At 38.3% G+C, this 60,948-nt stretch overlaps 1 protein-coding gene across 5 annotated transcripts; it reads right to left on the reverse strand.

Annotated features, from left to right (window-relative positions):
• Positions 1 to 12,837: 12,837 nt before the first annotated feature.
• On the reverse strand, positions 12,838 to 60,621 carry LOC134631543 (multiple C2 and transmembrane domain-containing protein 2-like). 5 transcript variants are annotated; one of them, XR_010094413.1, is made up of 23 exons: positions 60,499 to 60,621; positions 50,789 to 51,350; positions 46,017 to 46,064; positions 44,947 to 45,064; positions 41,950 to 42,092; positions 41,520 to 41,596; positions 39,290 to 39,404; positions 39,092 to 39,124; positions 37,382 to 37,552; positions 34,486 to 34,616; positions 34,126 to 34,306; positions 31,861 to 31,954; positions 31,671 to 31,773; positions 31,386 to 31,488; positions 31,102 to 31,203; positions 30,922 to 30,996; positions 29,774 to 29,893; positions 25,684 to 25,797; positions 23,889 to 23,930; positions 22,019 to 22,128; positions 21,653 to 21,762; positions 19,869 to 21,147; positions 12,838 to 18,983 (listed from the first exon to the last, which is right to left on the reverse strand). XR_010094413.1 is itself a non-coding variant. In XM_063479997.1 (23 exons), exons 2-23 carry the CDS (start codon positions 51,299 to 51,301, stop codon positions 20,002 to 20,004), a joined length of 2,649 nt encoding a protein of 882 aa, XP_063336067.1. In that variant the 5' UTR covers positions 51,302 to 51,350; positions 60,499 to 60,621; the 3' UTR covers positions 19,006 to 20,001. The 5 variants fall into 5 exon arrangements, 4 of the variants coding, with proteins under 4 accessions (XP_063336067.1, XP_063336052.1, XP_063336044.1 ...); XM_063479997.1 differs by lacking the exon at positions 12,838 to 18,983 and having other exon boundaries at positions 19,006 to 20,049; positions 21,050 to 21,147; XM_063479982.1 differs by lacking the exon at positions 12,838 to 18,983 and adding an exon at positions 54,105 to 54,192 and having other exon boundaries at positions 19,006 to 21,147.
• Between the last annotated feature and the right edge of the window lie 327 nt (positions 60,622 to 60,948).

Raw genomic sequence — 60,948 nt, forward strand, 5'->3', positions numbered from 1 at the left:
ACAAAGATAAGAGGACTTTGATTTCTCTCTTAGCACTTCTTAATCATCATTCATGGGTCACTGGAATATTGTCCGTGTGCTGTGACCTTTGACCTCTTGATCTCCCGACTGCTGTTTGTTTGTAATCTGCTGATCTAGGAAATTGGATGACAGCGGATTATGAAATCATTGGAATTCCTAAAATTTTGCTTGTTTTAATACAAATGTTTTTGCACCCTGCCATGTTCTGTATCCATTGCTCATAAGATTATATGAAGTCTTTATCCAGTTTCAGTTCAATGAAATGTAGACAAAATGTTTTACCACTGGTTTATCATTCACAATTTTGGAAGACAAAACTGTCTGATTTTTGCTGGATTTGTTCCCTATGTTACAGTTATATAACTCAAAAAAGTTATCCATTATTTCAAAGGGTATGAGTCTATAGTGTGTATTTGATATGTCCATATGGGGGATGGGTAGAGAAAAAAACTTGTAAATGTTAATGTTACAGTACGATTTTCTCATGAAAGTGGCCTCTTGACATAATTATTGGTTTGAATAAACATTGTTTAAACATGGCTTTTTGAGAAACATGTGAAAGTAGCTGGTTTCATGAGTAAACACATTAGAATTGTACACGCACTCACAGTGTAAGAGCACCCAGAGAGGATAATGGTCACTTGAGTGAGACAGATTAGCTCAAGACTCACATGTTGCATCTTTGCAGTGCCAGTTGATGCATTAGTCCTCTGAGCTGAGCTATGTAATTCCATTACATAGTTAACGCACATTACATTAGCTTTGTATAGGCCTTATTTAATGCGCTGTCAGGGTTACTTTAACAACAGTATGCATTATAGTTTTAAGAGTTTAAGTTTAAAAATGTGAAAATTTAAAAAGTTCAAAAAGTCAGAAAACTGCAGATTTATTTTGTGTTTGCAAAGCCTTCATTGATCGTTTGTGTTTAAAGTACATTTAGAGTCCCATAGGTAACTTTTCATTTATAGTGATTTTCTAGGTATTGCCAACAAAGTCTCAATGTCAAACACACACGATTTAAATTAATGAATTAAATCGTAAACAATAAAGTATCATCAGTTTTGCATGTGACTGCATGCAAAGAGGGTTCTTGCATTTTAGATGTGTTATGCAATGGTGATTGTTATCTGTTATGTAACAATAGAGAAAGTGAAATGTAACACTCTTAAATTGGAAGGTTCCAGCATTTGATTTTTACCTCTGACAGAATTCTTGTTCTTTCCAACATCTGTAAGATTTCAAATATTTAAAACATGAATTATTTCTTACATATCGTTAACCTTTGCGCTTGGAATGGGGTTTATACCTAAAGCAAAGGATGCAGTGGGAATCACTGGGCTTGGTTGTGCTGGATTTTGATCCATCTCTTTGTAGCCATGTTGAAGGAAGGTGTTGTAGAGAAAACAAACCTAAATGTTGGGTTCTTGCAGTCAAGGAATTTAGTCTTGGGTTGATTATATTTAAGAAAAAACTGCGCTAAATTTTTCCTTCATCATAATGTATAAGCATTTATTACAGACACTTAAAAAGCTAGAGTCTAACCTACTTTGAGATCTCAATAATTTGATGGAAACATATTTGAAATTAGATTTTTCCTCTTATTTTATAAACCATATACTCAAAAAGATTCCTTTAAAACTGCTGATTATATTCCAAAAGCAACATCATGAAAGTTCTTGTTCTGTTTAACCAAAACTCTGTAAAAAGCAAAGATATTCAGTTGATTGTAGAAGCTGGACGAAGGCAGCTGCAGGCCCCAAATATGTTAGAATTTTCAAATTAAAAAGGCCTCAAGCTATAGTTCAGTTTTTAGAAATAAAAAAATGAGCTGGACATAACTATAGCAAACTTTCATGATGTAATACAAACAATATGAAGCTGTTCTAAATGTAAATATAAGCGTGAACAGTTTTACAAAACAGCTCGACACAATGAAGCGAGCTGACAAGATGATGATCATTATATTCAAGCAAAAAAAAAAAGGAGAAGAGTGGCGAAAAATTCAGAAGGTCCCATACAGCAGATGGTCTGTCAACTCCATTCAAGCAGCAGAACACAAAACAGCATTTCTATCTTACCTGTATGTTGCCCCTATTATGACATTTTGACTTTATTGTCAAGGGAAACGTTTTAAATAAATATTTCTTTTCACCCTGATTGACTGAGGAGAAGTCATTTCATCTTCATCAGACTGACTCACACTTTGTCATGAATGGTTTGAACTGTTTGGTACACTCTTGATTTCTCTCAGTGGAGGATATTTTTGGCACTCTGCTGTGGCAAACAGAGTGATGCACAGAGAGAGAAAAGAGAGAGAGGCTCACAGGACTCTCTCGGTAGGCAGTGTGTGAGATCTGGGGCCCTGGGGCCCTTTGGATGGCTCACGCTGAATGGGTGCCCTGGAGAGGTGACCAAGCTCATTGAGAACAGGTTACGAGGGGAAGGGAATGCTTTTGCTCTGCGTTTGGCCTCCTGACCCACTGTCCAACGTCTGCCTTGGCAGCTTTGAAACCCAACATATTTATTTGCAACGCTCTGAAGAGAGAGGGTGGAGCGGCTGTCAGAATAAAGTCATCGTCCTGCTGACAGCTTCATCTGCTGTTGAAGGGCAGCTATGACAGGCGCACAATGTCGCTGCGTCGGCCAGCCGTGGGTAAAGGCCTGTCATATGTGGACATGCTGGGAACCTCCCCTCCTTCCCCTCTCTCAAGCTCCCTTGATATGCCAGAATTATTTCTTTGGCCCAGTTAGACATTTTTCATCTCAGAGTATAGTACAAAGATGTCAGCTGCGTAACATGTGGGAACACTCCACGTTTATGCTTTACTGAGCCTCGGTTATCATTATGAGACATAAAGCATCAAAGAGCAATAAATCTATAATGCCTGTCCAGATATACAATGTCATGATATTGCAGAATCATCAGTTTCACTTTTAAGTCCTCTAAAGATTGATAAACAATGATAAACAATGTAAATGAAATCATTATACTGACCAATTTTTTATTTGTAACTTATTTATTTGGTGACATATAACATATTACACCTTGCTTTTGTCTTAGATTATATGCAGTTGATGTCTATTTTAAAAATTTGGTGGGGGGTGGGGGAGATCTAACCGTACCACCATAACACTGCATGACACAATTCTATAGAAACAGATAATAACATCAAAGCTACCTTCATATGCAGACCATCCACAGGTAATTACATTAGCAATGCTCTGGGTGATGAAAGCAGCAGCAGCAGCACCGCGACCAGCTGGCGTCATGCTAATATGCAATGGGCACCCAGCATCCTTTCCTATCAATAAGTCATTATCTAAGCCATTCCACTGATGGGCGTCCAGCAGCCCTCGCTGCAGTTCCGACAAAGAGGGTGGAGAGGGCACAAGCAGGTTTGAGTGCTGGAATGCTGCCCGTGTATGAGGAGTCATTCATGCCAAAGAAAAGCAGCAAAACCACTGCAGCCATAAGAGAGCTTGTCAGACTAAAATTAGCACTCCATTTAAAAATGGAATGTGTTGGTGTGTTCTTGCACGCTCTGGTCTGAAGAGGAAGCATGATCCAAGACAAAGGTATAATTTCTAACAGGGATGGGGGACAGGTCCCTCTCATTTTCAAAAGCCTACTTTTGTGCCTTTGCCCACTTTTAAAGCTTCAGTTTTGTTTGCTCAGCCAGATCTCTCTAAACACTGCGACTATAATCAAGAGAAGCTCTGAGTTTATGAAAATGTTGACACACTCGTCTGAGTCACTTTCGGTTATTACTGACAATAAACCTTTATGAGCAGCAGCAAGTGGCTTCTTTCTTTTTCAAAATGAGCTCTCATGCACATGAATGCTCTCTCGGCTTGTTGGTGGAGACTGTTGGCTATATGCACAAGGTAGATATGCAATGTTAAATTTATATCTGGACATGAGATGCAGTCTGCTGGTTTTTGTATATTTTTCTAAAGCGTCTTTAATACAAGGTGTCATGTGAATTTAAGTTACTGGCAGATTTGCACTTTTGGACTTTGTGAGTGCATAATTTTGGACCAGCTCCAACAGGAACCTGTACAAATTCAATAAAAGGAGAAAATAAAGTACAAGCAATCTAGGGAGGACCTGAACACATCTAAAGAGAAGACACAAAGACTGGAAGCATTGTGATGCACATCAGTTAAGATTTTAGTTAATTGTTCTTCCCACCATGGCATCCTGAACAGCACTGAAGTAACCGGACCTAAAATAATTAGTTTAAAATTAGTATGTTAAATTTATAAAATTTGCATTAAAAAAATAAAAATTGTAATAATTTTTTAAAATAACCTTCTGAACTAACACAAGATAATATGAAAGAAGTATGCTCTGGTCTATCCTGATCAACTCGAGTATTGGACATACTGACAAAATGACCCCAGACCTGCTGCAATTAACGGAGATGCTACTCCACATGGGGCAATTAGTTTTCCCAAGGGGCCACATGAAAAACTAGGACTGTTGTATAGGGCCACATTAATAAATTTAGAGATAAAATTAAGTGAGTTTAGCTAATTGGTAATGCCCCTCACAACAATCCCAGGTTCACATGTGCCTAACTGAGCTGGATGAAATGGACTTTACATGATCTGCTAGAGAAAAGTTGGTCTTGGGATTACTGGTCCATTCCAAATGTACACTAAGAGACTGGAGGTTCTTGCCTAATAAATCAGCAGGCAAACCCAACAGCTGACCAGCTTTGTTTCATCAAGTTACTGAGTTATTGTTTATTAGGCATTTCTCAATTTTCACAATTCACTTTATTCAAATCTGAAAACAAAGCCTGGTATAGATGGATGAGCACAGCATGCGACCCACAGAGGTCCTGGTTTAAATTGACTGTGCTGTGTACTGTGGGTCTTCCCCTGGTCTCTCTGAGCTTTCCTGTATTCTCAACTGTCCTGTTATGACAAAGGCTAAAAAGGCCCCAAAATATTTTGAAAAACCTGACAATATTATCTTCTAACTGAATGTTTTTAATAATGTCCCAGCTGACCGTCCAATTAGATGAACCACAAATATGAATTTTATTGAATATAGTTATGCTACAAAGTATCTCTCTTGTTAGAAATTTACCAAGCAAGAACTAAGTGCATGATTCCAGAGGCCAAAGCAGTGTGTGGACCTTAGATAACTGTGGTTATCTACATGGTGCACTGCCTCCAAACACAGCCAAGACAGGAAGAAAAAACACTGAGGAATGTTTCTGAGCTCCACATGCTGCCACAAACTAGCTGAACAAAAGATGGACTTTGTTGCGGCACTAATTGCCCCCCATACACCCACAACATCAGCACTAAATCACTCAGTACTGTCTCCACCATCAGCTCAAATTACCATGCACCTCTAATTGATATGAACAATAACAGAAGAAAGCTTGTTAATGGTGAACATAATTGTCCTAGACAAAAGGCCAAACACCACAAATCACACTTTACAGCAGGAGCGAGCAGAAGGCGACGTCTGGGCTGCAGCCAGTGAGCTGGGAGAGATATTTCACTATAGATATCCATCTACCACCTGAATCACATTTCATTACTGGGTCACCCACTGAGCAGAACCCTGGACGCCAGAAGCTCCACTTAAACCTAATACACAACATGGCATTGTAAGTAGATTTAACGTTTATGAGTGGATATGACATAGGTAACAACTTGACTGTTCATGTGCATATTGAAAGGGCAACAGTGTGTGTATAACTAAACGTATAAGTATGCTCTGTAAAATGTATTTACAGAATATATTTAATTCATAGATAAGTAAATTAAAAGCCAGAAAGGCTGTGAACAAGAAATCCATGTTCATTATTTTTAAGGATCGCCTAAGGACTTTCCATTAGTGCGCATACTTTTGCTTTTATTACATTTGGCACAACAGTAAATAAGTGCAGTCTGTCGGAGATGTTAAATGAGGTAGACAAGGCTTAAATCCTTCACTGTGCTGATAACTGGCACACTACCCTTTCTCTTTCTAACACACTGCTGAGAGGAGGCGGGTTAACCATCAGCTATGATGTGTAACTGAAGATCCAACCCCCCGGCTTTACTCCTCACACCCTCCCAACCCCCCCGTCACTGCCGCCACATCTACACCCACCTCCCCCATATCCCAGCCCTCCTCTCCCCTCCCCTCCTAGCTTCCCCTGCTGCTGTTGTTGGGGTGGTCTCTGCTTCTACTGTCACCAAGCTGCTGGTCTTTCAGCTGTCCCGATCCCTTCCCTCCCGGCTTTTTTTTTTTTTTTTTTGCCGCTCTCTTGCACGTCACAAGATTACTGAAGCAGTGCTGACATCTCTATCAACCTGACCTAATACTCTGCCCTTTTCCCTCTCCTCCTCCTCCTCCTCCAGCACTCCAGAATCCATCACACACTGGCTTGAGCCAAACATAAAAAAAGGAACAATGAGCAGAAAATTAAAAAAGAAAATATATTGCAGAAAACCAGACATTGTATAAACATTTCACTTCCTCCAGCCTTTAAAAGTAATTTAGATAAAACTGCTCTATCACATCTCTGAAAGGCATTTCCAGGAGGTAGGTAGTGGTTTGACTGGCTAAGGTATTATCTACTGTGTAGCCATGATTTTTAAAATTAAATACGTTCATTCTCACTAATCCATCCTTTTTTTTTCTTTTCTTTTTTTTTTTTGTTTCGGCTGTATAGCAAAGCAGAATGCCAGTTTTTAAAAGGAAGAATTCACTAGAAATTCATATTACAAAATCTGATTTTTCAACAACTTTTTGAAGTTTTGTACAGTTGCATGCAACAAAAACAAATATTTCTTGCTCATAATAGTTTGAATTTATCAGCCCAACATGGCTTTGTCTTCAAGTAGTATCTGTATTTTGTGAATTTCTACTTTTTACTCTAATTCACGGAGAAATGCTGTAGTTTTTGTTCCACTACATTGATTTGAGAACTATGCGATGACACAAATGTATCAGAATTAATCAATAGTATGTACTGGGTGCTTCTGATTTGGAGATTTTAAGATTGCCAAGTGATACTTGATCTTTCACTGGAGTAAAATATTGTATTACTTCTCACTTCTGCAGAGAGGCATTTTCCCCTTGTTTAACACAGGAATCATTAATCCAACAACATGCAGTGCAGGTCGAACTACAGATGTGCTACAGTTCTATGGCTTGAAATTATACTCTACTTTCATAACCTGTGTAAAAAACGTGAACAAAATGAAGGAGTGATATAGTATAAAGAAAGAGAATGTTCCTGTTTTTTTAATGCCAAGGATAAAAACACTGATATATCCTGGGCATTGCTTGTAACCACAGACATTACCGAGGGTAATGAGTAAAGCGCTCTGCTTATACATACTGACATCGACTGGAAAAGTTTGAATGTGCCTGGGGTTGTTTTGGCTACAAATTTGCCCTTCAGATTTAATATAAGTCCTTTTCACCTCACCGCCGCTGAGTGTTAATGATAAGTAGTCTGAAAATCGAACCAAGGACAACGGTGTCCACACCTTTGTTAGGATTAGGCAGGACCACTGTGAAAGTTTACTGCCTGTAAAACAAAATCAATATGAAATGTGGACAAGTGTATGAATTGTATTATGTGCAAGTACGTTTAGTTGAAATAAAGGTACTCATGTCTCTATTACGCCACTACATCAGCTAACAGAGCGAGGACAGTCGTTATAGTGTATCTACAACGAATTCAACTAGTGCCAAAAACAACATCACAAGATCAGCGTAGATACAGGGTGTTATGCATAGTCTTTCATGGCTGAAGTCTAGTATTGTCCTGCATCTTCTCTCTTAGCATGTCTGACACAATTATCACCTGTCTGTATCTCTCTGCTATGGATAAAAAAGGAGTGCCTGTAATTTCAATGTTCTGCTGAATGAAGAGATTCCAATTCTGTTCTCTTTTCATAAGTTATATTGAATTTACTCCACTGAATGCCGTCTTTGCTTTCATCCAATCACCCCCCCAGTGTTAGCTTTTGAGATTTGTGAGGGGAATGATTTTCATCTGCAAACAAACTGCAGTTCTCGATAGAATTCCTCTGTCGGTCAAAACTGAGTGTTGTTATTAAGCAACTTAAAATGACACAGTCTGCAGAGGGGCCTGCCAGTGGAAAGATGCTGTCCATTAGCTGTCAACAATGACCACTGGGTCTACCCTCCCATGGGACTGGCAAGCAAGGCATCGTCTCATCCTGAGTCTGGCTGAGAGATCACACAGGCACCATTGTCTCAAGCAGCCTGGGGTCTTATTGTAGCAGCGCCTCTGGGAAAGGACGAGCCTTCACGTACGTGGTCTGTTAAAGAATGGGCTTTCTCCAGGCTAAAGCCACGAAAACTGTAAGGGATGATTTAGGGGAACACAGAGAGGCTACGGAGTAGATTTGGAATAGGGGCACCCCTCCTTAGTGGACTTTGGAGTCCCCTTCCAGACCTCCCTCTCCCTCTCCCGGTGCTGACCTCTCTTCTCCACCTCTGTTTAATAATGCCTGGGCCTTGGTCATTATTTTGGGCAGATGGAGACGGGGGCAGGCAGTGAAAGGAGTTGGTGTCACTCCTGAGGAGAGGATGGTAGGGATGACAGAGAAGAAAAAGCGAATCAGAGAAAAGATCAAAAGCAGAAGCTCGCCTTTCACTCGCCTGAAAGCGCTAAAGAGGATAAGGAACGATCAGGCCTGGGGTCTCCTGTCCTCTCTGGCAATTAGACTCAGCTGATGGAGAGAAAGGCGTGAATGGCAGGGTTCAAGGCCCTCTCTAGGACTCACACAACGGGAAGGAGTTTTTTCCCCGACGCCTCCTTTATCTTCCTCTCCTTTCAGAGTGTCAGAAATGCAGCTGAAATATCTCTCCAAAAAGACAGCACAATCCCCAATGCCAAACCTTAATCACGGTGGCTGATGAGATTGAGAGGGGGGAGCATTTGAGAGAAAACACACATTCTTTTCACAATTCATCTTTACACTTTATATGAGACCGGGATTCAAGGGCAGTATAGTAGGTTTTTATGCGATAATTAAATAGAACAAATTAGGGTACACATTTTTATGACAAGAAGAGGACATATTAAATACCAATAAATCACTAGATCTGATTATGTTTAAAAAGTTTCTTAAGGGCTCGAGATGTGGACAAAAAACTGGACCAAAATCCATTTATTCCACATTCATTTTCAAACAAAAAATGGATTATTTAAAAAATAGAAAACCTAAATGTTTAAAACATGATGCAACCATAAAAGAAAGTGAACTCAGTGAGAAAGCTTAACAAATTAGTATTCATGCATCAGTAAATAAATGTTACTTGAGGGGCAGGAATGAAGGGTTTGTACAATGACTTGGTCTGTTTCATGCAATTTAGTATTCATTTTTTGACTAGAGAGCTGTCTTGGGCATGGGCACGGCAACATTTCCCACAGGAACCTATTACCATCTTCTACATATGCAAGAGTTTCAATAAGCCGTCTATCATCCTCACAGAGGGACACGCAGCTTTTCCTACAACTTTAACAGCTTGTCATAAAAGGTGCACAGGGGATTTCAATTACTCAGGTCATCAGAGAGTGAAGAAACAGTATTTGGGTCACATGTATTGTATCTGAGCATATACTTTTTGGTAACGGTTCTGAAAAATCCATTTGTAAAACAAGGAAAAATGAAATGGCTAAGGTTAGTGTAGTTAAACAGCATGGAACAAAAAGAAAACATTTGGGGGATTAGAAGCTTTTAAAAAGTAGCTTTTTCTTGGGCTCATTCTTTCAGAAGGGTATTTTGGCCTTGCAGTCCAGACCCCAAATCTCTGTAGATACACCTGCAGCGGAGAATAGAAAGGCTCTGGACAGAACTGAGTCAGACATCAATTTTCAGTATGGTCTGCAGACAGAAGATGACTCCCCCTGCCAGTCTGCTGCTCCTACTTGGCCTCTCATAGGCAAATCCTCCCTGGGAGGAAAGCTGAGAAGAGTCCCACACACCATTAGCATCTCCAGTAGCATTTCTGTACACCAACAACAGCTCCTGTGAGAATCTGCTTGAAAGAGACCAGCTGCAATGACTTGGAGGTCATAGAACTGCCTGTGCAGGAAAGCATTCCACAGCTGAACCTGGATTTGCTAGGTCTCTGTCAGAACAACTATGATTGTATTAGCACTGAGAACAGAACAGAGTCAGATGTTTCTTATGCTCTGGGCAGTGAGGGAGGCAGACGGGTGCTCCCTCTCAAAGCAGTCAGGGCTGTAGTTCCACTTGCAATCATCCAACACTTTCAGCAAAGGCAGACTGGGAGTGACCCTGACTACTGCCAGGATCAACTGGACGCACACTGACCCACAGATGGCCTACAACTTCAAACAGGCTAATAACAACCTGAGCACTCCTACGATTAATCCTCCATCATGCATTATGGAAAAGTAGCCTCATTCTTCCAGTACAGAAAGGACTCTATCAATCCCACGCCTGACCCCAGTGGCCAGAACAGCCAGATCCAAGACCTAACATCATAATTCTCAACATGCTTTGCACCTGCTTCAAACAATACTTATCATGAGCACTATCAATAATTAACTTCCTGATTCACCAGCCAAAGGAACATATTCATCTGCCAAGTATGATTTTACTAGATAAAATAATGCACTTTGTGTCCCAAACACTTCTTTCAATAGCCTGCTCTGATGTGGCTGTTGTTTGGTAATGGCATGCAGCAGTTGCTATGGATCCTGTTTGCTTCTTTGCCTAGTTTTCCTTTGCATTTATGCCAGAGGGACATCAAAACAACTTGTGTCTCTTTCTACTATCACCAGATACAAATTATCCAACAACCTACCTGGGTGATGACCTGCTGGAAGCTGCATAATCTGTGCCTGTTGAGGCACAGATTAGGCTTCTAGTCCTTGGTTACACCTGATGCCCATGGCCCCGGGCCTGTGGGAAGGTGATGATCTAAGCAGTGTGCCAGGAACCGTAAGTTCTGCAAAAGAGTATTGTTAGGCTAAAACACACACCCTGGCCATCTTTCCCTTTAATATAGAGAGTTTGAGCCATTGTTGCATTTTTTTAATTAACTGACTGTCTGTCATTTGACTGTGTCAGAAAATACACTCTCCTAGCAGTGCCACATTTTCCTCCTCTCATTTTAGACTGAGCAAAGACTAGGAATAACAGTGACTCATTATTCCATCCTGAGGGTCAAAGCGCCATTACATGGGATATAAGCAAGTGTTAGTATGCTAATGTTAGCGCCTATATATTGTAGGTGGTAATTTAGGGTTAGGGTTCATGTTTTTGTCAATTTTTATTTATTAATTCCTTTAAAACAATTTTATATTTTGTTTTGATGAAAATAAAATCTCTAATCTCACAAGATTTAAATCTATAAGATAAATCTGATGATTACAGTTTACAGAATTCTTATAATCAATAAATTGTGTGAATGCCTTAGACTGGCTTCAGTGAGCACTGACCTACAGCTCACACTCAGTTAGCTTGAAGCTCAGTTTGAGGCAGTGGAGGGTATGATTATCAGCCTCAAAATTTGGGTTTTGGGGAGGAGATATTGCTCCAAGAGATGGAGGTAGGTTGTGGTTTTATTCACAGGTTGGGTGAGGGTGGAGTGGGAGACTGACAACATTTACTGGTGGTGACAAAACAATAAGACTGAGATTACAAGAGGTAGACATTAGCTTTCTCTCAAGGCTGCCTCCGTCCATCCTTAGATGGGGTGCGGAGCTCAGTCATTCAGGACATATTCAGAATAGAGCCACTTCTCCTTCATATTTAAAGGAGCAAGTTGAGGTGTTTTGTGCATCATCTGGAATGCTTCCCGGACATCTCAAAGGAGATATGTAACAGACATGTCCGACCAAAAACAAAACCCTGGGACAAAACTGCGACACATCGATGGACAGAAACGATATCTCTTGACTGTTTTGTTAATGACCTCTTAAGCTGAAGAAGTGGTGGGGGAGAGATAGGGAAGATCTTGGCATCTCTGCTTAGTCCACAACCCCCCACAACCTGGACAAGCAAGAGAAAATGGATTGATTGATGTTAAATCGCAACCTTTAACATATAAGAGCTGATTACTTTGAAATTAGGGTTTCATTGTTTAAACCCTTTGAACAGTGTACCAGTGCAGTCGGGTGAGTTCCTCCGGGAAATTCAGCTGACCTTAAGGAGCAGTGGGCAGGCAGCATGCAATACCTGGAGACCAAATCTCCAGTGCTAAAAATCCTTAATCTTAAAAGAGACTTAGGCTGCAGTTAAACTTTTTTTTTTTTTTTTTTAAACTACAGGATAACTGTTCTAGTATTACAGGGAATTTATGACATACTGAGCAACAATTTAGACATCTGAAGGAAATCTGGAAATAATTTGCACTTCAATTATCATTAACCACTGGGAACATCTTCTGTTATTAAAAGGTACAGCATGGTCATACAACTAGCCAAAAATAGCTTCCAGGAAGATGGTTGATGACTTCTGTTTCACATAAAAGTTGAAATGTGATTTTAATTGCCCATTTGTTGTTCATTTTCAAACTTGGTTGTTTCTTTTAAATTTTAGGCTTCTTAAATAATTATGTTGGTCAACATTGTTGGCCTCAGCTGTTGTTCACCTCACCAACTATGCTGCATGTGGGGGAAATAATTATTTGATCCACTGCTGAATTTATAAGTTTGCTCACTTACAAAGAAATGAACATTCTCTAATTTTTATGGCTAGTTTCATTTTAATGGTGAGAGACAATTCAATTCAACTGTATTTATACAACACCAAATCACAACATCAATCGACTCAAGGCGACAGAAGAGACAGAATATCAAACAGAAATTTAAAAAAAAAGTTATAAATTGATTTGATTTGAAATGTTTACAGAAACTCCTTTTTTGGCTACTGCTTGGCAACTTAAAGCATCAACTCTTTCCATGGATTTCCTATAGTCTGGAGACTGGGGTATACATCTGACTTCTTGAGCATGGGGGACCTCGCGGTTTTGCAAGACTTCAGTTCATTACAGCAGTGTGTTACAAGTGGTGTTCTTTGTGACTGTGGTCCCAACAGCCCAAAACTCCACAGATCGTCCTGTGTAGTTTTGGGCCGATCCACCACCTTTCTCATAATCTTGCCTCACTCTAGGATATCTGTGTCGTGTCCTAGATGGCTTCTACAACAATAAGGATAAGAAAAATGAATGTGACTGAGCAGAAATTAGGATTTGATTACGAAGACTGATTGTCATTCCAGACTTTGCAAAACTGTTAAAAAAGGAAAGATATGAGTTGTAATAGCTTACTAAATGTAATTTCTAAACAATTGCAATGCCTCAAAAGAAAGGATAAATTGCTGAAATGGATAAACTGTTAAATTTAATGGCTAAATAGATGAAATGCCATGCTTCAGCCACAATCAAATGGAACATTGACAGTACTTTTATAGTCACTTGCTGCTGGGAGCCATAGATCTTAGGTTGTGTTGGCCACTTTAAAGATAATACTAGAAAACATTTTATATGAACTGATTCAAATGGTCGCAAGAGGTTTTCCAACTTTGAAACATAACTAAAGATCTTAATAACAACCAATGGGGTCCTTGTTTGGGGAGGTCAGAAACTGGTACTTAAGTGCTGCATCACATGACCAAATGAGTGTTTATCCACATCTAAAAATTGTCTTTAATAAATAAACAATATAGCACAATATAGTTTGAGTGCTGACTACTAAAAATGCCAGTGTCCAGCTATTTCAAGAAATTATTTAGTGGTTTAAAATTTAACATCCTCAGAAGGAACAAATGCATTTTGTGCTGGCATCTAAATGATGGCCAGGAAAGTCCACAAATACTGAAAGACATTTTTTGGTTTTTATTTGAGATTTGTTTATGACAAAAAATATTTTCCCCAACCTTTAATCTTTAAGATAAAACAACAGAAATCTTAATGTCTTACTGAGAGTTTAGCATTTCTGAAAGTTTATTTTTATGACTAAAAAAAATTCAAATACAAATGTGTTTTGATGTAATTACTTTAAATAATTGCACAATGGAATAGGTGCATCACACACATCCCGAACATCAATGGATCCTCCCAGTTGAAAAGGAGCAAAAGCTATAGACAAAAATAAACACTTCAGATTTAAATATGGCAACAAAGACAAAAATGCCTCTAAGTGCTTCAATTGAATTCAAATGTTTTGGAGGCCACAACAAGGTCTACTGTCTTGCACAGAACTTTTCTCTGTGGGTCAATACGTACTGTGTATCTTACCTGACAGTGCTGATTTTAACAGAATTTTAGGGGGGAAATCTGTAGTATATTTAGTGAGTATCTGATGCAAAACAACAACAAACACAGACAAAAGGCCAACATGACATCACTGTGTCGTTCTCACAAAAACTATTTTGCATCTCCTCTGTCAATCAGAGCTCTGAGCTGTTCATTGCCCCAGGCTCATTTGGATCAAGGTCTTTGATGTTGGCCTGCTCCGGGACATCACAGTCGAGCCACAGCCTGTGGGCAGCAGCACAGCTAGTGCACACTGCGCCTGTGATTTACCTGGACCCAGACTCCCTGTGGGATTGTAGAAACTACAGGGGGTGGTAGAAGAAGTGTGGTGTGTCCGCATGGTCAAACTCATGCTCATTAATACATACAACTAATGAATGTTGATTGACAAAGGAAAAGAGTTGTGAGAAGTAAAAAAAAAAAAAAAAAAGAAAAAAAAAAGAAAAGAAAAACTTGCCAAGGTGTCTCTATAAAATGACATTTATATAGAAATGCTTCCTAGTGCTGTAGTACTGACAACACATGTCTTTTTGTGCATTTTTTTTGGATGTTCAAAGAGGTTCAGGCTTGACTAACACTTGTCGTAAAGAATAGCCTTAAAAAGGCTGAAACCTACTGGTTATTATAATAACGCTGTTCCCTATTCTGCAAGTGCTGCTGTAGTTTCAACCTCTTGTTCTCCATGCACCTTGGAAGTGGGTGAAGTTCTGCTAGAAACCCCCATTCTGTTTCTTTAGATGGCCCCATTGTCTGAGTTGCAAAGCAGTTCTTTGGACGTGTACTAAGTATTGATTTAAAACAAATCTGTTGAATTAAAAAAAAAAATTGCAGACAAATCACTTTAAATGCAATACCAATGCACATATGTCTTACTATTTGACCGATATAGCATACAGCAGGAAAAAAAATTGACTTTTTTATTTTGGCTGTTTGCTCGTAGTCTTACCCTTTGGTAATTATTTCTTGTTGTGTTCAGCCACTCACAGACATTTCCGACTTGCTAGATGCTTCATCTCTCCGTGACATTTCAGATTTGTTGCCAGTGTGCCTGACATTCTGAATTTTTGATTCAGACCTTGTGGGCAGAATGTGCTTTAAAATGTTAGATTTCTTCTAACAGAGTCTACAGTAATTCACCTTAAAGCTCCTTTAAGTCTTCAAGTATTGGGTTTGCTTCAACAGTGCTACAGATAGCTGTGTCTAAACTGCTATCTGAACTAGATTTTCCAAAAATCTAGTGTTTGAACTGTGTACAGTTCAAACACTAGAACAGAACCCATTTTTTCTGGTGCCATTCATAATCATATTTAACTGTTTAATGCAAGTATTCAGTCACCCAAATATATGGCAGCAATGCAGTGTAGACATGGTCAAGATGATCTGCTGAAGTTCAAGTAGTGTTGCTGACCATGCCCACTCCTTTATGACCACAGTGTACCCATTTTCTGATGACAGCTTCCAGCAGGATAACTCGTTACAAATAGGATATAACGTCACAAAGCTAAGATCTTCACAAACTGGTTTCTTGAACATGCCAATAAATTCATTGCACCCAAATGTCCTCCACAGTCATCAGATCTCTGTCCAATGGAGCAACTTTGGGGTGTGGTCGAGAGTAAGCTTCACATCACTGACATACAGCTGACAAATCTGCAACTGTGTGATGCTATCATACCAAAATCTCAGGAATGTTTCCAGCACCTTGTTGAATCTGTGCCACAAAGAATTAAGGCAGTTCTGAAGGTAAAATTGGTTCCAGCACAGTATTGGTAAGTTGTAGCTAATAAAGTGTCCCATGAGTGTAGATCCTCCTGAGAACTAGCCTATTCATTTCTGTCCTCTGTAATAGACATTGGTTTTTGGTCAATATCTTTTAACTTATTTGAGCTACTAAATAGAGGACATCCTAGGCTTTCCACTGATATCTCATGTGTTCGGGTGGCCTCTTTTAGCTCCAAAGAGGAAGTAAGTCACAGAAAAGTTCAAGGGGAAGATTCTATTTTCCTTGGTTCTCAGGAGAATATGAAAACTTCAATTTTACTTGGAGTAACACTGTAAAGCATTGTGTAGCCTTTCATTCATGTCTTCTATGATACAACTTTTGTCTATTACAGTTAAAATAATTGAGCTTAAACTTGGAAATTAATAGATTTTTACAATACTGGCGGTATATTGAAAAAAATAAAATACTGAAATGATACGAAACGTACCCCTAATTACATTACAAATTTTACAAGAGATGCTTCAAAAGCCACCATCTCAACAAACACAGTAGAAAAGCTCTATAACTAACTCGAGGTTTGGAAGACTTGCTTTAGAAGTCAGCCTCAAGTTGCAACTCAAGGTACTGCCAGAAGGATTTTTTTTTTTTTTTAGCCTCACAAAGACCAGTTTGTTTGACAAATGTGATCACAGTGTACTTTGCCAGGGTCTGGTTAAGTATCCCATGACCTGGCCCTCTCAAGGAGGTGGGATGAGGCATGATTCAGTTGAACTTGGGCACATTAGGCATGTAGTGTGATAAATATATCAGGTATGTTAGAAGGCAGAGTGCCACTACTTCCAAAAATGGCCCCAATTAATGGAATTAAAGCACTTTAGTGATGCAATATAGCAGACCTACATCAGGCGTATTCTGGAGTAGCGGCGGAGTGTGAATGAATGCGTGTGTGGGTCAGTTGGCAAGGCTCCCCTGACAGAGCTCTTTGGTGTACTAGATAAATGCAAGTCCCTGGTCTTTTTGTGCTTTACTTATAATTTTTGACCAAATGTCATATTCATATTTGATGAAAGTGGTAAGGAGACATTTCTAGAGCATAGGTGCAAACTATCAATTTAGAGCCATATTAATAATAATAATAGCCAAATAAATGGGAAATATACCAGGCTTTAAAAAAAGAAACATTTTTACGTTAACAAAGTGTCTAAAAATCCCTTAAAACTACAAAATCCCAAGATGGTGCTTTGTTTTCTTTGACAATGTGACACACTGTCTGGAGACTGTTATCTAACTGAAATTGATAAGTTTCAACGTGCTGATCTGATTCCGAGCCAGCCTACTTTATCAAAACATATTAGCTGATTAACAGTTGCTGGCAAGAGGTCAACAGCAATGATGGTAATGATAATTATTCTCATCATCAGAACAATTTTGTGATAATTATACATCTCTTGTGATGAGTGGTAATATTTGGAAACAGGAAGACACAGCTGAAAAAAATTAACAGATGTGATCACACTATTTTACAAGTAGCTGACTACATGCATTGATCTGAGCTGTGTTTTAATTGGAACCAATAAGATCTCTGCGCAGAGGTAAACACGTTCAACATACTTAAAAAAACAAAAAACAAACATAGTCATACATATTACTAAAGTTTTGACAGGCAGCCAGAGGTTAAAATAAAACGTCATATGACTTGACATAGGAATTGAGACACAAGCCAAGCAGTCGAGCTTGCTGTGAGTGAAGGTGCAAACAGCTTCCTGCTAAGCAAAAAGTCTTGTGCAGTGATGGGAATCATTTAAGTGCTGTTGCCCATTAGATCGTTTTCCCACCTACACACACACATGCACACAGAGTTCATACTGGAGTTATTAATAACTTAATAAAAACTGTTAAGGATAATATTGTGCATCCACAGCTTCACGTGCAGCGCGCCTCTCTGCACACATCCAAACACAGGCACAGCTGAATGTTCTCTGGTCCGATATTGAGTTATGACAAGCCTTTCGAGACCTACTGGCCACAGTATATGTGGTTCATCATAATGCAGGTGCCACATCACATTAGTCTCCACGTGTGAACCATGATTTTACTTGGTAATTCTGAAGCCTTTTGCTGCCTATACATATTCATGCTGAGCCTATAAGTGTCAAATTGAAATGTCCTTCCAGTGTCCTTGACAGCAGGTTATTAATATTGAATACTCAAGTCAACATTATAACTAGATGAAGAGATATACAGGTCATCACCTGCCACAGTCTCCACACCTTCTGTCCTCAGACAGTTGGACAAATCATCAAATTATTGCATATATTGTGTAGCACCGTCCAGGGTATTATATGCATATCGCACTGAGCAGCTATTTGTCAACAGGAAGTGTTATTAATGAAACAATACAATGTTAACAAGACTCAATTATACTCAAATGCGATATCTTAAGCATCTAATGAGGTCAATCCTCAAATAGATTTGTAAAAAAATGTATACAAAAATATTGTTCTTGTATTACTTGAGACCAGGTTTCCTCTAATTTTCCTCATTTCTCATTTAAGAGGCAGCTAACTGAGAGCCCACGCGCTCTGACTTAAAAGCCATAAAACCCAGGGTATTACTCTGAACAGCAACATCTTAACTATTCCAATTCTCCAATCCTTAAATTAGTGAGGCTGTTGTTGCTTGTGGCTGGTTTTAAAATCCACCTCCTGAGCCGTGTGCAGCCCGGTACCGGAGGATTGTCTGGCTGCTGTGCTTGATAGGATGCTGGCTGCAGGCATCTCGTCACAGCAGCTGAGAGGAGGTCAGGCAGGTCCTCCTGCTTGTGGCGACGCCCAAGGGCCATCAACGCAGCGGGGAGCCCGGGCGCCGGTGAGGTCTCGCACGGCTTTGCCTTGCTTCATGAAAGCCTAATGAAGAGAGGGGGCTCTGAAACGGTGCTGTTAGACGCCCACAATCCTGCAGCAAGGGAGCAGGGAGAGGATAGATGACGCTTGCAGATGAATTCAAAGAGATGCAGCACAGAGCTGAGACAGTAGAGGCAGATAACATACCACAAAGTGTTTGTGTGCAGATTTATTGCTGTTAGAAATGAAGGACACAAAGTCTTCTTCAGTGATTGCCAATAATAAATAAAGTGTGTACAGAAGTGGCCCCACCCCACTAACAAGCAAAGAGTAAAAACAACAGAGTACAGTCCTCTGTATAGAATGTATGAAAGCAATCTAAAAACTTAATGTAGGCACATATCCTTGCATGTAAAAATAGGCCCATATATCATGCAAAAATAAAATTAGTCACCATTTTATGAGCACATCACTTTATCTATGCTTAAAGATAAAGGAATATGATGCATAATTTGTGGCCAACTTTACATTATTCCTTTATATAAACATATAAAAAGGTGCAAGTTAAAATAATTGCGCCTGTAAATCATCACTAACATTTAAAACCAGAGACCTTGCACTTCCAGAAAAATATACCTTTTTTAAGTAACATGTTTAATTCGAAATTTACTGTAAAGATTATTTTTCTTAAATTGCATAAAAGATTTTAAGTATGTTACGTAAATTAAAATATGTACAGGACAAACATGTAGAATCATCATATTACAAACCAATATTACAGTTGAGTTCCAGATGGCACAGCCCGAGGCAAAGAATATAAATTAAAGCAGCTTCTAATTATCAATCTTTAAGAGTAAACTGTACATAGAATGCACAGACATTAGTAAATGTTTAAAGTAATCTGTGAAAAGTCCTCAGTAAGGACATCTTTGGCTGAAAGCTGTTTAGGTGCTGGTTGAATGAGGCAGTGAATGAGGATTCGTGCCGGCTGAACAACCTGAAACCAACTCCAAGTGAGAGACCGCAGCGCTCAGGCAGTTCCTCCATCCTCCTGAAAGTGTTTTTAGGTGGGAATCCCACACAGCAGCATCGGGTCCAGTATTCATACAGTCTTCCATCCACAGTGCATTCTACAAGACTTTCTTCTTCCTGCTCCCTCTCAGCTCACTGTACTGAACCTGGAAATCATCACATTTTATAAATTTAAAATATCAAACAAAAGTACCTGAGACAACAACAGACATCACTCAACAGAAGCGAGCAGTTTAAATTCTTCCCATTTATGAAGTGAAAAGCAGCCAGTTCTCAAGGTAGATTACAGGGTGCGTACTTTGATATTCTGATAATGGAACGGTATATTATCTTGTACACAGTGGTCAAAAAAAGAAAAAAAGATTAGTTTAAAAGTTTAGGATACTTTCATCATTAAGTAAAATTAAAATGTGTTTTTTTCACTTGTAATATTTTTTTTGCAAATGAGAAGAAGAAAGTTCTATCACTACCAGCACTGAGAGGGAGACCCATAGTCATCATTCATACACAATAACAACAAAACAGAGATACTGGAGAGTCACCGTTACTCAACCCAGTGGCCCAAGGGCATTGTAGAAGGAGAAGAGACAAACGGGGTCAAACAGCTTAGAGAGACAGAGACTGTGAGGAGCAGAGACGACGGCGGGTAAAAAGAGAGAAGACAGAAAGGAGAGTGGGAAGAAAGAGAGGAGAGGTCAGCACGGAGATCATGTGCAAGAGGAGGAATGAAAAAGAAACTTGTGAATAGTACTCACTTTAAAAACAATGTTTATATAGCTTATAGGTGCAAGGTAACCATTTTGAATCTTACTGAATGTAAGATTCAGTAGGACCCCATAACACTCACGACAGCTTTTGAAGCTGAAGTGTTGGTAAGTACGAACAGGAGACACCAGCAGCAGCAGCAGCGTCTCCCGTCTCAGCCTGGGAACAGCCTGCGTTACAAAGCTGCTAAGCAGCAGACCTCCACCAGGGATGTATCGGGACCAAAACACAACCAAAATTATACAGGGCTACATAATTATACAGATGGAGCTAATTATACAGACAAGAGTAAAGAATGCCTGGGAGTTGTTGTAGTAAGATGCAAAGCTAGCTGGCTCTGGGATTTTGGGCTTCCTGGCCGGCTGATCCAGCGGAGCTTACCTTCTGCACATCTGAAGGCACCCTCGACAGGAAATCAAGCACTTCATTGTTGTCAATGCTGTACGGGTTCCGTAATTTCTTGGTGAATTTATTGATACCTAAAACAAAAGTTCACACCAACATATCATTAACACTAGTCTCCTGTGGCTGTGCTCTTTGTTTCCATACAAACAATTACTTGCAGGGGAGACTCATGCTGTCCAAGAAATATTGCTTTGAGTATCCCCAGTATGTGCCTTTTTTGTTGTGTTATTGTCACTTTTTATAGCTGGAAGACTTACACCACTTTACACTCCAGTCATTCAGCCAATAAATTTATCCAGTAAAAGTCTTAACAATAGGATATACATCATAGTCAACATCACTAACATAATAAGCTGCAAATGTTGAAAAGACACAGCCGGAAACATATGGAGCAAATACTCCTTCAACCTTACATAGCTGCTGGATAATAGAAAGACTCAAACAAAAGAGATGAAAATAAAAGTAGAGGAGGGGCTTTTTTCTACGACAAACACTTACAATAGTGGAAAAAGATTTTTGTCATCAACACAAAACAATGAACACAAAAGAAATGAAATAATTACCACATCTACAACTCACCCCATATTAAAACTATGTAGCGTATAGGGATGAAGTATGTGATAATTGCTGCAGTGATGAACACCAACAAAGCCAAGGCTGACAGGAACGGCATGGTCCAGTTGAACGTGCTGACAAATAAGAAAACATCAGAGTCAAGGAAGGATTTTCTTTCTGCATTAATTCAGTGAAAATAAACATAAAGTACAGTACTTATTAGAGCAATATAAAAACATAGAACAATTTATGGAAAATAAATGATGCACAATTATTAACACATTTCAGGAAAATGACAAATTTAAAGTCAGTCATAAACATGTCTGATTCCTGAATTGGAAAAATCAAATGGATACAGCTCTGAAATTACAATACATTCTTATCTCTTACTTTTTAATCCTCTCCCCTAAACAAGCGATCCCGTCGAGAAGGTTTTGAACGGTGAGGATGATGTCTTGGACCATGTGGATTTTCTCTATGAGCCCTTTCCTCTCGGACTCCTAAAGCAGCAAGAAAAAAAAAAGACAAAGAAAAATCTGCTTTGGAAAACACTCAAAGCCAACACAGTGGTCATGAAAAAACTGCAAAAAACAACAACAACAAAAAAATTAAGAAATACAAAGCATTTTCAGTTTTTGCCTAATGTGGCAAATTTTATTTGGAGCAAAAATATTTTTAGCAAAAAGAATAAAGCTCTCTCAAAGATGTGAATTAAAAAAAGGTAATGAACAGTAATAGTGTAAACTGTGTTGTTTTAAGTACTAATTAAAAATGAAGGACCGTGTCTTCATGGTTCTAATTAAAGGTTTTGCACCGGTTGAAAATATTCCTACAGTAATAGCTTGTGACAGACTGACAGACATGCACCTCATTAAATTACTCTTAATGCTTGCAATCAGCACCAAACAAGCTTTGGTTTTTGCTAAGAGAGTTACTTAATAAATGTTATGGTGCAATATCCACCACTTTTTGCTCTCCCTTCTAAATATAATAATAATAATAAATTAAAAATAAAGGCTGAATAAAATAATCTCTTGTATATAGAGTTTGTACTGGACTTCAGTATTATTTATTACACATTTGAAATAAAGTATGGACACTTGAAAGTAGATTAAACAACAAAAATTCTGTGGGAATTTGCAGGCTCGAGTATAAACTAACCATGCCTGTTCAGCTTTGTTTGCTCAGACTGATAGCTACAACATTTCCAAAACCGCAGCTTTGATCAATACCAGGAAACCAAACCCGTAAACACACTCATTCAACTCTGATGAAGAGTGTCTGCAAAATGTGAATGCAAAAAAAAAAGAAGGAAAAAAAAAAAAAGCAAGTTAAGATGTGAAAGGACTGGACATTGCATTATGAAAGAGACAGAGTATCGTTCTCAGGCTGCTCCAGATCCCAGGAGGAAAAATGACTTTTAAGTAAACAGAGGAGGCCAGATCCTCTGAAGATCTCTGGAGTGAGCGCCAGACTTCAGACAGCGACATGGCCACATGTCCACATCAAATGCGTTGAGACTAAAGAAGGGTTATAGGTCCAAAGAGAGGATCTGCGGTATGTGTGGATGGTGGGGGGGCAGCGTTAGTTATTGGGGGACAGGGCAAAAGGATATTCCAGATGCACAGTGACTCAATGTGAAAAACCACATGTGAGGCAAATCTCGCTTCACCTCAGTGAAGTATCCATCACTGCACTAAACCACTTCAGCCATTTAAGGGTCACGTTCCCACTGGAACCAGTATGAGAACCACTTTAAATCAGGCCAATGCCGGCCATTCAAAATGTCCACAATAAACTCCTGTCACCCTGAAGAAATATTTCATTGCCTGAAAGCATTTTAACACTTTCAAGATAAACTTTCAAAATGAGCTCTGAAAAAGCATGTCTAAGTGCCGTCATTAGTTCCATATTGATGGTATTATATGGTGTGTTAAGCTGAGGGACTTTCCAAATGCAGCAGAACCCTTTTCCCCACCCCTCTATTTGCATATGAATGTGTTTTGACAAGTGGAAACGGGTTGGTGAGGTCTTCATTAAGCTCAAATGTCTTTTGGTAAGCACAAGTTTACAAAAAAATACAACTGGTGCTTGACAGGAATCAAAATGCATCAGAAGATTTAGTACTGAATAAAAAGCTTAGCAACACAGACCCATAGATCAGAGGGAGATACCTTTGTCAACATGAACAAAATGAAGCTAAATTCTTTTTTATTGAGCAGCATACAAAAGTCAGCAAACACCTGGCAGAGGCGCATACCTTCTCATCGTCTTCATCCTCATCCGCCAAATCCATGTTGGTCTGAAAGAAATAATTGCAACGGAGAGGTGAAATTATAAGAATTTCATTATCAGACTTAATAAAGTTTGTCTCACTGGGACTGTGAGATGACCCTGAGATCAGTCTCCTGAAACACTTTGCAGAAAATCTGACCAACACAGGACACAGTGGACTTTTCAGGAACTAATAGCTAATCAATACCTTTCCATCAGCACCGGATCACAATTGCTTGTATGTGAGAGAAATAGCTCAACATGACAAGCCCACTTAGCGGTGCTGTGTGTTTTAGCATGATTCAGCTCATTGTTTTTGTTTCTCCGCTCTCATCTTCACTGTTTTGGTTTCGCACCCCGATCATCTAATCTTAGCCTACTACCTAAAATCAGCATCTAGCTAGTGCAGCATTAAGAAGTCAAACCCCCAGCAGTTGCCTGGCTATTTTCAGGCTACAATGAGCATAAACATGCACATTTTTCCGACTCAAGAAAAAACGCTTCTTGCCATATATCAGTGTTATGTCTAAACCTTGCTTCTGCTGCCCACAACATGGCAAAAAAAAAAATCTTTACTCCAACATTGACCTTTTGTTCTGATCTGTAACAGGATGCTGCACTTAAAAAAATAAATAAATCCATGTAGGTTATTTCACATGATAGATTTGTCAATTTTGTGTGTTTTCAGGTTTGAAATGGACATGATATCAGATATAGTTAAACCCAAATATGCTCAGAGTTTGTATATGATGAGTTTTTGAATGTTTGCTTGTTTATTGACCAAACTTTAACTTTTATTGTTTTATAGTTAGAAATAAAAACTTTAAATCAGTTGCGGAGGGCGTTGCATTGATTTCCAAAGTAAATTCTATAAATCTTTACCCTATGCTTCCTTGTGACAAATGAATTTATGTGCATGATCTGATCAACATGCAGATCTGGATTTTTGAGGACATATACACTGTATACTTACATATATAGAGCCGATAATGTTTTCTGCAAAAAATTTGCCCACTATTTTTAATGTTCTAAATTGTTACTTATTTTGATAATCAACTGATCATTTGACTTATGTATGATTGTATATGCTTTAGTCAAATTAAAAAAAATAATACTAATGTTTTACAATTTTCTTACACAGATCACCTGAAAAATTAATTAATTGGGAAAAAAATAGTCAACACATTAACTGAATGTGTATTGTTGTGTGAGCAGAGCTTGGTGTATAAAATTTGCTACCATGTATTCTGTGTTGAACTACCATTAATACATTCTCTAAACAGACCTTGTGTTTCACATTCAATACTTCTTCAGAGTGTTACATTGGGGGGAAAAAAAGCAGGGAGCATTGTGACCTTGTGACATTGTAGGAGATAAAAACTTTTTTTCTAATCTGACCAGTCACAACAAGAACAGGGCAGCAGGCCAATTACAGTGAAGCCGAGGACAAAAACTAGAGGAGGAACGGGAAAAAAGAAAACTGCGTTAGTAAAGGACAAGCGCTGTAAATTAGCTTAGGCTATAATGGTCTGTTACATTAGTCTATTCAGTGAGTTTTCAATGCTTATGTATTATGTGTTATTTTATTATTATGTATTATGTAGCCATGTGCGACGGGTTGCTATGGAAACATACCAGCCTTTAATTATGAGAACAAAATGTGGCTTAAGGGGCTGTTTTTCTACAAAATAAAGAAATAAGAAGCGTGAATAAGAGCCAGCAGGTCATTTGGCAGAAAGAGGAGAAGATGGATAAGGCTGACAAAGCTGCTCTCAACTCACCACATCCTGGCTGACCCGTCCAGATTGGATCTGTAGGTAGTTCCACGAGATGAGCAGAACAAAGGAGAGGGGAAGCATATAAAACTCCCAGTACCATACTGTCACCAAAAACACCTGTGGGCAGAGGGTCCAGAAATTAGACATCAATGAAGGCAAAAGGGGAAGCGTTACATTTCAGATCAACCAAGCAGGAATTCGATCTGTTATTAAATTGATTGTAAGATAATTGGTCAAGCTAATGAAGGCTGCCCTACCATTATACAAACTCTGCACACTAATTCCAGTTAGATTGCATATGCTGTGCAGGTATAGATGGTATATAAATGGCTAGAGGCTCTAGGTCTAAAAAGTGATGCCAATCTGCTGTTAAAGGTGAAGACTCCTTTGGTTGAAGAATCAAGTTTAATTCCATATTTATATATTCTTTGTTGCGTTCAAACCTCAATAAACACTTTGCTGATGAGTTAATGGTCTAAGTCACATGTTAATGGTCTTTGACATGATATCTAATAGAAAATGATGTCCATCCGATCCTGAATTAGAGTATAATTGATTGGAAGATAAATAGAGAATAAGCATGGCTACCTTGAGATTGGCAAGTAGTTACCCTGTGAGTGTGCAGTGCCCTTGGTTTCTCAGTCAGACCTACTGCTTGTTTTTCATATCCAGTTAAAAACAAAAAAACAAACAAACAAACAAAAACGCACCCAAGACGGTGACTGCCAAAAAACTCAGCTTTAGGATTCAAAAGAGGACTACGCAAACCAACTGGTGACATCATCCATCCTGTATATACAGCAAAAGAAAACCATTCTGCTCAGTTGGACTTACTCTTACTCCTGACTATGCATTGACATTAACCACATAGCTCTAATTGCTCCATCTCTTTCATCTTCTGTACATTAAAGCTGACCGATTCACTACAGCCTCAGGGAGCTTCTGTGTGAATATGCAATTAACATCCATAATGGCACTTATGATGCACATTCCACCTGTGTGACTAAGGTAAAAAGGATAAAGAAACATAGCCTGTGATATCTCAATTGCATGGCTAAATGGAGCTATAAAATAATCCTATCAGAGAGGTAGTACAAGCCAAAACGGCAGCAGGCCAAAATCATTGGGAAGGGTTTACAGGTTTTTATATGCTAATAAAAATAGAAGAGAACATCTGGTGAAGACATCACTCTCCTCTGAGGCACCAACTGACATAAAAGATGGCAGATCAGTGCCGCCCCTCCCACCACCAGCACCACCACCTCCGCCAATATCACCACCACCATCAGCTTTAATGTGCAAAAAGCCAAGCACGCTCTTGCCTGTGTTATCACAAGCCAAAATAGGGCCTGGGAGAGGAGATGAAACCAGTTCCTCACTGGAAGGGTTATGTTTTATTAGTGAGGACTTTGTAATGACTGGGAAAGCGAGGGTAAGGGGAAAGCCAAGTCACGCTTTAGTGGAAATGTATACTCAGCCCATAAAGATTGTGATAATTGTAGCCCATTTCAGCTTGAGAAGCATTACACAGTCTTCAACAGCAAAAGGGGACTTTGGGAATACAATCCACATCACAGGAAAAAAAAAAGGGATATGTTATGCTGGGACAGCTACTGAACTGGAGGCTGGCGCATTTATAGAAAGCAGCAGGATTTCCACACTCATGTTTGGGGGAAGGGTTTGCATGGCACAAAAACCACTTCGGACCATTCATTGTTTTTTTAGTGTGAACATGTGAGTGAAGAGCACACCTAGTGCGCCCACAAGTAACAATTATGGCATAATACTAACAGTTAAAATGTAGTCTAACAGTGGTATAAGTGGAAAAGAGTCATACAGTCGCAAAACTGAACACCCACCCAAAATTTAAAACGATTCCCTAACATTAAACATCATAAGCTAATGGCTATGCCAGAATAAGTAAGGATATAGCAGTCAAACCTTGAAGTCTAAGCACTGGTTTTTGGTCTACATATTCATGTGTTATAAAATGAAGAATGAGTGAGAATAAATCTTGTAACACTGAGCGCGTTACCCATTCCCTAAAATACCGGCCAGTGATGAACCATTATAAGAACTGTTACAAATTTAACATGGCTTTATCTCCAATTATTTCAGCACTTTAAAAGTCACTAGACTGACAGTCACTTACATGGTTTAAAGGATTATGTAACCTGCTGTAAAGGAGTGAGGAGGGTTAGAGCAATACTGTAAATGCACTGTGGACACGCTCCAAAATCAATCAGTTTTGGATGAACAGACACAATTTATCTTGCCAATGTTAGTGTGTAGTTTATATTGCAAATCTAGTTCAAAACTATATAAATTTCATGTATATATTTTAAAAGGCATTAATGTGACTTAAAAATTATTTAGAGACACTGTAAGATGCCTGTAGAGTCTCCTTTTAAGAAATAGTTGATACAAAATTGCCAGAAAATAACACATAGAATTCAAAAAGACTATGAGGTGGATGCACATGTGACCACACTCTTTTCAGTATTGTTCCTGCATTTTTTGTGGGGTGACAGATGAGAATATGAAAAAAGGAGTGCTATTTGGAAACAGGCTCAGTGTTTTTTTTTTCCCTTGACTCAGAGCACGGACAAGAAATGGTAACCCATAAAAAGAAAAGCTAAACACCAAGTGCTATTTCAGAAATAAAGTAAAGGAGAGGAACAGCATGTGATCTATTATAGTTCAATGGTTAGGACAAGACTAACACCTTTGGGATTGAGGCTTCTCACTGAGATAACCACTACCTAACAAGGCACATTTAAAGCATACTGCACTGACGAAAGCTCTTTGTCTAACTGACAATCGGCAGATGGTGCAGGTAGCTCGTCACTGTATCCTGTCATGAGGAGTGAAGCTCTGATTCATTACGCTTATGCGGTGGTATTAAGCAGCCATTTATTTCTTCTCGCTGAGGCTTGAAAAGGCAGCGAGCATTAGTGTGAAAACATGAGTACAGATGGTACTGTCTTTCAAACACCGAGATGCAGTGGGAGGATGTGTGTGTACATTGTGCACTTGTTCCTGCTTGTATGATGTCGCCGTCAGCGTATGTGTGTCTGAGCTGTCAGGTAAAATAATAATATCATTGCTTATAATCAACACAGTATGCACGCTACATTCTTCATAATTATGTAAATAAGAATCTTCTTCACTGGGAAAGTAACATATATTGTAATAAAGACCAAATATTGCAAACAGTTTCTTATTAAAGTACGCTGACCCTGACTTTATCTGGGACGGCACAGCTTAGATCAATGTAATCCCAAGCTGAAAAATGAAATGCACGACTCAGAGCTAAAACACAGAGAGTGGCTGCTGCTCAGATAACAGCTCTGTGCTGCAGCTCCCATTTTTCACGGCAAATTGAACAAACTGTACCACTGGCTGGCTTACAGTATCTCTTTTAGTCTGTTAAGAAAGTCTAAACGCTTGACATAACTTTATTGCCACCTACAGGCCATGAGCTGCAAAAACAAAAGGAACTTTAGGTGACCTTGATTGCTTGCATAGTTAATGAACAACTTGCTGTATGCCATTTTTATCACGCCAGATCTCTGAAAGAATAATTCCAAAAAGGATCAGCAACCACTTTATTTTGTAGTTTAAAGACAGAGGCTGAAAGGCTACTCCCATGTTTCTGTCTTCACATTTGCTTTAACACTTGTCTTCAACAATGACAGGACGGAGAATCAGCCTTATCTCTGAAGAGCCTTTTAATTGAACTTCTGTCTGCATAATGGGGTCTAAATCAAACCGAGCACAGACCGGACAGAGGGTTAATGAGTTGTCAGGGAAGCAGAACAAAAATAGACTATCTCGACTCCAGTGGGACTCTACTCTCTCCAGCTGAGGCTTAACTCTACATCCAGGAGACATGCAACACTGAAAGCGTCCACTCCAACACAGAGCCAGGGCCGAGCCTGTGTTTCTGCTGAGCCCAGTGCTGCATTGATTAAGATTCTCTCTAGGAGGGTTCAAGTAGGGGTTGGCCAGACTGCGGTTGTCTTCCGCAGCCTTGGAGGGAAAACAGAGGGAAATGCAGATAGTGTGTTGATAAGCAGTTAAAGCACTTCACCAGGAAGGCTAGCAGGCTCCTCTGAAAACTCTCCCACTGGAAGCAGCTTTTGATGTACTGCAGAGTCGACATGATTGCCCTGTACAATGTCTGAACACGCATCACGTTCCTGGCCAGAGCCTGAAAGACAAACACACAAAGCAGTTAAATACTGCAGTAGCTGCGTTGAAAACATGGTCATAGTTGATACTGATTTCAGGGTATTTGGATTTAATTCTGTAAGGAGTTCCACCCATACCACACTTCAAAAAAAAAAAAAAAAAGCATCCAGTCAGCTCGAGGAATAGCGAGAGGAGCTGGTATGCCTTGGCATGAGCCACTCTGGTCAGGGGGCAAAAAATGTCAGTAATCTGACCTGATTTCATCAAACAGGTCTTTCGATATTAAAACAGACTGAAAACCTGCACGTTACAAACCGAGTCCACGGTGTGTGTAAGCCAATTTTGGCGTTAGTGAGCAATGTATTGTCTGACAACAATGAGTCTTTGTGGGAAGTACAGACAGTCAGGCACCCTGTCTCGCACCCTGTCTTGCACACTGTATATCAAACTAATGTAGCAGAACAGTGAACAAGAATTCAGTCAAAGTTGGCCTCAATTAAAGCCCAATTCAACTAATTCAAGGAAAGAAGGTCTGCTTTTGGAGTCATTTTGCTTTCCAGAGAAAAGAAAAGGAAAAAAAAAGTACTTCATTTTTTATGTCCATTTCTTAAAGAGCTAATTGATAAAAACATGTTAACATTTGTTCAATTTGTCATGTCTTTTTTTAGTTTCCAAATAATTTTTTGGGTTGAAGTTGCAAATATTTCAGCATCACAAAAATATCACATTTTTTAAAATCATTTTTATTTAACATCTAGCACATTTGTTTAAAAACATGTTTTCAACCAGAAAAAACTGAAAGTGTGACTTTTTGCTCACAAAATAATTTAAATTGATTATCAATATAATTGTAGACTCATTTTCTGCACATTTAAAAAAATGTTCCAGCTGAGTTTCAGAAGACTTAACCAGTGAAAAAATAAATAAACAAGCAACTTAAAATTTTAATTTGATGTTATGGAAAGACAATTTGTTTACTTTTTCCCCATTCATAAATATACTTTGTTAACTATGAATCGTGGATAAATGTAAAAATATGTATCAAACCTTTTTGGAGAACTTGGGATTGTCCTCCATAAAATACCTCTCCTTTGGCTGGAAGGTTCTAATACTTGCTCTGACCTGATTAAAAAAAAAAAAAAAGTGATAAAGTAATAAGAAGACGACAGAATGAGGCCTGCCTTTCAAAGCCATCGTGTCCTCATTGCAGGGTGAACCTTTACTTACAGGGTTAAAAATAACCTCCAGCTCCAGAGTGATGCTCCCCTTCGACAGCTCGCCTAAGTCCTCTTTCTTCAGCGGGAAGGCAATCTGTTGTCCCCTGCGGATCTGCAGGACAGAAAGGGCATCAGGTGCTGAACTCAGCCATGAACCTGACCATCAGTCACGCTGGATTACATCTTAGCAAGTCTTCAGCCTGCTGGAGTGTTATCGCCCTCTTCACTTTAATTTAGACAGAGTGCAAATAGATTATTGTCTACGTCACAGACTCTTAGTGAGGTTGTACGTACCAAAAGCAAAGGAATGGCAACTTTTCCAAGGAAGTCTGGCGCCTTGTCTCCATCCTCATCAAAGATAGTCACCACCAGAACATCATGAATGTCTTTGACAGGGCTGCAGAGACACAGAACGAGGTCAGATGCCTACAAATCAGCACACCGTATAGCAATATGTCAGGATATTTCAATTTATTTGTAAAACAGTAAAACGGTTCAGTAATGTAAGAAAAGTAATGTTCAATAATATGTTTCAGTTTAAATAACAAAAAGGGTGTGGAAACAGAAACCCAAACTGACAATGTAAAGACTGTATTCCATTCTGGGTTTAGGCTTTTGTAGACCGTGTGGGTTTGTAGTCTGTCGTTCCCCAGTTCCAGCACACAGAAAGGGTCACTCTTGCCTGCAGAACACAACACTCAAAACTTTATAGCAGGGCTTGTGTTTCATTTAAATTTGTCATTAAGACGAATCTAAATGCATGAAATACCATTTAAATCAGCAGCCATCAGATCAGTAGCCTTAATAACTTTGACTTGAAGGAACCCAACGTCACGAAGATTTGTGAGGGACCTTTTTAAACTCTGGAGAGACAGTAAGCAGACAAGAAAAATTAGGTTTGGCAAACCTGCAAAGCATAAATAGAGTGTTTAATTCAGCAGAGAATGCACAAAAATAAGAAATCCTTCAATCTAAAACCAGATTTATGTGACAGCATAAGATGTTACTTCAGGTTCTCCGCAATACTCTTAACCATAAAACCTTTTGAGCCTTACAACCTTAAACCTTTTGACGATGCTAGTTGAGGGAGGCATCAACTAAATTTATTTATATTGCAAAACAAAAATTTTCTTTGCAAGTTTTAGGCATCAGCATTTTCCACTAAACCTTAAATACACTATCAAGGCACGTGCTCAAAACAGTCCATACTTGTAACTGGGCTGCCACACAATTGCAAATGAATGCTTACCAAAGTACGTTACACATCACAAGCAAGCATCAAGTCACTGCAAGTATTTTCATACTTTTCTGGCATGAAAAGAAACCAGTGGCTGCAAATCTAACATCTATAAACTAGCATAGCACTTAAAGTGAAAGCTTTTGATAACAGCGTTTAAGGCAGACTGCAATGGGGTGGTGTCTCCAAAACAATCTACTATAGGTAGTTATTCCTCTCTGTACATGATCAAGTACAGTTTACCAAATGGCTACAATCTGGACCTGTTTTCCCTTCTTGGGCTAAATTTATTTCTGTCACGGCATCTCTTTTCATTGCTAGTCTAGCTGCATGATCAGGTTGCATTTCCAGACCTTAAATTTCTTAGATGTACACAGACACATCTGCCTAAAAGCAGCTTGTCACGAAAGAATGCCATTTGCGTAACACAGACCTAGCAGTAACCCATTACCAGGCACATACTGCCATCTCTTGGCCCTTAACACAGAGCGCAGAAAGGGCTGTAGGTTTTCAGGATGACTTTGACTTAAATATTAAATATTTACACTTCAGTTCTTCAAACTTGTATTTTAAGCCCAATTATTAGTTTAGTAAATGCGTGTTTTTAGCCTATGTTAGGGTTAGATGTGATGTTTGCTCAGTTTTTCTTGGCATGTTTACTAGCTTTAATAAACAGAATACAGCCACCCTGAGTTAGCTCACTTAGCTGAAGATATTTAAGATTAATATTTATTTTTCTCTTTTAAAGTCGTGCCAAGGGCGTATTTTCTGAGTTACTGTCGAAGCTAAAGGATGGAGTTGTGGAGGACAAAATAAAAATTAGAACAAAACCCCAAAACATGGATGTCAAAATGTTTTTTGTTGTTGTTATTTGTTAATGCACTGGATTATTTAAAAACAAGCTTAATGACAAACATGGTTTACTATACGGAACGTATACGCAGCATCACTCTAGACGCTATTAGCTAATCATTCAGCAAGTATGGCATAAAATGCACCAAAATATTAGAATTAAATGTACATACTAGCCTAAATGTAAACTGTGGCATTAATACTTTTGTTTTAATTTGCTTCTGTATTACTTTACCTATATTAGTATCATTCCCCCAATGTAAAGACTTTTCCCATTTTAATATTTACATTATAATTTAGACATTTAAAAAAATGTAAACATATACAGTTACACTTGTGTATTATTTTCCACCTGTTTTCAAAATGTGTTGTTGGGCACTGAGCTCAGCTCTCTTAAAGAAATGTCATAAGAAAATATAGAAATAAATAGAAGGGGATAAGATGAAAAGTATGCATAAATAAGTGAATCAATTACTTTTAAAACTGACAAAATAAACAAAGTAGCAGGTTTTTGCATGACATATGAATGCTGGAACTTTTTTTAATGAAATTATTTAAATTAAATCATTAATTATGTGTGTTTAACAGCACACCATTATATTTATTTTGTTATTAATGTATCAATATTTGATTTTTGTAGTTTCAGCACACTTTTACAATCACGTAGCAGCAGTGCCAGCGTTCAGTCCTTCAGATAGAGTTCGGTTGTAAATATACACCTCAGGCAATTTAAGTCAGAGAAAAACAGCCAGATAGTTTTAAGGTGGCAAAAAGACAATACACAAACAACATCTTGTGGAATTGATGCCAATGACAGCTAATCATATTCTGAGAGCAGAGAATAGGCTTGTTCAAAGTGAAAAGGCATGTTAAAGTGTTTATATATTTAAACATGTTGGTGGTAGAGTGCAGTATAAATAGAAGTTAAACGGCAAAAATACTGACATAGTTGTCCAGCTGGTTCTGAAGTTCACGGGGTTCACTGAGTGGTGCGGCACAGAGGTCGGAGATGGAGACGCCACTGCACGTGGTCAGCGTAAGGAGGCAATACACGTGTCCTCCCCCATATTCCATTTCTATCAATTGCCTTTGATCGAAAGGAATTTTTGACAGGTTCACGCAACGCCTGTACACACACAAGTTCCACATATTTGGGCCAGATCAAACACACACACAAAAAACAAAAACATGCAAAGAGCTTTCATTTAAAAAAAAAAAAAAAAAAAAAAATCCAGAAACCACTTTTTATTTTAATTAAAGGGCAAGCACACACAAATAAATACTGTAATAGCTGAACAAACTCACTTCCCCAGGGATTCCGCAGCCTTTCGTCCTTCCTTGGATCGGAGCTCCACCTCCAGATATTCCGGACTGTTGAAAAACTGTTTGAAGGTGAACCTTTCTCTCCACTGAGGATTTGGCACTTTGCAGTGATCCTGAATCAAAAAGAAAAAGAAAACTGTTTAAAAGTTGTTTTAAAAAATTCACAACAATTAACAATGACACTGAAATTCACTTTAAAGTGTGAAGAAACATTATTCCCGTGTTTTCTCAATTATTTTTGTCTAAATGCTGTCAAAGTCAGCGTATTTGCAAAGTCTTCAAAACACAGACTTGACTGACGTGTTTGTAGATTTCCAGCTGGCCCTTTATTTAAAATTCAGAAAAGTATCTGCATCATGTCCAGATGTTAACTTTAATTGTTTTTTTTTTTCTAAACAGACTATTTTGGGGGTTTAGCAGCTTCTGATAGACACATCAGAAATTTCCATCTCACATTAGGAGACGGATAGGAGAACAGATAATTACCGTCACTTTGCACCTGGATATAAGACAAGGAAAAGAAAATCAGCAATGCTGCTCGTTATCACGCTGCTTTGATGTGTAATGCATGATGTTGCACGATCGTGAAATAACCATCAATGACAGTACGCAGCCAACAGCGCATAAAAGTGAGCATCAGCGCCAGACATCATCCAGCTGCCAGGAGAGCTGGATGATGCAGCAGACACTGGCCATGCCATATTACACGCTGCAAAACCATTTTAGATCCCTTTCTTTTTTCATGGCTTTGTTTTTTTTCCCCATGTGATCTATGGTCACATGAAAGATTATAGGGTTAGGCTTAACATTTGCGCTACCAAAGGCATCTTTGTATTGCCTCATAAACCCAGTATCAGTTAATGGAAACCAAAAATGCTCAATGAAATACTAAGTTTTGTAAAGTGAGGTTACTTTGAACAATAATTATTTATTAGTTACCCTCACTTACGTAAAGTGCAGCAAACAAAAGAAATGTAGACTGTCTCATTTGTTTTTCCATGTACAATAATCCCAGACGACTGTGAGATCAGGGGGGCACACCATCTGTTTCAGGACTCCGTGTTTTTGTGGCTGAAGATGATTCTGACTCTGGCTGTATATTTGCGCTCACAGTCATGCTGCACAACAAATTCTGGACCAATCAAAAGTCTCCTTGATGGTATTCAGTCATGGATAAAATTCTGTCTGTACTTGCTAGGACTGAGGAGACCACTATTAACAACCAAGTCCTCAGACCCATCTGTGGAAAATCAAACCTATAAGAACCTCTGCCATGCATCTCTATTGCCTGCAGACACTCAGAGCCATCGCCGACCTTTCTCCAAAGGCAACTCCCTCCCAAATGCTCCAGGTTTGGAACATTTGTTACCTTCTTTTCTCCCCGGTCCTTGTTTTTCTGTACATTCCCAATTTGCTAGCCTTTGCTCATACATTGAACCAAAGAAAGTTTTCCATCAACACTTACTTCTGACAAGTACTTTCTAGTCTGCAAATGGGTTTAACAAGACCCCCCTGATCATTTTTTTGCTCTTTTCCTGGCACTGCTGGAAACTAGCCCTCAGTATTGCCTGGGTCTTTTTGCTTCTGCATAACAGCATCAACAATGTGAAAAAATAACTTTGAAATATCTTAATGGCAGAAGATAACTGACCTGTCACTTGGATTTTGCACTAATGCAAATGTGTGATGTTTTTAGATTCTAGCAATGTCATCTTTTTAGTTGTGCTGTCACTCACCCTGTTTTACCCTGCCTCTGCCGGTAATGACTTTAGTTCATCCCACATTTACGCTGCTATTCATAAGAATCGCCTTTAGGTGATTGTTTAATCATGCAGTGGGATTTATGTGTACAAATGTTTCTAGATTTTATAAGTGAAAACTAGTCTGCCAGCATTTTATTTAACAGGAATGTTGGGAAAATTAAAATGTGATAATTCTGTTCATCACTAGACACACAAGATATAAAATAACACTAAGACAAATGTTTTTATTTGTTAAAGAGCCTAAGACCTTTGAAAAATATAAAATCTTCTGGACTATACACCATAAACTATAAATCAATTTGAAATGCAAATCTGTTTACAGATTCAGCTATTACATCAATATTTGGATTTTTTTTATGACTTTTGAAAGTCTATTTTCAGTGCAATGGCATTAACCTCATGTGGCCCTTCTGCAAATGTATATTTTAATAAAAGCACTTTAAAGTGATTTGGGCCTAATAATCCTATAGATTTCATATCAGCTTAAAATGTATCTTCAAACAAGAACAAAGAATAACTAACCCCATGTATCTTTCAGAAAAAGATTACTAAGGCTTAACATCCACATCTAGTCATATTTTAAATGATTATTTGAGCAAATGATTTCCTTAAGTTGAAAACAGAATAGACTTAAATTTAAGTACAAATAATGCAGCTTGTTAGCATTATTTAGCTTGAAAATTCACTTTTCAAATTTCATTTGATATTCTGGGTTTTAAATTAAGAAATAAGAAAGTGTCCAAGCCAAAGTAACTCGTGTCATCATCAGGGGGCATTTTATCCAGAGCAAAGAGCAATATATAACAGTTGGAGTGTTACCTGAAACTAACATCAGATTGATTTATTTTCTTTTAGTTCTACAGGCACACCTATCGAGAATAACGTGGAATACTCACCCCCCAAAAAAGAGCAAAATGAAGAGAACAACAACTAAATAAATGAATAAATACAATATAAGTCACTGTGAATACTGGAAATCAGTTGAGGTTAGGCTAACATAAAACATCTACACACTTTAAATTACAAAAGGGAAAAAGGAACAGGATTAGGAATCACAAAGACACATTAGGAAGAGGAAAAAATTAAGAGCAACAGTCTTCTGTTGAGGTATATACCTTGCTTTTGTATCGCTGCTCTCCCAGTTTGAAGAGAACGGAGAACTGACCTGCCTGACTGTCCACCGGCAGCTTCTTACCCTCAACCAGAGTCACCAACAAAACAGATGTCCACAGCTGACTCTTCTTCAGCTCTTCTGACAAACTAATAGGCTGAGAATTCTTTCCAGCCTGCAAAAGTAGGGATACAAAAAAAAATTAAATGAGAGGAATGAGAGGTAATGCTTTAAATTTAAAAAATAAATAAATACATTCAATTTCAGCTTTTTTTTAAGGATACAAAAAAAATTATATTTAAAAAAAATCAAAATTCAGTTTCCTGCAGTTCCAACACCACCATGTTTGAGACATTATAACAATTGTCCATGGAAGACAGGTAAATGAAACAATAAGAAAATGAAACATTCTCAGAGATTAGGTAAAGCCTCCACGTATAATTGGAATCATGTTTTAAGATAATTAGTTGAGTTTATATAGAGACAAAGTGTACCCCTGAGATAACTTTAAGCCAGATTCAATCACTACAGATCAAGCCAACTTTGTAATGACACATGCAGAAAACGCTTTTTTAATTAACAGCTGCACAGCATGCAGTTGGCAGACTACAAGAAGAATTTGAAGCACATGCACACAGTAGGTACATCTGTTCAACAATGAAAACAACTTCAAACTTATAGGCATGCAGACACAGTCAAAAGCTTTTCTAACTAATCCTGAGAATGTGCAATGTTGCCACATGTATAACTGTCTAATCTTGCGTAGCATTGCTTCATGCAGTACATAGAATGGACCTGCAGACAATAGCGAGGCAGACAAAAAAAAAAAAAAAAAAAAGCATGCATTCCCCAACTTAACTCTGTGAGTCAAATACCTCATCAGTGAGCAGGCAGAACACAACAGTCGGACTTGTTACTGGGAAATGCTGGTAAGCATCTCTGCTTTTTTTATGATAATGGTCAAAGGTGATCACAGGATTTTTTTTTTTTTTTTTACTTGGAACAATCCTATGGTTATCATCATAGGATAATAAGGTGCCATAATAAGTGTGACCTTGTTATGGGACTTCCACTATAGCCTGTCAGGTCTGGGCTAAAAATAAGAATTTCGGTTTATTTAATTTTGAATGCATATGTTGTACATTGTACATTGTCGCTTTCACTCAAACTCTATATTCATTTTAGCTGGTCTGCTGCTATCAAGTTAACTGGGATCAGGAATCTTCTGTATTTGGGATCCTTTTATAATTATCACTGAATATATTGAAACAATTAATTTACCCTGATTTGTATATAGGTTAGTACCAAATAGGAATATGTCCAGTCAGTTAATTAAGGAAACACTGACTAATAACTACTGAAAGAGTTTAGTCTTCAAACCACTGAGTACATCTGTTAAATTTCTTCAAGATACTGCACCCTGATTTGTGAAATAAAATGATTTGCTGCCCTCTTGTGGAATCAAGTGAGGCACAGGTAACTGCCAAAACTAAAGGATCTACTGTCAGAATTTTTTTTACATTACCTTTTGTTACCAATTTGAGCTGAATTAGAAAAAAATCATGAAACCTGAACATGGTGTAAAAAAAATTCATCAGACCAATGGGCCTCATTTGTTTTTCTCCTTTTTATATTTGGCAGATATCTGTATAATACTGATTAGAATGAAGGGTCCATAAAGTCTTTCCTATGTGTTCCAGCCACCATGCCTTACCCTACTACTTCGTGTTCGTTTTTGGTGCCATTTCTGCCGCCAGGAGCATGCATTTTAGGTGCAAAACAAAATGACACTAGTTAGTAGGCTTTACACAGAAACAGAGACACAAACACAGACATATGATAAATGCAATGCACGACAAGTCTGCCTTCTGCTTGAAAGCATGGAGCAAATACATGAGGGAGCTTGATATACATTGCTTCTTTTGCTGTCTCCATTTCTGAGTGACAGACTCAAGTCCACCAATACGACGCCCATGTCCTCCTCCAGGCTGTTTGGATCATCCAGGCGCAAAGACATCTCATTGACCCTGAAAACAAAGCGGGTTCTTGATGAGAGATGGGCAGTCATGTGCCATCGAGCATGCCTTTGAAATTATTCAGAACAAGCACCACAGGATGTAAAAATATAAGCATCAGATCACTGAGGAGATGAACTAGAGAAAATGTATTCTATGCAATAATTGTCAATAATTGTCAAAAATTATGTTTAAAAGATATGCAGAGCACAACTGCATTAAATACTAAGGCTTAGAGCAATATGATACCACAACAATACAATTAATTTTACTTCTTCATGTTTAAATTGCTGACAAAGGACAAGAGAGGTGTTTAATTAACACTGGGGTAACGCAAAGGTCTCAGGTCAAATTAACACTTGTACTGGCAAGCCGAGCTACACGAGGGCACAGGCTGAACTCATTGCAGCTTTGTCTTAGATGCACCTGGACTCAGTTACTCACTGTAAGGCCATAAACATAAGTGGGAGTGGTTGTGTGTGCACAAACTGGTATAGAACTGAGCTAGAGAGAATAACGAGGCATTTGATAACTTGGTGACAATTTCTTGGTGGTTACTTTCATTAAGGTAATTTATTTCAGGTTCAAAGAGGAGTGTAGAAATGTGGAAAAGCACCCACACTATAATCCCAAACTGTTCCCACATTACAGACACACTACACATTCTAAAAATAAATTCTACAGTAAAAGCAGCCACTGCAATGTTAATAATTAATGGGCAAATGCTTTGAAAGTAAAGTTCAACACTCATAAGCTAAATGCAGCTGCGTTGCCAAACCCATAAATGGGTTGAGCCAATGCAGTGCCTGGAAATAGTTTATTTCACATACTGAAGTAAAGTAAGTATTGAACACGTCACCAATTTTATAAGTAGATATCTTTCTAAAGGTGCTATTGAAATGAAATTCTCAACAGATTCTCAATAACCTGAAATTTATTTAAGACTTTAAACAAAAGCCTTTGTTGGTGACGACAGCTTTAAGACGCCTCCTGTATGGAGAAACTAGTTACATCCATCCTCAGATGTGATTTTGGCTCATTCATCCACACAAACAGCCTTCAAATCCTGAAGGTTCTCTGGGCCCCTTCTGTAAACTTTGAGCTTTAGTTCTTTCAACAAATTTTCAGTTGGATTCAGGTCAGGAGACTGGCAGGGCCATTCTTGCAGCTGTATTTTCTTTCTCTGAAACCAACTGAAAGTTTCCATGTCTGTGCGTTTGGGATCATTGTCTTGCTGAAACGTTCACCCTCATTTCTTCTTCATCATCCTGGTAGATTTAACAGATTTTTAATTAAGAATGTTTCTGTACATTTTTCCATTCATCCTTCCTTCAATTACATGAAGCGTTCCAGTGCCGTATGCTGAAAACAGCCCCACACCATGATGTTCTCACCTTCAAACTTTACTGCTGGTATGTTTACAGCCTTGTCTAAATGTTGATCAGTAAACTTTAAACATGCTTCAACATATGTTTTCTTCAGAAATGGAGGTAATGAGCGTGCATACAGGTCATGGTGGTTACTTATAGTTTTCTTTCAATTGTACCTGTTGATTTGAAGTCTTTCTGCAGCTCTCCACAAGTGCTCCTTGGCTCTTGAACAACTCTTCTGATATTTATTTTCACTTCTGTATGAAATCTTGCTGGCAGCATCATTTCACCATAATGGCCACAGTTTATGGTGAAATGATGTTCTTTGCACTTCCGCATTATGGTCCCAACTGTGCTCATTGGAACCTTCGGTAGTTTACAAATTCTTTTGCAATCAATCCCATCAGTATGTTTCGCAAAACAAGGTTGCAAAGGTTTTTGAGCTGGTGTCACGACTTTCCATGCCTCCTTCAGGTGTTCAATACTTTTTCCCTGTGTCATTTCTCATTAAAAACACATCATTTATGGACATCTATGGTTTGATTTCTTTGCTTGTGTGGATTAGATGCATTTTTGCCAACATCTAGTGAGAATTTCATTGCATAGTACCTTTAGAAATATATTCACTGAGAAAACTGGTGATGTGTTCAATATTATTTTTCCAATTTTATTATTCCAGGATCACTATAATTTACATGCTACACCTCAACAGAGCTCTGTCCAGCTGCTTCAAGCACTTCCACATCACCATACTCACTTGTCCATCTCCAGATCACTCAGAAGGACACTTGCAGCGCCCATAAAGTCATCAGTTGTAAGGTCACGGTCATACACCTGTATATCAAAAATCAACAGTCTGTTAACACAAGACAGTTCGTGTAAGGAGAACTGTGCTGACTGTCCTACAGCAGTATCCTTGAAAACTCATACAGAGTGATACCAGCCGTTTTGTTGGATTTAGAAAGGTGCACAGACACTAATCATACATTGATTTTAATAACACTTTGACAAAGAAAATGTCATCCTAACTACATAACGAAGGACAGAAAACATGCACTGACATGGACATTTCCACAGCAGACAATGACTCTCACTGTTAAAGTTGCTCATTAAAACTTTCACATTCATTATTTCCCACACTGCTGACATGACAATTATTAAACTGACCATTAAAAAAAAAAAGTTACCTTGATGTAAAGCTTCTGATTCAGATCCTTAATGGGCAAAGTGAAGGACTCATTCCATACAGGGTTGAGGTTTTTATAAACCACTTTACTTTTGTAGAATGTTTTTCCATCCAATTTGAATTTGACGTAGGGGTCGCTGGTACCTGAGAATGAATATTGCAAACCAGTAAATAGAAAACAAACAAACAAATAAACAAACAAACATACTTTTTGGAATGACATCATCAGGGCCCTGTAATATGAAGCAAGACAGATATAAGTAGGGTATTTATTCATTATCTTGATTCACTTAAACTAAAATCAGCCATCGGCTTAGTCACACATAGCTTTTAATAACACACCAAATTAACCCAGGGTTTCCCAGTCAGGCTATGAGAACATTCACACAAAGGGGTGGAATCATGCACTGTTAGCAGAGTGGCTGATTTTACAAAGGAGCACAAAATTATGACCCCAGACATATACGGAGATCTTAAACACATAATACAGACTGAAAGCAACACATGTGCTGCAGAGAAATCTGCAATGTGAGAGCAAAAGCACTCTATAGTAATTTAGTATTAAAATCTCTGTATAAGTATGTGAGAACTGTGTGAGTACTTGTTTTGGTCAATAAGACTGAAAAATGCCAACCAAATCAATAAAGTTTAACCTATTTGAAGGCAGGAAGAAAAGCAAGCAAAGAATGCTGACTGTGGAAGTTAACAGACTTATGACTATCACAAAACTATAATTCATCTAAAATTCTTTTTATTAATAATCCTCACAAAAGTAAAGATAAAGAAAAAAAAGACCCTCCTGATATCTGCACATACGAGCCTGACTGATTTTCCAGGAACGGTGACACTATTTTCAGAGAACTGGTCAGTAACTGGGGATTTTTTCCCTTAATGATCTTTGATCTTGAACCTAACCTGCTCCGTGTATGTTAGGTCTGCAGCCTAGGTTAGCATGGCAACACGCCTAAATAAGAAGTTACCTGGATAAACCCAAATCCTGCTATGTAGCCCCAGAATATAAAATTACTTTTTCCTTGTGAATATTAAACATGCTGCAGGCCATGTAGCCTATGCCACAGCTGTTACCTCTGAGTGAAATAAAGTCCATAATGTTTAATAAACTAAAATGACACGATCTTACTTAGTAACATTATAATGTGAGTTGTAGGACATGTTATTTCAGAACACAAAGCATGATTATAGCTACTTCTCTTTTCCATCTTTCAAAAGCAGCGTTGTCATCATGACTGTCTTTAATAAATACTTGAAAACTTGACATTTGCATACTTCTAATTAACACTGTCGCTATTGTTTTTCAACTTCTATGTAAATGTACCGGTTTGCACTATTACGTAGAAGGTCTGACCTGCTCTGTGTGATCTCTCATTTTTGTATGGAGGATGTGGTCCCAACCGATGTAACCACAACTTCCTGAAACAATAGCCAATCACATTTCAGCTTCCTGTGTGAAAACTAACTGCAACTGAAAACATCACTTTTGCAGGTTTTGTGCGAGTTTCTTTTAAACACTCTAACATATATAGGCAGGCCCAAAGATTAACACTACAAATTCCACATGGAGTCACTTTTGAAACTTCTAAATCTCACTTTCTGTTGCTGTTCTGTATCATTTTCACTTCAGACTAAAGGAAGTAGGAGGTGTATCTTTTGAATAGTCTCTCAATCAACCAGGTGAGGGCAGCAGTCTACCAAACACAGCTGTGATCATAGCTTAAATTTCACGAGGAGCTTAGACTGCTCTGCTTCATTACACTACATGAGCTTGCCCGATTCTTTATGGTGTTGCTATTAGAATAGGCTTTATAGACCCTTCAAACAACAAGTCATTAGCAAAACAGCTGCCACCGCATGCTACGACTGCTGCATGTATAATCTGATCAAAAAGAAAAAAATAAAAGCTTGTTGCACCATGTGGTCTTAACAATGTGGTGAAACCAAATCCGCTTGCCTCTTGATCATCCTCTTTATTTTCCATCTTATCTTTACCAACAGTCTGGTTGTGTCAACATGCAGGCACACTCAAGAGGAAAATATAATCCAAGAGTGAAAGGCTTTCTGTATTGAATGCTGGGTGTGGCTCAGACAGGTTCTAAACCGCTGCAAGGAATCCTGCTCGTGTTGCTACAAGAGCTTCACAGCTAACCTGACACTCAGCTGTCTTTCGTGTCCCTGGAGTCAATAACACTGCGTGTAATCAAAACAGACATTCCTGGTTGTCCTTATCAAGTCAAGGCCAAACACACGAGTCAACACTGACACATACAGGGGGAAAAAAAGCGACTATGAGGAATGGCGGAGGGTTTCGTTTTTGGTTTTTTTCCCTTTTGTAGGCTCAAGCATCTGTCCACGCTTACGGGAATTATAATTCATAAAGTTTAAGAGATTTAGCAAGTCAACTCAGATACGTTTCTCAGTATGAGAAGACGACAAAGCAATAACAATAGTAACACTTACTCATTGGCACAGGCATACACAAGAAAATACGTGATGCATGATGACATTGTAAGATCTAGTCAGAATTAAGCCACAGTTTCAGAAAAAAAAGAAGTAGGCGTGTAGCTCTAAGGTATAAACATACACCAACAGGTAACTGCATCTTTGCTTTTAGAGCGCATTGAACTTTCAAGTAAGGTAATCATATGCAGAGGAAAATTTGGGGAAGTTAAAATGATGAAGCTCTAGTCAGACAATGATCCTCGGGTGGGAGGGTAAAGGGATTTTGTTTTATCAGTTGAATAGGATTCCACTGCCACACTTCTCATTTTCCACTGTGCTGAAGTATTACTTGCTTCTGCACTGATCCTGTTTCCTGGATGATAATCAGCATCACAGCGGTGCCTGTTGATCTTCTGTTTTTCTCAGACTGTGTATTTTAATGCTAGTGTTGCTGTACATCACTGAAGCCATTTTAGCATGCAATACACAATAATCTGGAACAAAAAGCTGAGTTGTAGTAGTGCTGATATGAGCTCCTTACCACAGCGGTCCCTGATGACCAAGTTGTGTCCTTCCTTTAAGTTAACGGTGAGCAGGTAGGACCTCTGGGAATCTCTGGCACTCTCAGACATGTTCACAGCCTCATTGTCCATCTCATACTGAACAGAAAAACAAGATTATTACTTTACTACTAGTAGTATTACCAAAGTGCCCCATCTACTTCCGCACAAACTGGGCAGCTTTTTAATCAGGAAGTATCTGATCAGAAACAGTTTTTTGCCTTTATTATGGGTCGCTGCACCATTAATATTTAAACTTCAAATTTATTACCAGTAATGCTATTAACCACAGTATAATAGCTCCACCCCTATTTATGTGAAGAATAACTTGGAAATGTTTGAATTTTTAATCTTTAACAACAAAATGATCACAGGACTTCTTTCATTTTACTTTCATGCACTGATTTCAAGTCAGACTGTTGTTCACGTGAATTTGACGAGACTCGAATACAGCTTTCCTAATTCTTTACTGTTTGGGTTGTATTATTTTCGCCACATTTATACAACTCTAATTAAAAAAACAAAAAAACAAAACAAAGTATAGTCACTTACAGGTTTTAAGAGATTGTATTCTGTGCAGTTTTATGCTTCTCGTCTAGGCAGTGGATTATTTAATCACTATTAAGCCTCTCCAGCAAGCCATGTATCTTTCACCGAATAAACCCCAGTACCCTGGAATCACCCCAGCCCAGCTTCCTAACCCTGACCGGCTACAAAAGATGGACAACACACACTGGATGCTGAACCACAAATAGCCTACTGTTCAATCTCATTCTAAACAGAGCACAATAATCTGGAATTAAACCTTGATATAAGCACGCGTCGGTCAAAGACCCACACTGCTGTTGGCATGGCATAATACTGAAAACCACCAGCATAGACACATGAAAGGGACAATGTGTTGCAAAATTCTTCAACCACAAAGATGCAACTTAGGATAAAACTGTCAGACGCAACCCTTTTCTGATGTCGTGGCTAAAGCTGATTTGCATATTAACCAGTCAACAACAAAAATCATCTTACAAACTACAAATTAGACAGTAGCACTTACATTTTGGTGGTCCCCTTCCTTTATGTGACCGCTGTAATCGTTATCATACTGCAGAGACAAAGATAAATATTGTTTTAAACCATGTGACATATGACAAAGACTTTCAAAACATGTAAAATTCCTGTTGATGAAAAAGCTTCACTCAGCTAAAGCTAAAGGCTCAGAACTGCCCTCTCCTTGGTATTTCTACCACCAGCACAAATCCTCTGAGCATTTATTAAAAATTCCTGTGTCCTGGGGACTGAACAGAGGTAACCCAAAAAACATCTACTAGGCAATTTCCACTTTTTTCCCTAATTTGCTTCTATTCTTTGGGTTTCAGAGTAACTGCAAACACTGTAAGTGTTTACCTAACATAAGGTATTTTGCCATACATACCACTCCTTTCTTTATGAATTCAAATATAGATTGCTGTATTCAGACGTATTCATTATAGTTTCTATACAATTAAAGATAATCTCCCAGAGTTTTTTTGTAAGACTATTTATACAGCTATGAGGAAGTGTTCAGTTGACAACAACAGTTACACAATGCGAGATGACAAGAATTAAAATAAAAAGCACTTTACTATTCTTGATATTCTTTGATGTGGTTTTAAAACCACCCTGGGGGCCCTGAGAAAACAAACTGTTAGTTTTCACACTGTGCATTGTTGCTTTCACCAAATTCAAAACAGTTTTTTTGACTGATCTGAAACCTCAGTGAAGACAAAAATAAGATGACTAAGAAAGACAGCTGGTCTCTCATTTCTTCTATTTTTCTTATATCAGTTTTCTTACATCAGATCCTGATCCTGATACAGGTAGACCTTAGCTGTTGATCATATCCAGGTTGCGGCAAAACCCACCTCTGGTAAAACTTAATGCAAATCCATTTATAACCAGCAGACATAGAAATAAATGTGCTAGTTGAAATATGGGCTTTGTAATATGCTAATATCAGCACGTATCAGCTTGCGCTTAATCAGCATTCAAGGCTGCATTAGCCTTGAATGCTTAATAGCAATCAAAATGTAAAGCCAGTTGAGGTTTAAACACAAAAAAGCACAAATTTCTTAATGTTTCTTATGTGCTGTTATTCATTTACGCTTACACCTGACTCAGATCTCAATCAGCCAGTTGTTTTGTTGTGGTCTATCAACCAGGTGTTGCAAAAAGGGAGGCTGCAGAGCACCCTCTGATGGACAAACTATGCAACAGCCACTCTCATAATGTAGTTGAAGGGTGTTTCTTCCATCTCAATTAATTCCATCTTGAATTAATCAGTTAATAATCAGTTATTATAAATTCTTCACACAACAGACCACCAAATGGCTAATATCAGCAGATAATATCTGCCTGCTGAGAAAATGGTCAGGTTCTAAAAATCAGCATCCTGTGCTGCAAACTACAAAGCGTAAAGATTCGAAATCAAAATCCCACTGGAGGAAACTACAAATATCACCTCAGTTAATCAGATAAATATAAAGAGCATCTATAAAAAACAAAAAACAAAACACAACACTGATATGTTACTACAACACCAACAGGAAGCTGAAACATTTTAATGGGTGATGATTTTTTAGGTCATTTCCTGTTACTTACTTAAAAGTTTCACAACATGTTAATAAAACATTATTCAAAGATTACCATACCAAACTGCAACTTCTTTTTATTATTACTTCTACAAGAGTCATTCATTTAGCTTGTGTAGCAAACACGCCTGTCAAAGCTGTGAAAAGAGGCTATGACTTCCTAGTTGTCTGGGTTGTCCTCTGCATGTCAACAAGAACTACAGCATTAATCTGCTTGCACATTGGTGTCCACTTTGCATGACAAAGAAAATAAAGCCAAGGCTACGCCCAATGTTATTGTTTAAATGAAAATTAAACTTTTTGAATTTCAAGTCAGCTTGCATTTGTGCATCATGTCACTAAAGCATGCAATCTACACAAAACCTGTCGAAAGTCATTCTAACCATGATCTGACAAACAAAGCCTGCCCTTGATTACAAGAAGAATGCAAAGCCTGACATGTTCATTTTGCTGTAAAGGGTTATCTTCAATACATACAATGTTATTTACAGATCACTGTTATGCTAGAAATGTGAGTAGCAGCTGTACTTGAGAGAAGTAGATCAAAAATCCACCTCCGGGTCATTTTAACAGAGAATGGAATGAGGAAGGAGATGAGGTTTACAACTGATTCTATCTGACACCAGGTGCCAGATGTATAAGTGACATTTTTAATTGGCAATAAAAACAGCCAATAGTCTCCTTCTGTAGTGTTTATCCTGATTATAATTACACATCTGAGATAAAACACATAATAAAGCTACAGTAATATATATTAACTAACATCAATCCAAATCATTAAAATCATTCACTTCAGTTGGTGGTATTATAACAAAGTGGAAGTGCCTGGGAACAACAGCATTTCAGCCACAAACTGGTAGACTACATAAAATCTCAGAGCCGGGTCAGCAAATGTTGAGGAACACACTGTGCCAACTTTCTGCAGAGTCTATCGCTACAGACCTCCAAACCTCATGTGGCCTTCAGATTAGCTCAAGAACACTGCACAGAGAGCTTTATGGAATAAGTTTCCATGGCCAAGCAGCTGCATCCAAGCCTTACATCTAGAAGTGCAATGCAATGCAAAGCACTGGATGCTGTGGAGCAAAGACTCAGTGCAGAAGTGTTCTGTAGTGTGACAACTTACATGTTTGTCACACGTTTGTCGGTTGCCAGTACAACAGTACTTGACTGCAATGTGCCAGGTGTAAAGGTTGGTGGAGGGGGTATCTGGTCTTTAGGTCTGACGTCATTAGCTGTGTTTGGGCCCAAACTATGCTGCAGGTCCCCAAGTCAAACGATCACTGCAGCATCACTGAGAGTTGAATAACTGTCTAAATTTTTTCATCTGTAATAAAATGATCAGTGTTGCTGCTCTACCAGGTGTTAAAATTAAGTTTAACATCCAGGCATCCATGAAAACATAATTTATGAAATTTAACAGAGTTAGAAGTTAGCAGGGAGTTAGCTCGCTAGTTTCCATCTAATATAATATACCATATTCTGACTGAGGGATTTCTGAAACAAATTAAGACGTACAGCTCTGTTATTACTTCCGACATAAATTAAGCCAGGAAAGTAAACAGCAGTGAGGTTTTGTAGGGTTACTGAAGTTTGGCTAGCTGGTATATAATGTGATTACTAGCGACACAGCTACGTTAGCATAATATAAACAGTGAAGCTGGAGGATGAATGCTAACGTTTTTCCACTTGATAAAAGTTAACGTGAGGGTTCCTGGTGGTTAGGAACAAATGCAATTGCATGGCAGGATGTAAACGGACCAAACTACAGTCAGGAGAACAACTGAGATAATCCATCCACAATATGAGGTTAGTCATTAATATACTGCCTGGGCTGTAGTTACAGCGTAAGGTTTTAAAAACTGAGCTTTAAAATGATTAGCGGTAATAAAAACCCAGATGCCAACAGTTATCACTGACTGTTTTTAGGGGCTTGTTGAGATTTAATAGAACAAGATGCAAAGCATTAAAACATGTTAAAAACACAACAGCCTTCTTAAATGCAGAGTAGTTTGGGCCCGGAAGCAGGATTCATCACATCATCACAAGACCGGATTATGGTGTATGTTTGTTTTGAGCAGGCGATTCTCACAAGAAGGCAACAGCAAGGAGAATTTCAGGGTTTCCAATGCTTTCATACATATTTCAGGATATCAGTTTGAGGTCTTGTTGGTAGAGTTGAGACCACATCTGAGGAGGCACAAAAGTCATTGCAAGGAGACCACTGACCCGGAGTTTAGCTGGGATAAAATTGTGTATTCGGTACTGGTGTGCCAATTTTGCCCTGTGAAACTACACGGTTGGTGTAAATGAGTCCAAGTTCAAAAAATATTTTAAAATGAACACACAAAATATTCGCTTAGATTTTACGCAGTGTGTAAAGGTCTCAGTCTGAGAAAGATTTATAACTTGAACAAATTTAACTTCTATCAATTATGGCAAATCTCTTTAATATGAAATCATTGGAGCAATAAACAGGAACGTGTAGCAAGATGCGTAGTTCATACCACAAAATACACTTATTTACACTTGTCCCAAGAGATTGATTCTTCACAAAGGTTTAAAAATTTGTACTAAAAAGCAAGCAAACAAAAACGTTTAATGTGGAAGACAATTTATAAAGCCTGCTGTGTCTAATATAACCTCCGGGGTTTTGAAGAGATGCCATCCTAAAATAATTGGTTAAATCTAATCGATCTTGTCTCTTAACTTCAAGAAAGAAAAAAAACAAAACAACAAACAATAGTTTTAAATGTGACTCTGTTTGGCACTCACAGCCTACATCCTTGTCATTTTAACAAAGACGTTAATCCACCAGAAGCAGTGTTTGCACAGTTCTACTGTAGACTATTGATTTTGGATGGACCTCGATTTGCAACCATATCCAGCTCTTCCAAGTTAAACTTTGCAAGTCAAGAGTAAATACACCTGATACCTCAACCCCGCCAATGTACAACATGTTTTTTTTACTGTGTGTTGCAGAGGAAAAAAAATGCTGACTTGTCAGTTAATTTTGGTGCCAAAGTATTAGATATAACAGGAACTACTAAGTCAAAATATGAGTTAATATTTAAAATAAAAATGCAAGTCGTCAGTGCTAGTGTCCCAGAAGGTTCAATCTTTATATGAAACATTATATGAATATTCCGTATGTGGAGATGCCCAATCTGCTAGGTTATTTCAAAAGTATTTTCTTTACCTGCGAGCTGTCCAGGGAATCATCCACAGCCGCACTGTCTGGAGTGTAAACAGTCATCATCTCTGGTAGTGCAAGTTCCTCGGGCTCCATGCCTCGTCCAGGTTGGTATGTCTCCCGGGAAGATGTCTCTTCTCCACAAAGACTGTTGAATGATTCCTGGGAAGAAGAACGGTTTTTGCAGTTTGTAGGCACGCTCAGTCTGTTTTCACTCCTCCCTAGTCTTCCACTACCTGCTCTAAGGTTTACACTCCTCCCACCTCCTACAGGACCTGTAGGAGGCCTGACAAGCGGTGTGGAAGGATCGCTATAACTGGGACTGTTGTACTGCTGAAAAGGCACTCTGGAGGAGACGTGGGGGTAATCCTGCTTCACGTTCCTTACGTCAGGAACGGAGGAGCTCATCCGATTGTGATCAAGCTGGACAGCCAACTTGTTTAAGGGTTCTTTGCCCCGCTTGAAGTGTGGCAACATCTTCTGCCGGAGATGCTGCATCATGCCTGGCTTCTTCTCCATGATGGATGCAAGGTTCAGTCTGTGTCTAAGATTTGGACATCACTGGCAGCTATTGTGAAAAGAGAAAATGAGAGAAGTCAGTCATTGAAACATATCTGTAGCTAAGCTCAAACTGCATTTAATACATTTCATCAACTACAGGAACAGGGCAGCAACTGTACAAATAATCACAAGGATTAAAACACATTAAAGAACAAAATGCACAGTGAATTATTGTAATCATTTCTATAAACATTTGGTGGTGATCTTTAATGTCAAATATTCCGTAAAGACAATGATGGGCATGATAAGGATCATATATAAACTGGCATATTTTACTTAAGAAGGGAATAAAAGACCAAAGAAGGAATAAGGATATTTAGATATACACACATTAGTGCTTTTCTATCAGATGCCTTTAGTACCATAAAATATGCTTATAATGGTGACCCAGAAATTAAACAACCTGCAGCAACTACATAACAGAGGAGGAAGCTAGAACAACTGCAATTAATAATGCAAACTCACGTGTACACTCCAATATAATGTTGACAAAGAGGAGCTTTTTAACACAGAAATTTAGTCTACTCAAATGCTGTGAGTTACAAATAATGTTAATATGTTTTCTTTTAGTCATGGGTGCAGAGACAAGGCACTGCATCTAACAAAAACACATGCAAATAGACACAATATGAAGGATCATACATGTTTCCAGGGGAACACTAAAAGTGATGGACGTGGTTGGTGCTTTAACCTTGTTGATTACTTTCAGAATTGGCAATATCAAAACTTAGTTAATCAGGAACATCTTTTTTTTGCACCTTATTAACAATAAAATAAATAGAGACTCCATTAGTAGTCTTTATACTGCAGGTACAGTTAATTCTTGGAGATCTATGTTTACTCTAGACATAACGACAAATATGTGCAGTGGCATGAATGGTGAATGTGAAAACTTGCATACAAGGAAGCTCCTACTCAAACTCTGCTGTCCAGTAGTAATCTTCGCTATCTTGAGTCAACATGACAACACTTTTGTTCTCCTTGAAAATATTTCTGTGTATTCAAAGGAGTTTTTGTTTTCTTTCTGGGGTTTTTTAAATGTGCAACTCACTCTGCTTGTGCAGTGCGTTTCGGTGTCTGGTTATCACTACATAACACTTTTTTCTGTTGCGTTTGATGTTTTTTTCCTGCTTCCTCTCTTGGGATTTCTTCTGCAGAAATCCGATTACAGATGGGATCATTAGGCTGGTATAGGTAAACCCACTGTGTAGGCCTTCACACAGAGCTCTTACACCATCTCTAACCATTCTTTCTTTTTCCTATTATTAAAATTTAGTGGCTTGGCTTGTCTTTCATTTGTTTTCTGCTCACAATACAAACCCATATATCTCACTCATCCATTCGTCACCACAGTCACAGAAATTTCTATTCCTCACACCACATCCTCATTATCTTTTGTCTTTATCTTTATCTTTGCAGCTAGACCTAGACTAGCATACTTTTATGTGAGGCTGTCGGTGCAGTTCTAACCAATTACTACTGTAAAGACAGCTGTAATTACAGAGTAAAGGCAGTTAGAAAGAGAAAAGGGCACATGTGCAATGTGGTTACTCATTTTTTTGTTCTCTGTACTTTCCCCTCATAAGATAGAGCTTGTGTTTTGGACATCTTCTACCTTAACTATTGAGCTTTATGAGCAGAAAATCTAGCAAAACACCCCTCCACCACTGTAGTAACAATACCTTTATGACTTGTGTTCATTTTGCTTACTTCTTTAATTTACTTCATTCATGCATTTATCTATTCATCGTTTCATTTATTGTGTTGATTTAATTTCCATACCCTCTTGGCTCCCCATTCTAACAATACATTATAAGCAGGTGCACAGAAACATAGTTAGGCACACACACACACACACACACACACACACACACACACCAAAGAACTTATTTGTTTGCCTCGTCCTGTCTACATGTCATATTCTACGTGACTTATCGACTTATATTTTCAGATATCTGTCTGTTATTTCATTTAAGGAAAATTATAACATTATATTATAACAATACATTAGGGAAAAAAGAAAGAAGAAGAAAATTAAAAAGAAATCATTAAATCATGCAAAGTCGGTGCTGACTGGCTAACGTTGTGCCTGTAAAATGATTGTCATGAGCTCACTTTCACTGGCCAGGTCTCTCTGCTATCAGGAAAGAATCTCTTGGGAAATTGAAAGGTCAAAAGACAAAACCTTAACAACACACAAGTCTTTGAACGGAAAGCAGGCATACTTTTTGTGGTGTGCAATTACCAGTAAATTTAGAATTTTGCCACTCCCTTATTCAGCCTCATGAAAACAATCTAGCCATTAGAGTCACTGCAGAAAAAAAAGTAGAAAAAACTGTTTACAGATGTAGGTTAATATTGCATGTCAAGATTTTTTTAAATGCTTCTCAGAATAAAAGGAGGTGGACAAAGATAATTTCAACTATAAATAAAGCCCCATCTATCAAATTCAGACCTCTAACTGAAGATGACGAAAGAAACCTCAACTATTCTCACGAGGAAGGAGACTATTCTGGCAGCTTTACATTACAGCTTGTCTGTATATCTTTTGGAGGTCCGACTGCAGCTACTACATTGTTTTTTAATAGCTTGTTCCTGTATGTGTGAGTCATTGGCCAATCATTTACAGGTTAACCACTGCAAACTTACAGCTTTTATGAAGAAACAAAGACAGGGAAGACAAAGCCCAGAATGCATACTGTGATGTGTCATTCATGCTTAAGCTCTAAATGATCAATTAAACATAAAAAAACAGCATTACCTGCCCTTTGCTTCTGACAAAACCTGATAATCCTCTTAGCAGCTTCTCACTTTGTATTGTCATCAACTGCGGCCAACGACCTGTCATGCTATCAGCAGGTAAAGGGAAGTGTAGGGTGAGAGGCGGAGATGGGAGACGTCATATTATTATGGACGATGTAATCTCAGGCATCAACAGCAAAGCAAAACATATTCATGGAACATTCAGTAATACAAGTTGTTAAATAACATAAGAGGTTATCATTTCCACAAGAATATTTCCTACTGGTTAGCTGAAGTTGTTTCTCCAGGTATTAGACCACAACAACTCATTGTTATTGTTTGTCACCTGCCTGGCTATGAGAAAATTGAACCAGAAAAGCATGAGTCCCTGATGGCAGCTTGACAGCAGCTGGAATGTATATCTGCCATCTTTCCTCTAACAAATTTGCATGTGTGCGTCTCAAGTGTCTGTCAAAAGTCTGCCAGAGGCATCCCCTTGCCTTATGTTCAGCAACACGTATATCACTGAGTGTGTATCTGTTTACTCAACACCAGTGGGTGTATGTTCTCCTCAACTTAGATTATCAGCTTTATTTCCTACAGTGCAGGAAATAATTATGTGATCCCCTGCTGAATTTATGTTATGTTCACTTGCAAAGAATTAAACACGCTCTCATTTTTATGGTAGTTTAACTTTAGAAAGAGAGATAATCAACTAAAAATACTTCTCCCAAAAAAACACATTACATAAAAGTTGATTTGCATGTCACTGATAATGACTAAGTATTAGATCCCCAAGCAAAACATGGCTTAGTACTTGGTGGAAAAGCCCTTGTTGGCAAGCACAGCGGTAAGACTGCTCTCGATGCTGGTCACCAGGTTTGCACCCATCTCAGGAAGGATTTTGACCACTCCTCTTTACAAAAACTCTCTCAATCTTTAAGGTTTCTTGTCTGCCACTTAGCAACTCTCTCCACAGATTTTCACAGCTAGGCCACTGCAATGACCTTAATTTTCTTCTTTAGCCTCTCCTTTATTGCCATGGTATGTTTTGGGTCATCGTCAGGCTGGAAGACCCACCAACAATAGATCTTCAGTATTCTGGCTGAATCCAATATTTTACAGTACATGGCCCAGTCCATTTGCCCCTCAGTGCAGTTAAAGTTGTCATGAAGCCTTAGTAGAAAATTAGGCCAAAAGCATAATACTCTTTGGGTCTTTGATCTTGCCCGTTGTGCTGGATAGGTTGGAATGGAAGAAATTGAGTCTGTAGACACATAACTAATTGCTATCAGGAGTATCTGGAACTACAGTAATTGACTGATTAATTGTAATCTGTGTGTCACATGGGCACACACTAGCAAGCACCTGAAGGGACCATATAATGTAAGATTATACCCTGCTTTATATTGCACAATAGGAAATCCAAAGTTCAAGCAAAGCAGTAAATGAGAAGTGTTTGAAATACATAAAACTGTATTTATCTAATGATAGTCACAGCAAGTTTCATGACCCTTGAAGCAAGGTGGTTTTTCATTTGATTAATTTATACTGCTAAAGGCATTGTCACCCTTGACTGTAGTTTGAAGTCTTTGCTTTAGCTACAGTTAAACTTAGCTGTGAGCTCCAGAAACCCACTGTGAACTAACTCAGTCATTTCAATCTTTTAAGGACAAAATACACAATATGTCAGTTTCGTGTTTACAGCTTGCTTCCACTGCCCTCAGGGACCAAAGTTGGGATTATCAGGTCTGATTATCGTCCAAATTTCCCGTTTTTGGCCACAGAATGGCACGTAGCAGGAAACAGTCCATTTCAGACACGGCATTACTAGTAGAAATACTCCATTTGGTGAGGGTGCTGCCTGTACAGAATATGAGGAAGGTAGATCACATTAAGGCCACTCACTGTGGTAACTTTCCAGTAAATTCACATCATATGGACTTTTCAATCCACTTTTTCAATTCAATTGACATTTTGAATTCACTACATGTATGAAGATTTTTTTTAAATCATAACTTTAAATATGGTACTAAAAATTACAGATGGTCATCTTTCAAAAAACAGGAACCTGGAATCATATATGTTCCATTACTGCTTTATTGGTCATCACAGACCAACCGATTAACGTGCATGACTGCCAACAGGGCTGATAGCCTGCATCCCTTTCACGTCACTGCATTTTATTGGCAGGATGTTTCACTACAAAGCCTAAGTTAAAATATCAGCTAATTTCAGGATCAAACTTCATTGCGAGCAAAATTATTAAGGGAATCAAAGGCCATTTCAAGAGCTTGATGGGCTTAAAAGAGTAATGGGAGAAAAAGACCAAAGTAACCATGTGTGCAGAACATTGCAATGTAGGGCACTGATCATGTGATTTGACTAGAAAATGGTGTTAGTGTAACTTAGGGCATGAATTAAGTATAGTTTCAAAAACACAACAACTCCAATTCCAAATAAGATGGGATGATATGTAAAATAAAAATAAAACAGAATGCAATGATTTACACAAACCCACTTTTTTCAAATTCACAACAGAATACAAACATGTCAAATGTTTAAACAGTGAAAATGCAGGAAGAGAAAATTAAAAAAAAATAGTTTTATACTTGAGTTTGACAGCAGCTAACAATCTCCAGAGAGTTATCTCTGTAAACATCTTTTTTGTTATACTTGTCCCAACTTTTTTTGAGGTTATATATTGTTGCCATCAAATTCAAAATCACCTTAGCTTTAATAAAAACTGTATGGTTTCTCAGGTTAAACATGTAATAAATTTCAGTGTCCCAACTTTTTGGAATTGGAGCTGTAAAGAACCCCCAAAAAAGCTATAATCGTGTGACTGAGACAAGAAAGCAGGTATCAATCAACAGAGCAGGATACGACATAGCTTTCAACTGACAGTCCAGCCACTGTTACCACCGGAAAACAGCAAATCATTAGAAATTAAAAAAAAAAAAAAAAAAGATGAGGCCCACTTTTCCATTGGGAAGAATAGACTCTGATGAAAGGCAAGATGGTTCATCAGAATAGGGGGGATTTTTGTACTATGAAAAGTTTCTCAGAAGACTATTGAAGACATTTTCTTACATTTCACTCTGCAGGAGCCAGAAGGCTGGTTGGTTGTATGGGCTAAAATACATGTATGTATAACTAAAGTAAGGCTAACGGCATGATGCAAAAAACTAAGGCTTGGTCCTGAATCAATATGCCCTTCCTAAAAAAAATAAATAAATAAAAAGATATTGTATAATGTACGATTGTACTGTACTTTAAAGTTCCTAATTTGTGCAGTATAAAGTTCCAACAAAGTAGTAAATGAGAAGTGGCTGAAATACATAAACCATTATTTACCTCATGACAGTCACAGTAAGTATCATGACCTTTGAAGTAAGGTAGGTTTTTTTATTTGATTAATTTATACAGTATGGGCACTGTCACTGTTGACTGTAGTTTGAAGACCTGATGTCTCATTGATAATTAGCTGCAGATCACATCAGCTGTGAGCTCTAAAAACCAACTTGGGAGGGGGGGGGGGGGGGTCCTGTTCCCCCACCATCAGAAACATACTGGTCAATTCTGCAGTCATTGTGCCCTTGATTAATGCTCTGGCAACCCACTAATCCTTCTTTACACATTAGATGGGGCTTACAAAAAGGAGATTTATTTATTTATTTACTTAAAAAAAGTCTAATCAGAGAATTGGAAAATAATTGTGTCCCAATCAGGAAATTGGAGGACACACCTGCATGCAAAAAAAAAAAAAAAAAGTCTAGCAAGCACTTTAAGGCACCATAAATTTATACTACACAAATAAGGAACTCCAAAGTTCAAGCAAAGTATGCGAAGTGGCTGAAATACATAAACCATTATTTACCTAATGATAGTCACAGTAAGGTGTCATTTTTTTAATTTCACTAGTTTTTTTATGCTTAAACATGCAAATTCAGTAGTTATCTTATTGTGTATTCATTTGCATGAATTTCCAACAGAAAAAGTATAGCAAATTAAACGCCTAAATGCACATTTTGAACATTTTCTTTTCACTATCCTAAAATGTTAAAGAACAAGTACATGGGAAAAAAACCCCACTCTTTCTGCATGCCATGTCTCACCAAGTTCAAGCTTGAATTGCCTATCCTTGCACAGCACATCATTAGAGCCAGAACAGTCAGGGTCCACATGAAGGCTTTTGCACGAAGCCAGCTCAGTTCAAGGACATGCTGAGGCTAACTGTCCATCATACAGATAAACATGTCCCAAAACCTTCCCCACCAGCCTCCTTTTAAGTCACTTTTCTAACTATATTAGATAGCTAGACATTCAGCAAGATTGCTTAAAAAACAGTTCTAGATCGCAATAAACAGGAAATAAACAGGCAATGGTTTAAAGTCACAGTGTTAAACAAACCTGAAAGTGGGTACATGTACGTGCAAGCATTTTTTACTGTCCATGCAAAAACCCTTTGCAATAAGACTAACACCAAGGTGTGTATGAAAATCATCCTTTGATACTAGTACGTACTAGAAAGGCATCCTGTCTGATTGGCATGATTTCTTATACATAAGGGATCACTCAGTGTTATTACAAAAGCTAAAGCAAGCTCACACATGCATCAGTGGTTGCAAGAAATTCATGCACAACTGCACACAGTGCATTCTGTCTCCCATTTCAAAATGAGGACACCGCTGTTTGAAGGAAAAAAAGACAGATTTTATGAAAAGCCCGACAGTACACAAATAACTGATGATGTTGTTTTATAATGATCCCGGGTTAATCCGTTGTTAAACATTAAAGTACTCTGGCTGAATGGGTCTTCTAAATATTAGAGATGTAGAGATCTGACCAGGCAATGATTTACTGAAGCAGATAAACAATAAAGGCTTCTGTCGATTTTGAAATGTGCTGCAAGCAAGTTCTTATCCTGAAAGCAGGCTCCTTAGAAATTACAGGAAATTCATTCTCTCTCATTTTTTAAATATTTATCATGTACAGACCTCTGACAAAATAAAGGAAATAATCTGTTACGCTGTAGGGGTAATTTTTTGGCAAGGTTTTGATCCACCTCTCCCATAAGAGCTGAAGCCTAAACACAAACCAAATTTCTGACTAATTAACATTATCCTGAGGAAATAATTCAATTCCCCCACTCCACAACACAACTCAATGAATGGTTTGGGGAGTATGACATGGGGAGATCAGATCGTCAGATCTCAATCCATTTTAGCACCTGTGGGAAATTTTGTACTAAGAAGACAGTGAAGACACTGTATAGACAGTGTTCATCACAAATACTAGATAGACTTTGGAATAAAGTTGCTCAGTCTTTAAAGAAGAGATCCAGAGACTTGGAACACTAAACCTGCACTAAACCTCTTCCTGCAGAATGTGGTGCCCCTTAGCAAGACACTTCGGTTTCCCTTAATTTACCACCCCCATTCTCTCTGTGTGTATACATTCTAAAGTACTGATGCAAGTTACAAAAGGTCACATCCATCAATGCTCTTTGAAGCCTCTAATGTTTTTTTCTTCCCTTCAGCTGATGTATTGTGTTGAGTAACTGCATCACGGAGCTCTCTTGCTGAACAAGACAAGCTATTTCCTGAAACGAGTCTGTTTCACAGTTTGTGGTTCCTATGCTTTAATATGAGGCAAGACAGTGACTACAGAAAACACAGAAAAAACGACAAAAAAAACAAAAACATTTACAGATTCAGTAGACTACATTTCAGACATATAATAGTCAACATAAAAGCTGAAAGCTTAAGTATCGTTTCTATGTATACTAAGCATAAAGATGTATGTCGGTCTACAGCAGTAAGCAGAAGCATGTTGCCGGTATGAACCTAGTAACTTTTCGACATTCAATCAGCGTTGGTAAAATGTGATCAATAACAGTATTCTTCATATACTGCATTTTATATGTAAGCCTTTACCATGTAGCTCCATGCAAGACACTATGTAACCATCCGTGTCACCCTGACAACATGAGGCTTCGTCCAGCAGCGTCTTGCAGGAGCACTCTGAGGTGACCATGATTCATTAAAAGTACCACTTAAACCATTTCTTCCTTGATATCAATGCCGAACTGATGAAAATGTTTTCTCTCTATTACAAATCATTTAAAACGTAATGTAACAACATGTTCCAATCCGTGAGTAAGAACAAACATTTAATTGTCAGATGCTTGAAGGGACTTCTCTGTTACCCTTCTTTAAAGACTCATAAATTAAAGATTCCCACGTGGCAAACTGACAGCTCAAAGGTGACTTCTCATCTGACCACCAGGAGTAATGTTGCCGGGTAGGAAGAAGGCTCACCTGACTAGCCGCACCTCGAAGACCCCAGCAGGTAACTTTCTGCTTCACGCCAGGAAAAGAGAATAAAAGAAAAAACAAAGTCATATTTACCTTTTTTTTTTCCCTGCCCGCTGCTGGAAACCTCCAAGGTATTTATCCTTATTTAACTCATTTCAGTTAAACGGTGTGGCTGGAATTACAAAACAGCAACAGTTGTACACATCGATTGCAATTTCTGGCTCTAACACACTTCCTCCTCCTCCTCTCCCTTTTAGCATCAAATATCAGCTATGACACAACAAAGCGGCTTATGGGCTTTTCAAAATAAAAGCTCTTCCGAGGACCGCGTGCACTGTCCATCTGCACATTAAAGGAGAATGAAATACATAACCTGAAAAAAATAATACATGGGTATTTTGAAACATATTTTTACAGAGGTTATCTGCATTTCTGTAAGTTGGTTGCAACGTGTAGGCTATGTATGTCTTTTTTCTTTTCTTCTTTTTTAAAGACAGATCTTTGGTCTTTTTTATGAACTCAGTATTTTAACAAATATAATTA

The sequence above is a fragment of the Pelmatolapia mariae genome, linkage group LG1 (genome assembly GCF_036321145.2).
Source record: "Pelmatolapia mariae isolate MD_Pm_ZW linkage group LG1, Pm_UMD_F_2, whole genome shotgun sequence".
Taxonomy (NCBI): Eukaryota; Metazoa; Chordata; class Actinopteri; order Cichliformes; family Cichlidae; genus Pelmatolapia; species Pelmatolapia mariae.

Excerpts from the sequence above, each read along its gene's own strand:
- LOC134631543 (XM_063479974.1), bottom strand. The coding sequence starts at position 51,301 with ATGGAGAAGAAGCCAGGCATGATGCAGCATCTCCGGCAGAAGATGTTG. Across the intron at positions 42,093-44,946 it reads GGTCATCAGGGACCGCTGTG|GTACCAGCGACCCCTACGTC; the intron begins GTAAGGAGCTCA and ends ATTCATTCTCAG. Across the intron at positions 39,125-39,289 it reads GAGACAGCAAAAGAAGCAAT|AAATGGCACCAAAAACGAAC; the intron begins GTATATCAAGCT and ends TCCTGGCGGCAG.